General features: G+C 38.7%; 1 protein-coding gene across 1 annotated transcript; it reads right to left on the reverse strand.

The window, feature by feature from the left end:
• Positions 1 to 23,596: 23,596 nt before the first annotated feature.
• On the reverse strand, positions 23,597 to 25,350 carry LOC149152021 (NADP-dependent malic enzyme-like). The gene is made up of 5 exons (XM_089443343.1): positions 25,272 to 25,350; positions 24,878 to 24,973; positions 24,704 to 24,775; positions 24,147 to 24,230; positions 23,597 to 23,938 (listed from the first exon to the last, which is right to left on the reverse strand). The coding sequence occupies exons 1-5, from the start codon at positions 25,332 to 25,334 to the stop codon at positions 23,597 to 23,599; spliced, it is 657 nt and encodes a 218-aa protein (XP_089299469.1). The 5' UTR covers positions 25,335 to 25,350.
• Between the last annotated feature and the right edge of the window lie 46,739 nt (positions 25,351 to 72,089).

Here is a 72,089-nt window from a genome sequence, read left to right on the forward strand (position 1 = left end):
GTTATATACTCGATGGTACGGGGAGTAAAAATATGTACTAGCGCTGTCTAATGCCGAAGCTAATGATAACGGCTAGGTTTAAAGACGCCGGAAGACGTATCTAGCCTAAACATTCTAGATATGATCGTTAAGTGTCAAATGTGCCTTAGGTTAATTGAATTGATTTTAAAGTTTATCTTGAGTTATGTTTCAGTTTTTAGGTCTTAGTGATGTGACTTGAAAAACCTTAAATGCAATTAAATGAGACAAGACCCTTTCAATTCGATGAAATTCCTACACTAGAGAGGGTAGAAACTACACAATCAAATGAAAACAACCAAGCAATTGAAAGCGAAATGATCTTTCACTACCTTACTTTTTCAAAAAATAAATAATGAAAAATGCATTCCAATTCCTAATTTCCTGACGAGCACATATCTAATAGTCCTTTCGAAATCAAAAAGAGTTCTTTTCCTTTTTCAAATGCCAATGCAATTCTAGTCTTTTAGTGATGCAAGCTATCATAGCACAATGATGCAACAAACTAGAATTTCATACTTTTTCATGAAACAACGAAATAAAATTTTCGCATACAACTCTTCAATGAATTTTTTTTCTCGATACAATCATCTCTTCAAGCAAATGAAAACATGAAAAGAAAGGCTCATTCAGACTAATGAAGCACTGACTTTACCAACAACAAGACAAGCAATGTAATCCATGCCGGAAAAGAAACGTTCAGACAAGAAAACAAAAACTTTTCAAACTTATGTAATTATAGAGGTCAAAGTCGTAAAAGGATTGCAAACGAAATGCAAGGAGTAAAAACACCTACAACCCGACTCACTGAGTTCACAAACAACTGAATGGAAGACAATCTAAATGAGCTAGTGTCACTGAACACCCAATGACTCAAGCAATTAAGCAGAAAGATGATAAACCAACAAGCAAACAAAACCAAATGAAAAGAAACTTTCTAGTCAGGGTGAAAACAGTTTAAAAGGCTTACGGGGTCAAAATCATAAGAGCATAACACACTGGCCAAGATTGAAGACAAACCCTAATCTTCACTTATAGGCATCAGCACGACTGCCTAACTGAAAAAAAGCACCAAAGGCTGGTCGGCGCGATTGTTTCTCAGCAAATCGCGCTGATCGGCGTGACTGTCAGCGGATTAAGTGCGCTAATTGAGGGAGCCAAGAAAAAATAAAAAATTTTGAAACAGAGACCAGATCTGCTACTATGAATTTCAAACTCAGGCCAATAAGCAAGAGAAAAGAAATAGAACGAAAATGAAAAAATGGAACTAGAAAAGTTCACATGAAATCATGAAATCCAAAGCAAACAAAAGGATTGGTTCCCCAGTGGAGTTGCCAATTTGTGGTGAAGTAAAATTATAAGTGCAAACACAAACAAATTGCTCTAGCCCAATAATGGGTCTAGCCACAACTGATACATTCTATGGAATATTTCCTTAGGTTAGAACCAATTAAGAGGGCTTACCTCTTAGTACGCTTATCCTGTTTGATGATGTCCTTGCTTTCTCGCTCCAGCTATCTCTCGATTCCTTCTTCAAGCACCTGAAACAAGCAAAACAACAACAAAAAACAACCATGATAATAGACAAATTGTAATTCAACCTACTTAACAAGTCAAGAAACATTAAGCCATGAATATGTAAGATGACAAATCATGTAGGAAATCAATTGATGGTTGCATATATATTGAACCAAGAAGGGATTACAACCATTGTCTTGACATAGCTGTTCTCCTCTGACAAGACTAGGTTCCCACACACTTCTACTAGCATTCCATGATGGCCTCAATCAACTGTAGTTTTAAGGCTCTTCCGTTTAGGCTTTAATCCAAACCAAAATCACACTTTTCCTTCACACAACTAGAGAGCTGCAACTATGAATAGCTTGCTGTTTACTCCAAACCAAAATAACACTAGCACACCAACATTAACACTTCACCACTAACACTAGCTTGTGCTTGGGAAAAATGGAGGTTTATATAGCATGAATGAATGGGAGATGGATCATCTTCTCATGGGAGAAGGTCTTATCCCTTGAGGTAGTTCCATCATTATAAGGGAAAGGAGCCTAAAATGACATCCTCAACCCCATCCACCCAAACCATTTACCAGAATTCCATTACGAAGATTCTAGAGTTGGAAGCTTCGACTCTTAATTTAAAAAAATTTCCATAATAGGACCGACGCGACTGGAACACAGCTCAGTCGCTTCGGTCTACACTATGGATAGTGCTAATCTCTGCACATCAGCACGGGGAAGACAAGGGCCATTAGCGCCGGTCTTGTAAACTGGGCAAAACAAAAGTTTAAGGGGAAATGGTGGAAAAGGGAATTGATCTGCTCATGAAGAGGGACACAATGGGGGTTTCTTCATGAAGGGAAAGCATGTAGGGTTCACTATAGAGGTCCTCTAGGATCAAGGAATGGGGAGTACATGGACAGTGAAAAAATGCTATGTAACACTATCATTGGTACAATTGGTGTCAATATTAATAACAACAGTCTCTATATGGAGTAGCCTGATCTCAAGGGGATAAAAGATGATGGTGATTTTGGCCAGAGGAAGTGATTAGTCATTGGGTGGTCACAAGAAAAGTCAATAGCCATAAAGTGTCAAAACTGGCATTAGAGAAATTTTGAGGTCTAAAATGGGCCTCAAAACAAAAATGTACAACCAAAATCAAATTTATAAGAACAAATAGGGATTCAAGATTATGATGTCAACCATGGGGGGTGATTCACCATTTTGGAGTTAAAAAAAAACTACCTTTTCAACTTGTATTCTTAACTTATCTCCCTACTGTTTTGCTCAAATTTAGAGAATGAGAACATTTTGGATGAAAAATTCAATTCCTCATCCAAGAAGTACCCATATTGTATACTTTTGATTAACCCTGTTACATGAAAAATGAGAAATACATGAACAAATGTGATTGCAATCACGTTTTTCATGTGTTTGTCATTTTTTGTCTAGTAGGGTCCATCAAAAGTATGCAACGTGGGTACTCTTTGAATGAGGAATTAAATTCTACATCTAATGAGTGCTCTTGCTCAAAATTTCAGTAAAATCGTAGGGAGATAAGTTGAAAATATGAGTTGAAGAAGTAGTTTTTCCTTTTCTATTCTCCTTCTAAAATTTGTTGATGTAATCTAATCTTATTTTATTATTTCCACTATTATTTTATAATATTCCTTAGGAGGCCCATATTAGACCTCAAAATTTCTCTAATTATGATGATCCAAAAGAGACAATATATGTTTAGAGTAAGCATATCAAATATATCTAACACTCTAGGAAGCTCAACACCTACATGAAACAAGGGACATTTGTTCTTGATTGCAGGAATTGTTATCTCTTGACATTGATGTCAAAGAGGGAAGTTTTTCCTCCTTATATATATAAGGAACACCAAATATCATGAGGATTTTTTACTAATGATTGTTTTTGCAGGTGTCTTTGAATAAGTTTTCAAATAAGTGATTGTAGCTAAGATTGGATGCCTCATTAAAGAGATATCACCCATTGAGGTGAAATATAAGAAGTATATATATCGGGCGATCATGAAGAGAAAGAAATATGTTTCCGTTTTCCATTGATGTAAAAGGGGGAGAGATAATTCAATCACAGCTTGTGGTTGTGGGAGATTTCATCAATTCCAAAGGGGGAGATGGTTGGCATTGTTGTGTTGGCATTGATGTCAACCTTCATGAATGGTTACACCGATTGTCAATATGGGAATTGTTGATACAACCTATAATTGAGTATTGATGAATATATTTCTACCTAGGGAGATCTACTCATATGCTCCTACAAAGTTCATGGTTGGATAGGCCTCAGAAATATCTTTCCAACGATATATGGCAGCCTAAAAAATTCTAGGGGAATCAAATGTTATTGTAGTTTGAAGTTCAGGAAAAGTTATGAGACTTAAGGTTCAACACGACCATGTGTTTGTTAACAAAATTTCCAAGCTCAGGAGGAACAATGTTTTTTAACGAAATTTCCAAGCTTATGAGGGATGACACAAATCACAACACAACATAATTCACCGTGATCTAACCTTTTCCTATTGAAGTATTATGTCTATAGCCCCACGATCCTATGTGACTAGAGACCGAGAGACGAAACCTTCTCCCAGAAAATGTTGTGTATATTTACGTCCTGCCTCAGGACTAGATGGTGGTGTTAAGTCATGACGATGAGCTCGTTGAGTTTTCGGACTTGGGAGATTGGATTTATTCCTTGTAGTTGTTTTCAATATTCAAGTCTCGCCCCTGATAATATTAAGGCATGGCATGTTGTAGCATGGCGAGGTAATGGAGTGGGGTCAGGGATAAAAGATCGAGAGGTGAATTTATTCACGTCACAATCATTTAACGTTAAAATCTTGCCCTAACCCTTTTTCAATTTAACGAAGGATAATGGTGAAAAAACAAGTCCTTGAACCCACCTTCTTCCATATGTATGAAAATACAAGTACAGGTAAAGGAAACATGGCATGACCTTATTGGGTGATTACGATGACATGGTGCAAATGTGGTAGATGACATGGCATGATGACATCAACATGACATCAAGAGATGATGTGGAAGTCCAGGTGGAACATGTGGCATGCAAATTTACCATTTTTATGTGGCATAGTGGGCCAAATTTGAGTGACACATGACACCACTCTATGAGTGACATGTGGTAGTCAGGTGATGTAGGGATGTTGTCATATCACCCCCAGAAGTAAAGGAGATATTAAAGGTTTTTGAGTGATGAGGCCGAGGTTGATAGAGCGAGAGAGTGAAAATTCACCATCAGCAGATGTGAAGTTTCATGTCTCGCCACGGAGGTAGAAAGAAAGGCGCAACACTGGACATGTATGAGGTTAACAGAGCGAGGAATGTGAATATTGATGACATCGAATGTTCCGTCTCGGAATTAGAAATAACTCTAGGGTCGTGTTTGCAAAGTTTCTATGTGTTAAACAAAGAGTAAATGACTGAGCTTATTATATAAGTAATTTTGGCCTTCAGGCCTTTGGGGTATATACAATGATTTGGGTGTATAATAAGGGCGTCGAATGTTCTACAATATTCATTACTATTCGAGTATTTAAAGACTTGGTAGAAAATCTTTGGGAACATAGTTATTGGGAAATGAGGGCTTAACTGATCTATAGTCTTAATTTTGGGCCTTTATCCCTTGATACAAAAGGTGTGTTCTAGCTTTTGGATAAGTAGTTCCCAGGCGTTAAGTCATTGTGACGGGGCTAAGGTTTGAGGCATATGGTACCTTTAGGCAGTTTATTGCAATAACCACTCTACTATCTTGATTTATCATGCGGTAGGCATGACATGACTATTTGACAATTTTTTGGCATTGTATAACATAATTTGGGACATTACACCATATTTGGAATATCACTAAAGTTAGAAGTGGAGTTAAAATTGCAGATAAAATTAGGCATTCTGAACATTGAACATAGTATTCCAATGCTATATTAATGCAAAAAGAAAATCATAGTTGGCACAACATTTTGTTATGGAAAGCAAAGGAACGATTGCATGGTTGGATAGAGGTGGATTGTGAGATTAGTGGATCTAATTTTACAAATTACAACCCATTGAGAAAGTGATGGGTGACAATGATTGCGCACTAACTCTATAGGAAGTTAGGTGGAGCAGCTATCAATAATAACATGGCGTGACACAGTTAAAATTTCACGTTAAAGAGCCAACCAAAGGATTTTTATGGTGATGGTTATTCAACTTGTTGACTTGGTTTAACAACAAGTTTACCAGGGGTGAAATTTTAGTTTTTTTTGTAACGTCATCAAATGTTCTAGTATCGACTTTGTTCAGAGAGTTAAAATTGGAAACTAGGGAAAAATTCCACCTTAGGACAACTCGTATGATGGAGATGATTATTGCATTGGATTCCTCTTTTCGAGAGGTATAATTTTGATATAAAGATCATCTCATTCTGACAAGCAGAAATGGAATTTTGAATTTATTCTTTCTCATGGTCAAATTGTCAAGGTCAACCTCAATCAAATGTAGGCTCATGAAGCCCAATAGATGTGTCTCCTCACCCTCAATGAAGTGTATAAATAGAAGTGAACCTTCTCTCATTTGGACATCACTCATATCATCACATCTTCTTCTCTCTGCTCTCTTGATTGCTTCGTACAACTTGGAGGCTCTCTCTCCTTCGCACATGTGGAAGAAGGTAGATTTATGGATTGGTTTTGGAGGCCGAAAATTTCAGGGATTAGGGCATGTGCTTACCATAATTGACTTGGAGAATTTGACCAGCATTGGCTTCTCTTTTTTGGGCATAATTTTGATTTCTGTAGTTCACATTCTTTAGCACAAATTCTAGGTGATTTGGGACTGTTTGACTGTTGCGTTGACTTTATGGTTTGACCACATAATTACAACAGACTTTTACTGGGTTGACCGAGCAGGTTTTGGGTTGAATTTGATTCCCTTGGTAGGCCGAATTCTTCTGTTGTTGATCGAGCTTCTTGGAAGGCATTTTGGGGCAGCTTTGATCACCGTTGAATTTCTGGTTAGGGCTGCATTAACTACTAATTTGGCATGACTGTTTTGAGAATGTAATTATGATATTTGTACTCTCTCTCTCTGCTGAACTATTAAATAATAATAAGAAGATTTGATCAAAGGGTTTCCCCACATTGGGGTTTGTCCCTGGCATCCACCACATCTTGTGTCCTCTTTTCTTGGCTTGTCTTCTGCATGTTTTTTTATGTTTTATCTGCATTTATTGTCAATGTGTATAAGTTAATGTGATTGATACTGAAGATAATTGGAAATTGTCATTGGGATGATAAGGAACATTGAAGTAAATTGTGCTAAAGCATAGAACATACCATTGTTATCTAAAATTAATAGAGAGGCTAAGGAACACAAGATCTCCAAAACCTAGAAAATTTTTCAGGAGAAAACACCAAGAGATGGCTCAATTAAGTTAATTGATCAATAACTAAATATTTCTTAAGTCAACATTAGGAAAAGTGATTAATTAACAACAATTAATTGAGAAATGTGAGCATTCTCTAGAAACTCACATGGATTGAATTGGAGATGATCTTAGTCATTGATGGGGATCTAATCATGGCCATTAGTTCACCAATGAGAGATTATAAGAGCAACTCGATGGGTAGATGGATAATACGCTAGTAGTGTGAATTCCTTGGCATATCGAGCTACCCGGTTGCAAATATCGAGCAAGGGAGATAATTTCGAGCCAAAAGGAATGCACGAGTGAGTTTGAGAGAGAAGCAAAGTCATTTCTAGTATATTTTCTCAGCAATAGAGTAGTAGTAGCTGGGAGGCTGAATTATTTCTAGAGAGAGGTCAAGCAACGAGTGCGAGCAGCCAGAAACCCCAGTTCGAAGTGTCTAAAAGTGATTGTTTCAGTTGTTGGAGGCTAGGAGATCACCTGGAAGGAAAATCAAGTCAATTCCAAGGCAAGAGGGAGGAATGATGGCTCATCCAGAGATAGCTAGTAGGCAGTGTGAATTATCTAGGCCAATCAGTCCACATTTCTGGCTTGTATGAGTTCCTAGGAGGAAGTGCAAACATGACCAAAGGGGTCGAGTTTGGTTGTAGAAGGAAGGAATTTCCTCCAAATAATTTTGGAAACATATTTTTCTTGAGGATAGCTAGTTTGGAATCCAAATTTTTAATCAGAATTTTTGCTGTTGCATATAATATTAAAACCCTTATCTGCTGCACTGATTTTTCCACATTGGTTTTTCCGGGGACATTTTTCCAAAAATAACTGTCATTTTTATTGTGTTTGTGCTCTATATTTCTTAGTTCCAGTATTTTATTTTCCACATTGTTTTTATGGTGCAAATTGTAGTTGTGATTTTATTCATTGTTTTCCATAGCAAATAAATTGCACTTAATGTTTAATCAATTAGAAGAATAATTTATAGTTGCTGCAATAATTGAAAATTTCACATGGTATTAGAGCCAAGTTTTGAAGACATATTATGAGATAAAAAGCAAGGGAGGAGTCTCTGAGCAAAATTTATAGATCTACGCAGAGGTCCAGCCAAGCAGTGCAAATTTCTGGGCAAGGGTTCGATTTCCAGTTGCAAGGGAGGGAAAAGTTTGAACAAGCCAATAACAGTTCCAACAGGTAGTGATGTTGTCGGGAAGCAATTATGGTGAGTAGATTAGAAATCTCATTGAGTAGATCTAGGCATAGTTCCTTTTGTAGTAGTTTTGCAGTAGCAGAATCAATGTTGCGAGGAAGATAAAAACATACACAAAGGGTTTCCATAATTCTCCAGTATGTTCATTGAAAAATTTGATATTCAGGGGGCTACATAACTATCTTCCAGATTGGAGGACAAATTTGTTTGCTTGACTAGCTCATCTTCACAAGGAGTCTGGTATATAGACAATGGAGTTTCAACTCACATGAAAAGAGTTAGAAAATATTTTTCCAGCTACAATGAGGAGGAGATGGAATTCTAGATAATGATGGAAACATGAATAAGTGCACTCCAGTTGGGAGAGCACCATTAACATTTAGGGGGAGTTAGGAACAAGCACCAAGGTTACAAATGTATTGCATGTGCTAGGATTAGGTATGAACCTAATTTCAGTATCATAGTTACAAGATAATGGATATGATATCCACATTGTAGGGAGGAAGGTGTCCATCAAACACCAAAACTTGAAGAAGGTGAAATATATTGGGGTACGAAACAACAAATTGTACAAGTTATAGTTTGACTCTCCAATGACACTAGTGAGCAAAGGTAGTAATAGTGGGAAAGACCTGAATGAGTTATGGCACAAGAGGATGGGACAATTACGTCATGGAGCACTTAGAATTCTCAGGGAGACAGTAACAAGGGTTCCAAAATTAGGCACGAAACATGATGATGTGTGTAAGGGGTGTGTGCTTGGGAAATATGTTAAGGAAGCATTCCCAAGAAGTGAAAACAAATCAGATGGTGTGTTACAACTTATTCACTCAAACATATGTGGCCCTATGTCCACCAGATCTCTCGTAGGATACGAATAATTTTTTACCTTCATTGATGATAATTCTAGGAAAACCTGGATCTATTTCTTTAAGACCAAGGATGAGGTCTTCGATCGCTTCAAGGAGTTTAAGGATCTAGTGGAGAACGTGATAGGGAAAAATATCAAGGTGCTTCATTCAAATAATGGAGGTGAATACACAAATAGTGACTTCATGGGATTCTATGCGGAGGAAGGCATTGAGAGAGAGTGGAAAAATCCATATAATCAACAACATAATGGGTTAGTGGAGCAGAAGAATAGGTCTATAGTTTGGGCTACAAAGTCAATTTTATATGACCAGGATTTTCCCAAATTCTTATGGGAAGATGCATGTAACATGACAACGTACATCTAGAATAGGGTTCCTCACAAGGTACTGGGAAAGATAACACTAGAAGAAGTCTTCTCATGAAAGAATCCAGGAGTCAACCACTTCAGGATTTTTGGTAGCATATCTTATTTCCATGTGCTGGATGATAAGTGTACCAAGTTTTACCAGACTACAGAGAGGTGATATTTCGTTGAGTATGTGAAACCTCTAAGGCATACAAGATTTATATTCCTAGCAATAGGAATATTATCATAAGACGAGGCATAAATTTTATGGAGGAAAAATCCTTCAAAAATATCGTGAGATTTCATCAGGTGATCAAAGTGAGTTAGTAGAAGCTCCATTGGTCCAGTAGTAGGGGAAATTGCCAGATCCGCCTCAAGGATCTAGTATTGTTACTAATACTAGCACATCCTAAGGTGTAGGGGATCTAGTGAGTTCACAACAGTGGGAGCAACAAAGGCAGGATGAGGTGGTGGTCGATCCACCCACCACTAGTGGTCAAACCAACAAGGAAGTTTGTCAAACATTGAGAGTTGTATAGGAGTTCGTTGGAGCACCTAGGACGAACAAGAGAGAACATAGACAACTAAACAGTTACCAAGAATTGGTGGCACAGGGGGTTGAACCTTGTAGCTATTAAGAGCCCACACAACATCAGGTGTGGGTAGATGCCATGATAGAAGAGTATAATTATATCATGAAAAATGATGTTTGAGATGTAGTGCCAAGGCCAGAGGGCAGGTCAGTTGTAGGCTCTCGATGCATCTATAAGATCAAGTACGCTATAGATGGAAACGTGGAGAATCACAAGGCTAGGTTCGTGGTAAAGGGGTATGTGTAGAAGGAAGGGATAGACTATGACGAGACTTTTGGCCTAATTTCGATATATAATTCTATCCGGTCAGTTGTATCTCTATCAACACATATGGGATGGAAGATTCACCATATGGACGTTAAGGAAACTTTATTGAACAAAGTGATAGAGGAGGAGGTATATATAGATCAACCAAAAGGATTAGAGACACATGAGAGGGGAATGCATGTGTGCAGACTAAAGAAATCTCTATATGGGCTCAATCAGGCTCCCATGGAATGGTATGGTCAGGTTCACAACTACTTGTAGCATATGGGATTCGTCATCAGTGACATAGATCCCAACCTTTGCTATTTGATGGTAGAGGATGAGACACTCAACCTAATGTTGTATGTGGATAACCTCTTCTTAACAAGGTCATATGTGGTCATATAGGACTATAATAGGAACTTGGTAGTAGAGTTTGACATGAAGGATTTGGGGTTGATGCATTACTTCCTAGGCTTGGAAGTATGGCAGAAGGACGGGGAGATATTCCTTGGTCAAGGGAGATATGCTACAAAGATATTGAAGAGATTCAGGATGCAGGACTGTAGACCCATGCCTACACCTATGATCACCAATTGGAGGAATATAAATGCTTCAAAGAATGAGGATGTTGACCCCACCTTGTATATACAACTTATCAGTTCCCTCATGTATCTGGTCAATACTAGGACAAATATCTTCTTCGTGGTCAACACTCTCACTTAGTTTATGGTGGGATCAAAGAGAGTGCATTCGATAACAACAAGGCACATTTTGAGGTATTTGCATGACATAATCGAGTATGGATTGAGGAAAAAATGAGTGTGGATTGAGGTATACTCGAGGTGATGGTATCAAACTATGTGGATTCACAAATGTAGATTGGGTAGGCAGTTTAGCGGATATAAATAGCACATTAGGGTGTTGTTTCAATGTTGGATCAGGGATGGTTTCTTGATGCATCAAGAAGAAAAATTCATTTGCAATGAGATCCGTAGAACAAGAGTATATGGCATCTAGCACAACCACGTGCGAAGCTATATGGCTTCGGAAGCTACTAGTGAGTTTGTTAGGTCAGAGAATGGAGACGACCAATATATATTGTGATAATCAGAGTTGCATGAGGGTCTCTGAGAATCCACTATTTTATGATAGGTCAAAACACATAGATATCCGATATCACTTCATCAGAGATTATGTAAAGCATGGAGTGGTCCAACTACAACATGTTCCCACAAAAGAGTAGGTTGTAAATATACTCTCGAAATCTCTAGGGAGCGCTAAGTTCGTATATTTTAGAGAACATATATGCATAGTGGAGAACCCTTTTCAGTAGAAGGGGCATGAGTTTTTTCTCAGTTGCAGTAGCAACAAGAGCATGAGATCAGCTGCAACGCAGAGTAGAGTTGGCAACAATACAGGTAGTACAGTGCAGTGTCAGAAGCAATGCATATGCAGGGTTGGTTCAACTTAGAGTGGAAAATGAATCAGAGTATGCACAATGGTTGGTGGGTAGTGGCATGTTGTCACACTTGTCAGACATCAACAATGTGTATGGAGGATGTTATGGAGACAAAGTGAGAGAACACCTTTCTCTCTAAGAAGGAGTGTTAGTTTTTTTTTTTTTTAAGCATCATCAGGTGTTCTAGTCCCGACTTTGGTAGGAGAGGCTAAGGAACACATGATCTCCAAAACCTAGAAAAAGTTTCATGAGAAAACATCTAGAGATGGCTCAATTAAGTTAATTGGTCATTAATTAAATATTTCCTAAGTCCAACTTAGGAAAAGTGATTAATTAACAACAATCAATTGAGAAAGGTGAGGATTTTTTAGAAACTCACATGGATTGAGTTGGAGATGATCTTAGCCATTGATGGGGATCTAATCATAGTCGTTGGTTCACCAACAAGATATTATAAGAGCAAGGCAATGGGTAGATGGAGAGTACACCAATAGTGTGAGTTCCTTGGCAGATCGAGCTACCCAGTTTTAGATATTAAGCAAGGGAGAGAAGTTAGATCCAAAAGGACTGAAGGAGTGAGATTGAGAGAGCAACAAATTCATTTCCAAAAGGGTTTCTCAGTAGCAAAGCAACAATAGCTGGGAGGCCAAATTATTTCTGCAGATAGACTGAGCAACCAAAAACCCTAGTTCAAAGTGCCAAAAAGTGATGGTTTCAATTACTGGAGCCAGGAGATCACCTGAAAGAAAGAGTGAGTCACTTCTAGGGCTAGAGGGATGCAGGATGAATCATCCAAAGCCAACTGGCAGGAAGTGCGAATTATATGAACCAAGCAGTGTGCATTTTTGGCCAGTACGAGTTACTGGAAGGAAGTGCGAGCATGATGAGAGGGGTCGAGTTTGGTTGTAGAAGGGATGAATTTCCTCCAAATAATTTTGGCATCATATTTTGTAGGAGGATAGCCTTTGGCATCCATATTTGTACTCAATTTTTTTCTACTTCATATAGTAATAAAACCTTCATCTGTTGCATCGATTTTCACACATTGAGTTTTTCTGGGGACATTTGTCCAAAAATAATAGTGCCATTTTTATTGTGTGTGTGATATATATTTATCAGTTCCAGTATTTTATTTTCTGCAACGTTTTTATGGTGAAAATTGCATTTTTGATTTTATTCGTTGTTTTCCATAGTAAATAAATTGCACTTGATTTTTAATTAGTTGGAAAAATAATTTCTAGTTGCTGCAATTGTTGAAAATTTCACATAAAACAATGGTTGGTTACTATGATATTTGGAGCACAAAAACTATAAAAGGCATAGAGTTTGTTTAAAAATGAGTTGGTTCTTATATTCAATATTAAGAGACTGAGAAGGCCAAACGTCTGAGATTTAAGAAAGTTGAGTTTCAAGAAGGCCAAGCATTTGTGTATGAGTTGATAGCCATTGCAACATATGTATGTATGAGTAGGTTGAGTGTATGAGAAAATTTTGTTGAGAAAGACTGTGTGAGATGATGGAGGAAAGGGGGCTAAAATCTGTTGTAGCGTAGGTTGAAGAGAAAGCCAAGAAAATGAGAATAATGCTATAGAGAGCATGAGTGTTCATTGCTAAGTAGAATAGAGGGCGAAATACTAATATAGGTTGTTGTTATATTTGAATGTGAGAAGAGCTGCATAACAAAGACAGAGGCACAAACAAAGATTGTTGAGTTGAAGAGTTGAAATTATGCTAAGTGAGCACTGTGGGAGAGAGAAAGAAGGATTTTATGAACATAAGATCTGTGGGTTGAGTTTGAAAATGCATGAAATAGTGGTATGAAGTTTCAATTGATTGGTGCCTACAAATCAAGAAGTTGGTTCTTCCATTTAAGTGGGTGTCTGAAGAATAGCTTGGGGGTTGGTTCCTCCTGCAAGTGGGTGCTTGCAAAATCAAGGAGCTGGTGATTCTTGTAAGTTGATCATATGTCTACCAAAGAGAGAGTGGGTGCTTTATGCTAGTGGGTGGTAGCAAAACAAAGAAGGGAGTTGTTTCTTCATGCTTATTGGCACCAAGAAAACAATTAGGGGTTGGTGCTCTTGCAAGTGGGTGCTTTCGAATTAGGGGATTTGGTGCTTAATGCTAATGGGTGCCAAAAAAACATTGCAAATGGAGTAGGTGCTAGTAAACATATGTAACCAAAGATTGAAAAATAAGAAGGATTGTGGTTTAACCCTTTTATGGTTTTCCACCTAAAATATCTGCGTTCACATGTGTATGTTGTTTATGGCGCTATTGTATGATATATGTGTTGATTCATATTGTTGTTTATATGATATGATTTTGAATGTATGAGAATTTAAATCTGGTGATAATTTTTTAAATTGGCATTAATACTGATTCACCCCCCGTTCTCAGTGTTAATATTATTTCCAACATTCCCTTAGCTCAAAACTAGTTGCTACATTTTATACCACTCGTTCCTCTAGGTCAAAGTTCCTTTGTGTCCTTCTTACGTTCATTAAAGCCTAAAAGACACCAAGTATATTTTATCTCTTTTTCAGGTTTGTTCAAATTGAATGAAAAAGGAACTATTGAACTTGTCTTATATTTCATGCTCATTAAACCATGATGGAGACTAAAAAGAGAAAAGGGAAGGGAATTCATTCACTTGAGTTATCAGTCAAAATGGTGGCATTAGTTGTGTCACCCCTAAACATGGTCCTTGTTTGCGTCATTTCCTTACAACTAGGTTTTAGCTTGCCTAGGAGCCATGCCATACATATGAGTCTATTTGTTCCTCCAACTAGTTGCTCTTCTAGTTACCATGGAGTGATTCAATTCCTCCTGCATTGTTGCATGATATCACGTCGTTCCCATTAGTCAATGTCGCAAAGTCACTTTTTTGTTGTGCCATTATATGTTCAAGGGAAGTCTCAACCCTAGTCAACCATCACTATTCCTTGTTGACCTTTTTGTGTTGACTATCCCTAGGTCAGTGGTACTTCATGACTTCATGCATTCACATTATCTATCGATATGTTCTGTGTCAATTGGTGTAGGATACATTAAGGCCCTCCTTCGACGAATATTCTCTTGTCGACGCCAACTCATTATCCATGAGCTTGATCTAGGAACCAACAATACCTTGGAGCTTGCATACCTCAGTGGAAGGCTTCCTTGCAATCAACGATGGGTTTATCTCATTAACTCATGATTGGTCAAGTTTGTAAGTGTTTGAGGACAACTCATTTATTCACACTTAGTGGACTGTGCTAAGTACCATAGGGTCTATTTTCATGATTGATGGATCTCCCCACATTTGTTAATGGTATGCTTGAATGAACAATAATCGAGTGGTTTATACCATGCTCAACATCAACACATCTATTTGCATGCTATAGATTCGTACCATCGAGTTTGTAGAGAATACCTTGGACTAGTGACATTTTACTCTTATATGACACCCTTTTCAAGCTGCATTGGAGTTACTTTGAGGAATTTTTTGAGGCACTTTTCTTCTATGTGTCCATAGTCCTATCGATGTATATTGTGACATAGATCCACATTGTATTTGCCAGTGGCTATGATCTTTTAGTTTGTCACATGGATCCACTATGTATTCCTTGTGGTCATGTCCTAACATTTCATGTCATGGATCCACATTGTTTAGTTGGTGGCCACATTCAATTTTTCTTTATGACTGAGCATGGGTATGGTTGACTTGGGGATGGTATCAACAAGGTTGAGACTTCAACATTTGAGTTAATTTGATTCAACTTTGCAATCCTAGCTCCTTCCTCCCACTTTGAGCTCTGAGTATTTGTTGTAATGCATTTCGGCCACTAGTTTCTCTTATGACCTCATGCATTAGGGGACATCTGTTATAACCCTATTTTCCACTCCACTATAGTGAGAGAGACCCAAGTTCAACATACCTCAGTCACCGACCAAAATGTATCTCCTTCACCCTTGTTTTTGCTTATGTGGGTCTTACAAGGGAGTTATTTGATGTTAAAAGGGTGTAATTACACAATTGAATAATTTCTCATAATTATTTCGTCGCAATTTTTTAATTATGAAATAATAGTTATTTCATAATTGAGAAAAATATTCTAGAGTTTGTCATTCCCAAGGAGATCAACTTGAACTGCTTGTGTATGAGTTGGCTAAGGGTTCATTATTGTAGAAGTTTCCTAACTTCTCAAACCCCTAGGTGTCTAGATTCATTCTCTCGAAGGATAGAATGAACCTATTTAATCTCACCCTATCAAGAGTAAAGGGACTAGATCCAAGGAGATCCAATTAGATCCATATCTAGAGAATTTGATATGGTGCGAGAGCTCTGCTAATTTGTGAGGCTATCCTTTGCTAGAGGGGGAGACTAAGATTGTGAGCTACAAAGGACTTATTGGTGAAGGAATACCATGATTCATTAATGAAAATATATGATTTCCTTTCTCTAGATGTTATATGTATCATGTTAATGTTTATATTCTATTCATGCTAATCCACTCTACATGGAAGGGCAATTTGTCTTGTTGGTTGTGTTTTTGTGTAAGACTTTTGGATCAAGATTACTAGGAGCAAAATCTTTGGGAAGAAGTAGGTTCTTCACATAAGGCTCTAAATCCAACATCCATCACCAACTTGCGAAGGTTTAAGTACGTTTCCTCAAGCTATTTGTTTGAGATGTTATGCATGAATGTAATTGACATTGAAAGTTTTTATTGATCTTTTCACATACATTTGTTGGGTAAGTCTTAAGCAAGGCTCACAGAGCAATAGCTCACCAACTCCTTATGACTGTGTAATTTTAGTTTCAATACAATTGACACCCCTACCCATAATATAATATAATATAATGTTTGTCCATTATTTTCTTCCACCTCTGTTTTTATATTGTATTATGAAAGTGGATATTGTATTTTGTGCCCTCTGTTTTTATATTGTATTATGAAAGTGGATATTGTATTTTGTGCCATATTTTTTGTCATGCTAAAACACCTCTAGACCTACAAAATAATTCAATATATTATCCATTATTTCTATCAATGTGTGTTTAGAGTGTATTTGGTTCATTATTATTATTTTTTTGCCCCTGTAGCTGTAATACGATATAATATTTTGCCAATTATTTTTCTATTGTATTATAAAAATGGAGTATGTTCGTTATTTCTCCTCACACTTGCACGCAACCAGACAGGGTGGGGAAAAATAATGGTATTTCTTCCTGCCCCTTGACAGCAAACCAACGAGTTCCGGGCACCACACCACAGTAGCGGTTCCAACCTTTGATTGACTCACACAATCATTTTTTTGATATTGACACTATCTAAAAGGATGGCTCACCCGAGGTTAGGTGAGTGAGTCATAATATTTTTTGTTTTTTCAAAAGCTAAATTGCGAAAAGTATGATTTCCAGGTTGATGACAAGATTCCGAGGAGGACAGGCCCCCCAAGCTGTCGAGCTTAAAATTTTATGAATACAATTTAGATTTTAAGACATTTAAAGCTGGAGTGGTTTTTGCATGCCGGTTGAATTTTATGAATCCTCGGGTGAGGCATAAATTTCTTTAGCCGAATTGCGAAATGGTTGATTACCAGGTCGATGACTAGATTAAGAGGAGGACAGACCCAAGCCAAGCCAAGCTATCGAGGTTATAATTTCATGAATCCAATAATTGACAGTTTAGATTTTACGACATTGAAAGTTAAGAGTAGTTTTTGCAGACCGTTTGAATTTTATGAATGGTTTATATTTTAGATGGGACTGGATTAAAGTGCAGTATAAAAAAGACAATAAACCAAGAAGTTGGAGGTTTTTCTCAGCTTAGGTTTTTGTAAATCTAACCATGAGGAGCTTAGAATTTTTTGCATTTACAAATTTATTGGAGCGTAGAAAGAGAAGTGTGAATAGATTTGAGTTCTTAGAAGAGAAGTGTGAATAGACTTGAGTTCTTAGAAAGAGAAGTGTGAATCGATTAGTTTTGTTTCTACAAGCCATTGGAGAGAAAACATTAAACCCCGAGTTGTAACAGTTTTTTTTGTTTTTTATGTAAACCTAGTTGATTTACTCAATTTTAGTGAGTATTACTCATTTTTGTTGACTTTGTTTTTAATGATATAGTGATTATTATTTTTTAAATATTTATTTTATTTTATTTTATTAACTATAAAATAAAGATGGCAATAAAAGCAAGAAGGAGAGTTCATAATACAAAAAAAGTTAAAAAGGGTTACGAGGTTTGAAAACAAAACCTGATTTAGCAATATGACTAAGAACTAACATTGGGATGTTAGTTTGATTGGGTTGGTAACATTGTTAACTCATAAAATTGGGTTGTTGAAAATAAGATAAGCTACTAGTTTTCAAGGGTAGTCCTTAGTTGGATCCACTGTTTTCCCTTAGTTGGATCCATTGGAACTTTCGGGCAAATTTGTCTTGGGCAAGTTTTGGATTTGCCAATAATAAGGTTAATTTTTCATTGCATGGAAAGATTGGAGTCCTACAATATAAAGTGTATCTATACCCCCATGTTGCATGGAAAGTCTTCGTGCCTGTGATAATTGGAGGGCTTATGTCCTTTCATATGAACAAACCTTGCCAACAATATAACATAAACTAGATCTTCCTCTCGGCATTGGAGACATTGGAGAACAATTGTAATGACTATGCCATGTTAGTATAAGTTGTTTCCACATGAAAATATACGTGGTTAATTATTCGAGGTAGTAGGGAGAAAATGAAGTTGATAGTATAACTAGCACAACCATATAAATTAAATTGATGATGAAAGTTGATAGCCATCAAAATACTTATGTGCCATTTGTAATGCCAAGATAAAAGTGGAGGTCAGAAATGGAAAAACGGTTTAGAAACCTTTCATTTCTTCTCTTCGATCATGTATACTATGAAGAATATTTTCAAATTATTAAATCTAGACCATCCATAATTTTTTATATTAAAAAAATGGAAATTCTCAAAACCCTATTAAAAAATGGAACACTATAGTGTGGTTTTTATTCATCCTATTTTTAATCTCGTTTTGAATAAATATAATTTGTAAGAATACCCATTCCCTCAGTTATGGATTGGCTGCCTTCGAGAGAGAAGGGGCACATACAATCGAATGCTAAAGGGAATAGCCGTAGTCTTTAACGCGACTTTTTGAAAGCTTTTCCGGCGATTTTTTCCGGTGAAAATCTGGCAGTAATTTATTGAAATCGAAGTTTGATAACTAGTTTCTGCACAATGAAAGCGTCCCAGGGGTTTTTCAGGGTGCTGAATCCGAATATGCAGTTAAAAAACCATTTTAACTGCAACAAATCATGATTTCATCTCAATTTCTTCCGCCGGATTCCGTCACCGGAATCTCAAAAAGTCGCATTATAGACAACTCCAAGGGAATAACACACAAGCAATATGGATAGCCTTGGTGATGTTGTTATTCGAACTTGCATGGTGAGAAATTTGAGCCATTTCTTTTAATTTTTGTTTCCTTTGATTTAATGAATTGCGGACTCAAGGTGTAAAATTGACTATATATCATAGGCGGAAACACCTTTCACATGATTAATCATTAGAGAAATCATGGTCATGGCATGGGCACCTATTTTGCTTGGAGAGTTAAGATTCATGTGATATGGCACGCCATGTCATTAGGAAATAAATGATCCACCCGATGCATCTCTCTTCATTGCTAGGAAGGCCACGATTCACACAATATGGATCTCTGTATCACCAGGAAAGCACAATCTCACGTGATAGATATAGCCTTGTCACTAGAAAGATTGACTTTCCTGAAAGGCAAATATTTAGAATACTCTCACTTGTCACGTGGAAATGAATCACAGGACAATGTTATTGTTGCAATGAGGAAGAAAGGCGGCAATATTCTTGTTATCGCATGGAAATATATTTTTTGGTGCGGCAAAGTGATATAGAAATCTTTCATTGTTGCTGAGAATAAATATCAAGTGACACATACCCAATTTCGCGAGAGAAGATGCTTATGGAGTGATAAAGAGAAATTTTGCGCATAGGGACCTTGAGAGATTGTGGCACTAGAAGTCATGCCTTCGTGAAATACATTAGTAATCATGTAGGTTGTGACTTGAAGGATAGTGAGAGTAGTTGACTAAATATTATAAGGTATTTGGTATAATTGATTGATCACCAAAGGTAGTTTACTTGTTATAAAGCAACAAACATTATAGTAGAATGGGCATTGTCACACATAATTGTTCTTTTGAGTCAATTTCATTTTTTCTTTGTTCTCCATCTCTAGTACATTGTGGAGATTTGTTTACATCTTTTGATATCCATATGTGGAATAAAGAATATTCTAAGGTATTTGGTATAACTGGTTGATTATCAATGGTCTTATTACTTGTTATAGAACAATGAGCATCATTGCACATAATATAATTGTTCTTTTGAGTTGGTTCCAATTATTTTTCGTTCTCCATCTCTAGGATGTGGTGAAGATATTTTTTCATTTTTTTGATATCCATATGTGGGATTAGAAGGGATCTACAAGGCCATAATTGAGAAAATTTAGATACTTCATTCCTCGAATGGCATCCAAGTATTGGGGTTTGTTACACGTGGTATTAGAGTAGAGTTATAACATTGGCTTGTTATGGGCTAAAATTTAGGTTTAATGATAAACCTATTGTTAATTTTGTTTCAATGATGACTTAAAACTAGTGTTTGAATTGCTTGCCTCTAGCACTGGAGAATATATATAAATAAGTGACAACTGTGCATGTAATGTTGCAGGAAAAACACAGTTATGGTAACATATGAGGAATGTTTAAGACAAGAATATAGAAACACCTTTGGGATTTGTAGAAATGACGAAGATCCTAAAGGCAAGATTCCAAAGCTATATGAAAAGATGCTAGTTGTGTGCTATTCAGGTATTAAAATCATCTGACAACAAAGAGATAAGGATCGAATATTACCTTGTATTGCAAGATTTCCAAAATGTATTTTTGGAAGAGATATCAATTTTGATATCTAAACGAGATATGGATTTCTCAAAAGATTTTATGCCAGGAGCAGTTGTAGTCTCTCAAGTATTGCACGGGATGATTTTACTTGAGCTAATTGAATTGAAATTATAGTAAAAATGGATGTTGGTCAAATGTTATAATAATCCAGGTGTGTCCTTTTAGGGAGCACAAACTCTATTTGTGAAAAAGAAAGATGGAACTCTCAAGATATGTATTAATTTTTTTTTTTTATTATTATAAAGAAACAAGTAGCTTGGTATTAATCGAGCTAAAATCAGAACAACCCCTTTACATTAAAAGGTTGCACCTCTTCAGATATGTTCCAAAATTATTCAAAATGCATCCTACAACTACCCTGCATATTCTGAACTATAACACTATCTGCATTTATCTTGTAATTTCTCCGAAAGACTCCACTGATTTCAACAAAACGACAAAGCGTTTACGTAAACATAAATTAAACAAGGGAAGCTGCGAGGCAGCGAGTCCCTGCATGAAGTTAACATTTAAGGTCTAAGCCAGTTCGAATACCAGTCGATGAATCAGCGACAAAGCGCAAAGCACTACCCACAGAGGTAGATGTAAAGGTTCAACCTATAGATTCACCAGCAGCACTTATGAAAATAGATAGCATCAGTAACCATTTAAGTAGCAGCAGTTTAGCTTGTTTACTCCGAAGGATTCTAGTTAGCATTCAAGCAAGCAGCACTAGGAACAGAGGCCATAGAGACAAAAGCAGGGGCATCATCAACACCAATTGCATAGAAATAAAGGGCATCAGAGGTAGAGCCAATTTCAGATTCTCCGGTTACACCCCGCCTAGGAGCATCACAGCTCGCGGTATCAGTGTAGATAAAATTGACACTTCGTCTTCCTTGAAAAGCTTCTGGCCCACCACCGAGCATAGAGGCAGCATTCAAGTAAGCATACCAGCCATCAGATCCAAATCCCATGCCCGCGGGGGCAATTTTTGGTTATTAAGGTAAAGCCTTAGCCCACAAGCGTATTAGTGACTCCCTGTGCAGGAGTATGGCAGAGTCAAAGATTGACGCTTCATTGATTGACGGATAACCTTTCTATGCCAAGGCCATATATATATGCTTCGATTGCAGTTGCAAATATCCCCCATCATGCAGATCATCTAGTTTACCGAGATCCAGCAGTAGCAGTTACGGAAGGCAGAGGAATTAGTTGGGTCGAGTGGCTGAGGTGGCAAGAGCGATACTCTCCCAGGGTTGACCTGGGCAACTCACATACTATGGTGAATTTCTATAGAATCTCCTGCAGTGAGCAATAGCAACGGACCTACAGCAGCTCCTCCTCCTGTATCTAGGAACGACAGACATAACGTACATTGGGCATCACTTCTTCTGAAACTCAGACAACAACTGCACCAGTTTCAGTAATACATAAATCACACAATTGCAATAGAAATAGTCACATGAGCAAGTTTCAGTAATACATAAATCGAGGGCTGTCGAATAATATAATATGCACCAGTTATTTCAAAACAATGCACCAGTTTATGTTGCTAGCCCAAAATCACACAACTGCAATAGAAATAGTCACATGAGCACTATATACCAAAGATCTGAACATTATTGAATAACTAACTTGCAGAGAATCATCATCAATTCAAGATACACCAGTTTATGTTGCTAGCCCAAAATCACACAACTGCAATAGAAATAGTCACATGAGCACTATATACCAAAGATCTGAACATTATTGAATAACTAACTTGCAGAGAATCATCATCAATTCAAGACACGAGTAACATGAAAACCGCCGTGAAGCTTACATTTGACCTTGAAAATAAGCATTTCTAATGATAGACTGTAACATGTGAAGAATACAAGACAAGCACGAATGCTAACAATTAGGACATTAGTCCGACATCCGAGCAGAGACGATAGAAGCATAAAAAATGCGAGTTGCACCACCATGGCAGACCCAAATGCATATTTGAAGCATCCGTCGTACACCTGTAACAGAGAAGGAAGCAGGGAAATAAGACAATGCGTAAGATAATGCAAAAGAGATGTTATTGTTTTTTTGGTTTCTTTTTTGTTTGTCTTTCGACTTTTACGATGTCAATAATCAGAAGAGTCATGAGAACAAGTGCTAAGAGAAACAATGCCGCGAGTTGAGTAAGTTGGCTTATGCTAATGGATTCCATGTTATGTGAAGCGGGGAGATGTATGTGAATATCCAGGTGCAGAAGAGGCCAATTTATAAAAAAGTTCAATGTGTTTGTAAGCTGGTTTTAAGTGTGAATGGAGCTAAAATACTTGAAGCTCGGATGGAGCAGGGCAGTATTTAATGGTCAGCATAAAACGAAAAGCTTACGTTAAGTGAGCAATCGGTGCAATTAAGTGGTCGATATGACATGGGGAGCAAATGGCATATGGAATGATGTATGTGGCGGCAGAAGTAAATGCGAAATTAGGTGATGTATCTGACATCGGGCAATCTTGGTGGTAGATTGGGTCCAAGCTATTCTAATAAACAATTGGCTAGACAGGAGATCTATGTCAATATCTAGGTGCAGAAATAAGTACATATACAGATTGATTTGGAATGGAGCTGAAATACTTGAAGATCAGATTGGAGCAGGCCAGTATTTAATGATGGGCATAAAACGAAAACCTTACGTTAAGTGAGCGATCGGTGCAATTAGGTGATCGATCTGACATGGGGAGCAAATGGCATATGGAATGATGGATGTGGCGGCAGTAGTAAATGCGAAATTAGGTGGCTGTGGCCAGTGTGCCCACAAGAAGAGCATCTTAACCAGATATTTGTACATGTAGATATCCATAGGTAGACATGTGGTGTGGGTTGCACAACTACTCACTTGAGCTACTATGAACGAAGGTCACCTCATTCGAATGACATATTTAATGCCTTGAACTGGATTGTATGAATTAGTGTATATTGAATTGGATTATTCATTCTGCTCACTACAGTGTTACAATTATTGACACAGTGTACCAGAATATCGTAGTAGGTAATTTGAATACAAATAATATATACATGAACTGTGTCTATGAAGCCATCTAGGAGATGAGGCACTCCTAGCGTGTGCTTCTGATTGGGGAGAAATACACAAAAAGCTGGATTTACCTCTTCGGCTCCTAGGAAGAGGAAGGTATGATCAGCCAATGTCCCACCAGTTGCCTTTAATGATGCAACCAACCCTGCCAGAACCATTGCAGCTGTCCCCTGAAATACAAAAGATGCATCCTGATTCTTCATTGAAAACCTGGATATTCACATCCTTAATCCCAACACAGTCATGATTTTAAAGAAACATGAATAAAATATTTAGATCTCAGTATTTGAATAACTATAGCACTAATTGACAAGCTGGGGCTTTGTTACATAGGTTGCATTGTAAAATAACCAAAATGATCAGTCATTGTAGGCAAACCTGAATGTCATCATTGAACACGAGATGGGTTTTCCGATATTTTGCCAGCAACTCAAAGGCATTGTGATTGGCAAAGTCTTCAAACTGTCATGAGGACGTAAAATGTCATTTAATCAATCAATTGTGCATGTTTTTCTTTATAGAGGTTTGCTTGGTCTATTGCAAATAGAGTGCAAAAACAAACAGGTTTATTAAATTGAAAATCCTAAAATATTTGTTCATTTATAATCTTCTTGCATGGTTTCAATAACTAGCAAGAATTTTCCAGCTCCCAGACATATCTTATCAAAGTCCCAACAAAATGCTAAAGGTAACTACCATACAAAGTAAATATGTTCATGCAAAAATGATATGAAAATCAATTCCTAAAGTATTTGTTCATTTATAATCTTCTTGCATGGTTTCAATAACTATCATGAGCTTTCCAGCTCCCAGGCATATCTTATCAAAGTACCAACAAAATGCTAAGGTAGCTAGCATACAAAGTAAATATGTTCATGCAAAATGATATGAAAATCAATTATCTTGACAAAAGAAACAAGTGTTTAGCAACTAACCTGGATAAGAACTTTCTCTCCATAATTTTGTTTCACTGCACACATGAACTCATGAAGGAAGTCATAATATTCCTACAAAGCATAAAAACATATCATCAGCCACAAGATATTTTGTCCCTGAGAACTGAAGAAAATAAAGGAAGCATTTACTAGTTCATTCAAATAGAAGGAAACCTGGCCAGTAGTGCGCTTTTGTCGGAGACCAATATAAAATTCATCATTTAAGAGATTTTCATTGTTGGTCCCAACATCAATTGTTATTGGAAGACACTGTCCACATACCAGTAGAGTAGTTAAGAGAATAAAAATACAAAATAATTGACTGACTACAAGGCGAGACATGCAATAGTGGGTTAAAAATCCTTTTCTGTCAGTTACATGCATTCATCATGGAATAGAAATGAAGGGGCTCTAAAATGTACTATGTACAAGGTGCTTAGCAGACTAAGCTATACAACAGAAAGAATCAATTTACCAGTTTAGCCGAATGCACAGGTAAATGTTTCTGTAACTTTGCTGAAATTAGCATATGTTTAAACAATAAACTATAGGTTATTGTGTTGCATACCGATGAAGGACGAACTCCACCAAGTGCAGTGTATAGAGATAATTTCCCTACAGGTATGCCCATACCCTGTCAGTAATGAAAACATTTGTCAAATGGATAATACAAACAAGGGGCAAAGATACAAGGAAATGCGAACACCCTAGTTAAAATAATAAGCATTTATTGAGTAAAGATAAGTTATAATAGAAACAATTTCTTGAAGATAGCCCCTTTGAGCTTGTTGTGGTAGATTAAATATGCTGCTGTTATAGAAGACAATAAGGCAAAACATATGCCACAACTGTCTGAGACATTGTTATCATACAATTGAGTCGTACTTGAATGTTGACTCTCACCATAGAAAGTCTGTCAGGAAGTCTCTCTGTTTTGATCTTCATTTCTCAAGGGACCTTGCTATTGGGTTCGGTGTATATCTCTTATAGACTGCACAATGTTTATCCATTCATCAGTGATCACGTTGACATATAGACATTGTTCCTCTGCGACCTAGTAGGATTCTCTAAGATCCGCAAGGCATTGTTGAGCATTCTCTTTTTTATCTAGTGACAAGACACCATGGTTGAGAATTCACTGTTTAGTTTCAAGTCTAGGACACATAGTTGGAAGACTCATATATTTGCATAAAATACAGAGTAGTGATCTGTTATCCAGTGATCATAGAATACTTGATTCGACATTGATTTGCCCTGCCCTTCTCAGAAGCAGCTTTAGGAGCTTGCCTTCGTCTTTGTGTGCCATTGCCATGTATAGCTTCGATCTCAGCACCTTTGTGTTCATTACAAAGGAAGGGTGGTCTATAGCTTATGCAATATATATGTAGTATTTGACGTATAGGTGAACACTGAATGTGGAACCATAATAGACAATGATTAACAGGTGAGGCTAGGTTTATGTTACCCTATTACCATTGACCTGTTGCTAGCAGTGATTTACGTATGAGAGTTGTGATCGAATACAGGAAACCCAGGAATATGCAACAACAGCAATGGTCTAAGCAATGGGAATAGCACTAATCTAATGCTTATCTGACTAATGAAGTATGGATATCACATTACTCACCACTCTTTATCCCGAATCAATAGAGATCATAGGTAAGACGTATGGGTATAGAAGCTGTGTTTGAATCAACCAAGCTCGTGTATGTGCCTTATTTGCATGATATCACAACCTCTAAGCTCATATTGATGAGTAACAAGCCAATGTGTTTCATAGCTCAATGGGTACAGGTATGTCTAATACTCACTATGCTTATCTCCATAATGGAGCTGAATACCAACCTTATAAAGCTCTAAGCTAATATGGAAACATAGAATGTATCTATACAGCAGCATATAGGATATAGACCTTTAATGCGTACCCGAAAAAGTGCACAACATGCATGTGTGCATCCTATGTTGTACAAAGGCCTAGGGTTACACAGACAGTAGGCAAAATAAGACGTTGTTGCAACCTGAAACATGTATGTTTTAATGGCCAGAGGTCTGTTTCACAACTTTTTAAACGTTGCCTTAGCTTCTATAAATGAAATGGGAATAGCTTCTTTCAATGGAATGAGAAGTGACTCAGTCAATTAGGCCTTTAATGCATACCTGACAAATTGTACAGAAGCTCGTGTGCATCGTACATTAAGTAGAGGATAGGGTTGAATCCATGTGGAGAGACAGTTGCAACTTCAGCTCATGTTTATTGGCAAGCAATATTTCAATAGTTCCAAGTCTATTGAGCCATAAATAAATTGGAGCAATACTTCCAAGTCTATTGAACCTATATTAAAGAAATTAAAGCAATATATGGGCACTGTTGAATCGAAACAGTATCCAACCATAAACATATAACATATATTATCCCGCGTATTAATAGCTGAATAACCTGGTAAATAAGCCTGGTCATGTTTATTCACTCAGCTAAACGACATTGAAGGGAGGTGGTATATTGGAAAGCAATTTAAATTCAAATCTTGCAATGGGTGTATCACCTGCAACAATATTGAATGTTGGATAGCTGTAAGCATAGATACATAGATATGAGTAATTAAGGTTGTTAATTAGTTATGGTAAGATAGAGGACCATACTTTAACAGGTCGCCTGAATTCATCAGAAATCTTTGTTGGCGGAGTTTTCACTGATTCCACAATGTCCAGTGAACCAACAATCTGGTTTAGTATCAAAAAGTGCCAGGTGATTCGCTAGTATCTAAATTAATAGGAATGTATGTTTAAGCCAATATGGTGGTATTTGATAAAAAGCAGTCAGCATAGTCATTCAGATCAAACAGTAGTAAAAGATTGAAAAACAGCCACGTTAGTTAACATTTGCACTGACTAGACCAGACTTCAAATTAGGGTTGAAAATTGTTTTTTTTTTAACATATGGTTCTGGGATGCTAAGCACTGAAAAAAAGCCAAGTTAGTTAACATTTCCATTGACTAGACCAGACTTCAAATTAATGTTAATATTTTTTTGTAACATGTAGATTTGGGATGCTAAGCACTTAAATTTTGTTGTAAATATGTATTTCTCGAAATTAAAAAGTGTCTAATTTATCATTTCTCTTTATTCCATTTACCTTTTTTACTTATTTGAGGTCCAAAATTTTTAACTAAGGACAAGTAATTGCACCCAAAGAAGCAACATTATATAGCCCAGGTGAGGGCAAGGGTAATCCATCAACTATCCAAAATTATGTGTACCTTTGTATTTACCAGTATATTGTATCTAGAGAGTGCGTTGGGTACATTGAACACAAATACTGGCCTAACCCATCTAAACTCAGATCTAATATGCCCTTCAAGAATGCAATCCGGAGCGATGTTGCCAACACTGGCAAGGGTCCGGAAAACCAAAATATAAGAAAAATCACAAAAACATTGGTAAAAATTGGCATCGACAAAACTAAGATACCACCAAAATATTAGTAAGAATTGGCAAACATCGGCTATGCCAAAAAATCACAAAAACAGGATAAAATCAGGATGCTCGCAACACTAATCTGGAGTACAGGCATGGTCAATTTATCATATAATGACACTTATACAACTTGAAGCTTCAAAACCTCAAGGTATTACATAACAGACCCTGGTTTACAGGTTTTTGCTGGTTACACGTTTAATTGCACCAATATAAATAACTTGTAATGTACTCTTACAGCTCCAGGTGGATAAGATGTTGAGTGCATACTTGCCAAAACTAAAATGAAAAAAAACAGCATCGGACCTCTAATGTCAAGAAAAGGGAACAGATAATCTAAATAAACTAGCGTAGATATATCTTAAGCTCAGATCTTTTAAGCACCTGGAGGTTTGCCCCTTTATCCCTCTGCTGGGTGATTTAATCATCTCAGAGCTTACATCATGTCTTCTTGTTGTTCTGTTTTGCTACATGCTACTTGCTCAAATACTTAATTAGGCCTGTCACTGTTCTATTTTGCTACGACCTAATCGCCCTGATATAATTAGATGTGTTGAATGATTATAACATAGACAAAGCACTGTAAGTATAAGACACCACCTTATCTAGTTTTGGCCTCTCTGTAAGCTTCCAACAAGTTCAGAGTTCGAACATCGAAACTAGACTTAACAAATTATGAATCAATTAAGCGAGAGAAGAAAGAAAGAACTACATGAGATTTGAGCATATTCAAAAACCAACTTCAAAATCCAGCATGCAATTAATGATGCAATGGAAGGTGAGCTTGGAACTTACAAAGCTTTGCTAGAGTCCATATGGTCATTTTCTGCCCACACTGTGCAAGCAACCAAATAATAGATGCCAACTGCCAAAAAATTTCCTTCTAAGGTTTAAGATGCAGAAAAGAAAACCCAAGAACTGGAGAACCGGAGATCTGTTTATCAAATAATGTACCTTCATAGTGGTAGTTGGATCGCCTGAAAAGAGTTCTCGGAGCTTGGCAAGCAATCCATTGACAAATGAAAGCACCAATCTAATGATAGAAAGTGCATAGGCCTCACTAATTGCTTCATAATTTACAAGGCTGCAGTCTTGTTCAAGTCCCCTGGCCAACATTAAATCTCATAAATCAGTACTTATCAATCTTTCACTTGGATCATTTTTTTAAAGCCTTGGAAAGGCACATTCTGCTGGAAACAACCTGTTCAATACCAGGAGGTGCTCAAAATAAAAATAAATAAATAAACGAAGCAAAATATTTGACGATTTGTGCAAGGGTAGAAATAATAACCGAGTGAAATGACCTTACAGAACATCCTTCAATGTGGCTACCGAGATAAAAGAAACAGGAATGTATTCATATGCCTGGAAAATGTTGAGAAAGAGAGAGCTTGTTACCTTTGCGAAATGTTCTTGTAGAAGAAAACTGCAGCCAGGTATACAAGGGCTAAGTATGATACAAAGGTAACCAAGCTGCAACAAAATTCCACAACATTGTCAGGCGTTATCCATCTTTATCAGTGACATATTTCAGTAAATAATCAAGAAAAAGTTCTAGACCTGAAATGCAAGTCCTGGGTAAAGGATGAAGATATGACACAAAACGAGCCGATTCCAAACATTAATGCTGATTTCAGAGTATCCTTCCGCATGATCAAATCAGCTGGAACACCACTAGCATTTAACCCCGTGCTATTTGAAATAATGATTAGTTCAATAATCATTTTTTTAGTTAGAATAGCCCTCTAACTAAGTAAGCTTAAGAAAAGTATCTCACCATTCAGTCAGATCAGATTGGGCCTCCTTCAATCCGCTCCGTCTGTAGATCGAACCTGATAAATTAAATAAATATAATGCATGGAATAAAAAAAAAAAAAAAGTTAGTGGACTATGTGGGCCTTCGCATGAGAGCCACATGCCTTAACCACTTTATCCTCTATCACCATTACATAGCATGCAATCTGTAACAGCGCCACTTAAATTTTGCATCAAGCTAACATATGTAACTCAGTTCAGAAAGCCAGCGTTTAATTCTGCAATGAATGTTCATTGAGCTTTACCTTTCGTGGCTTGAAAATGAAAAAGCTGTGTCTGTTTTCCTCACTGCCACCGTTTTCCGAATTTGTCAGCGCGATTCCATTGTTTATCTCATTCTCTGAAACTGTTTGTGTGATGCCAACAGAGCGAGTTCCGAGAGGGAAACAGAGCACCCACTTTGCAGAATTCATGGATTTCCCCCAAATCCATCTTGTCTCCTTAATTTCCACAGAGGTTGCCACCAAACACCCCACAAAAATGGCGACCCGAATCGCTAGTAGTCCCAAATTTTAAAATGCTGGAATTGGGCCCAAGGGCAAGGGTTTCTTCCTGAAAATGAGAACCATTTTGAGGAACAAAATGGCGAAGATATATAGAGAAGTAGAGCTGAGCAGGAACGGCCATGAAGATCCCCAGGCATTATGATCCCATCTAAAGTGCACAATTAAGGCATGATCCGCGAGCCAATATGTCGTCAGCGTACGGGAAAAAGGACAAGAAGGGCCAGATTTCATCTTACAGGTTCGTTAATTTACTGGATTTCAATACAGCTTTGAAATCAAGCTAAATTCATTGATAGTTTCGATTTGCTTGAGATTGCTCTGGCAAAACTTGAAGCAGACCACAACGGCCCCACTTTCACAGACCGTTTCGTCAAAGCTCTGAACCTAATAAAAAGAAAAAATGAATAATTAAAAGTTATATAAAAAATTATTAAATAAAATAATATGACAATTAGAATATATAAATATATAAAAGTCGCCACAGCTGGACCGCTGGACTTCATGCTACCGCATGGATACCAAGTGTCGCGTTACCTGCACAATTCATGCAGTGAATGAATGGCTTCTGTGCGCAGCGGGTGAACCACTTTCTGTGTGCAGTGGGTGAACCACTTGAGTTAATGGCTTATTTGAATGGCTTCGTGCAGTTAATGACTTGGGAGTAGGTAGGTGATGTTGTGAACGGCTTATATGTGAAGTGAGTGAACAGCTTCTTTGAATGGCTTAAGTGAATGGCTTTCTTTGCGCTGTTAGACAACAAATTCTATGCCTTCAGAGAAGAGCAGAGAGATCCAGGACTCTCTAATGGCAACCGTTTAAGATTAAACATCCTATTGACATGAGGTAAGATTGATATTGACAACTTGACATTTGACCGCATAAAATATGGTGTTATTGTGCAGGGATTTCTTAACTACATGAAGATCTTGCCGTCAAAGAGGAGGGACTTCTTAACTACATGAAGATCTTGCAATCCTAACAATCCACCATGATATCAGTGTCGTCATCAAGCCTTCTAGGTAAGTTTTTCATATGCCCTTTATTCCTAGCAAGATCTATTTCAAAAGCAGCAAGCAGCTCCACTAATATGAAATCCTGTCTGAAAGAAGGTGAAGATACAGGGCTCCGCTACCAGATCTAGTTCTTCTAGCAGGTGAAAAAGTAACTAAAGTAAAGGGGTAGTTCATAGAGGCCATCATACCAGCAAGAAAGAAACTCCACCACGACCGAATTGTACATGCCACCGGGCAGCAGTGCCACCCCATAGTTGCTAGTCACCATTATTGCCAGGGAGCTCCATACGGGAAGAACAGCCGTGCCCGTTCAATCCATTAACATGAAATGGTTGAGATGTAGATCAGGTTCGGTGGGCCTGTAGCGATCGCCACGGTAAATAAAGATTTCACATCTGAGATGCAGATGAGGTCACGGATCGTCTCAGTAAATGAAGTTTTCACAACGGCTGTATAGTTATAATACATCATTTATGCATCTGAGGCAGGTACATATCTAGATGCAGCTTGTGGGTATCAGAGCAGGCCTGCCATTGCCTTCCCTGCGGGAAATTTTTGCGCAGCTTGCAGTTTATTTGTTGCATTCGAGTCACCATAAACAAGGGCCGACCGCCTTACCCCGAACCACCTTATACTAACAGCTGTTGAACCATGGCATGCACCAGCTGCCAATGCACAATCTTGTAACAGGGAACACCAAACCTTACCAAACCTTAGCATACCCCTGCAGATAATACGAATCGAATTAATGTTAACATTAAAACGAAACCGTTGACGGTTACCGATAATGCAGCGGGCTTAAATTGCTTTTAAGCTATGGTCGAGCCTCTTCCGCCTCGGGAAGAGGCCAAATAAGACGGCAAAACCTCAGGTGCAAATGAAACCTAGGTTACCTCGGCACATCCTCGCACAGGGCATTTCGAAACTTTATGATAATCAGCGAATAACACGGCGCAGCGACTAAGAACTAATGTTATATCCGTCGCGAACGATTACTATAGTCCCTGCCGAATGCCAGATGGCAGGGACTAATAAGATGCTACCTGCTCCCTGCAATCTCCTCACGAAGGCTTCCTTCCTGTGAAACTTGTTCATTATCCTCTTGGAGAGAGGGCACCACTTCTTCTCCTTGCACTTCGTGAACTTGCATGGAAGCTTGTTCATCGGATGGATATGCGTCAACAAGCCCAAAAACTTCTTTCAGAATGCCCACTGTATCCATTTCCACCGTAACTTCCATTTTGTCAACTTTAAAATCACATTATTCAATTTGGTAGTCAAATTGTCAAATTAAAAATGAAGTTAGTGTACATCCTCTCGAATTCCTGTAAGCTGGTTGGAAACCACTGCGAATTGGGAGTGATCCTCTTGAAATATTTTGTCCCCTACCTTGGCTACCAGAGCTGATATATCCTCTTTAATTGATGCTATATGTTCCTCAGAAAGAGTGCCATTACCATTTCTGTTGGATGATGCCATTTTACAGATTTCTCGAACTTGAATTCGAATCACTAACATTCTCAAATCCTATATATATCCCTTAATATACTTAGTCTCTATCCTTGCTTCCTGCTGTATACATCCTCACTTTCGCATTTCTGTTGGATGATGCCATTTTACAGATTGCTCAAACTTGAATTCGAATCACTAACATTCTCAAATCCTATATATATCCCTTAATATACTTAGTCTCTATCCTTGCTTCCTGCTGTATACATCCTCACTTTCGCATTAAATGTAAAAATCTTGTCTCTAATTAGACTCAGATCAAAGCTCCATTCCAATTACCCTCACTCCGTCCGTAAACTTACTTGAGATTAACTGCTTCAGCTCGATAGGAGTATTGGCCCTTCTTCCCTTGAGGCAAAGGTTAAATGCTGACACGGTCCAGTTCCACTTGTTTCCTGTCATGGCATCATTCTCATACCGTTTCCAGCTAGTGGGATTTCCATGACATTCCTCCATCTTATATCATCACTTGATGTAATATTGCCATGCATTGCAATTAATATGATCCATTAGTGGCTTGTAAGGTGCTAATTATAGATCGTTTGGAACCTTATGAGGCCTACTCCGATGTTTTATATTGATCACGGAATATGATATAAAATTGGCTCCCCTTGGTCCATAATCATTATCCATTGCTCTAAATTGGAACCTTTATTAGCTTGTTCAACAACAGGCTGGCTGTTTTCCCTCTTAACATGGAAGATGTTAATAATATCAAATTTCTTCACCCAATATGGTGGAAGATAGGAGAAAAATATACTTCTTTTTGATCTTTCATTTTGTGACATTTTTGAATGAAAATAATTGAGTCTCCAATTAGGATTATTTAACAGAGTCCCCTTGAGGAGGATATCTTCAATCCTTAGCAAAGAGCTAAGGCCTCAACTTGATTGTTTAGTGCAATTCCTAACCCCCATGCGAATTTCATCTCTATTTCTCCATCGGGGCAATACAAAACCCCTCCCGCTCCTGCCTCCCCCAGATTGCCTTTCGAGGCTCCATAAAAAATAGTCGACACTTTCCAAAGGATCTGCGCTGTTCTTTAAACTGATCTCCCATCATTCTTACACAAAAAAGAGGGGTTATATTGAAATACATGAAGATACCAACATGATCTGTTGGTTTGTCTAGCTTGAGCCACTCTTTTTCTTCAATCAAAAGATTTTCCAACTCAGACGGATCATATCGCTTGGAAGAGAAGATGGGTTGCTTTCAATGCTATTTAATCTTGAATCAGATTGACATTACTGAGTATTACTTGATTTTTGGGATAACCAAACTAACCAACATGAATATTTGGGGAGGGCCATCCAACATTGAATTATAATCGAATCATTGCTACGATGCAGGGGGTACTTGGATATCCAATTTACAAACATATTAGACCAATCCGTGGGAATATTTTGGATTTGATAGAATGTAGATCAAGATTCCAAACTTCAAATGTGAAAGAGAACTGACAAAAAACATGATTGATGTCTTCCTCAGCCATACCACAAAGGACACATCGAGAGGGACCCTGTATCTTCCTTTTTTTAAAGTTTTCAACATAATTTTTTGGTTTTTGGTTTTTGTTTTTCTGATGCACCATATCCTAGGAAAAAGTATTGATATTTGGAAGTCCATCCTTATTCCATATCCCGCCCCACATCTAAGAAAGAGGAGGGGTATGGAGTTTTTTGAGCAAAGTATCGTACCTTTCTTTAACTGTGTAATGAGACTGTTTACCTCCCAACCATACTCGATGATCTAGTCGATGGAAAGCCATTGGAGCGAAGCCTTTTAACGATCTAATAAGAGCTAGCCAATATTGGGAGAGATGGGGTGGAAAGTTGGGACAACTCCATCCTCTCCACACACTGTCACCATCTGACATTGATAGGTATGTCCAATTGATGAGTCCTTGCTCTTCCATCCATATTGCTAAGTCCCATATGCCTTGGTTTTCATTAGCCATAAGCGCTGATGCAACTCATGCTTTCTAGAGATGAATGCGTCTTCTATTCCCCGACTTCCAACCAAGATGATCCAGTAGAACATGTGCAATAGTTTTACAAAACTTCCAGATATTGGTGTGTTGTCCCTCCCAATACTCGTTCTATGGTCTAAGAAGCCTATTCTTGTGAAAATATTTGCAAATTCATGCTTTCTTCCACCACTCTTTTGAGTCAGAGAGGATTCGCCAGATCAACTTTTCACCCAAGGCTAAATTCATATATTCATGGTTTTTTATGGCTAATCCTCCTAGTCTTTTTGGTAATTTGATGATATTCCCATTGACTAGATGAAAGTGGCTCTCATTTTTTGCCCCCATGGAAAAGAAATTTTCTAATCATACTACCAATGTTATGAATAACATTATTTGGGGTGAGAATACTAGACCCTATATATATAGGGAGAGAGGACAAAATTGACTTAATAAGAACTGTTTTCCTTGCCACGTTCAACCAACAAGCTCCCCGTGATTGTATTTTTTTTCTACTTTTTTGAAGAACCGCTTCCCAATCCTCCCCATTTGGCGGGCCTCAAGAAATAGGATTTCCAAGATATGAGAATGATTTATAATCCTTATTTACAGGAAATCCCAAGATACAATATATTTCTTACATTCCTCACTATACTCAATCCTGGAAGATGCTCATCCTGCCTAGCGACTTCCATTTTTTAGCTAAGACTTTCTGCCATGATTATATATAGCAAGGGAGAGAGAGGACAGCCTTTCCGAAGACCTATTGAGGCAGAGAAAAAAAGCTCAGGTATAACATTAACCAAAGGGGAAATCCAAGGATCCCTGATGCAAGCCTTAATCCATTGGATAAATTCTTGACAAAACCCCAAGTTTTCAAGAACAAGAAAGAGGAAAGAGTTATTTACCCGATCAAATTCATTGGCCATTTCTAGTTTGATAACCACACCTTCTTCACCTACTTCTTTACTTGAATGAATTTCTTCATGCCCTAGAGGGATGTTATCGAGAATATTCAAGTGCTGCAAAAGCCCCCTTGATTTTCAAAGATAAAAGAAGGAAGCAATTGTTTTAGGCGATTAGAAATAACTTTTGTTAATATTTTGTAAGCGGAGTTGCAAAGAGAGATTTGATGAAAGCGAGAAAAAATGACAATGTTAGATTCCTTCGGAATGAGTGCTAAGGAGGAATTGGTTTCACCTCCCAACTTCTTTTTTGTTCTTGAATGATTCAACATTCGAAGAAGGTCCTTTTTATTAACAACCAAAATAGTTGAAAAAAAGCTAATTGAGAAACCATTAGGGCTAGGGTCCTTTTCCAGATCTAATGACCAGATTGCTTCCTGTACTTCATCCTCTTCAATCTCCTTAACAAGATTTTGATTTGAGAGTGGGATGATCACATTAGGAATAACCCTAAGAAACTCATCTACCTGTTCTAGGGGAATTTGATCTACACTGTAAATTTTTTTATAAGGAATATATGCCTCCTTCTTAATGTCTTCAAATGAGCTGACTCTTGGCCTACCCTTCAAAGCAATATCCTTTATTCTATTTCTTGATTCTCTTGCCTTTTCCTTCATATGGAAGAAGTATTTGAGTCTCCAGCCTTTAGCCATATGCTACACGATTTTAGGCACCAAATATTTTCTTCCTACCTACTTGTGAAGAAGATTTATCAGGTTAACTCCCTTTCCTTCTGCAAATGCCTTTCCTTGATTGGGCCTCTTCAATTGATTTATAATGGTCTTCTAGATGTTGAACCAAGACTTGCCTCTTTTTCCCGAGAGGTTGATAAGATTAATTCAACCATTTTATGAGGGCTTGTTTTATATTTCAGAGTTTTGATTCCCAAACAAACATCGGGGATCCATGAACTAGAGAGGACCAAGCTTGGATGACTAGAACAATAGCTCCCTCTTCTTGGATCCAAGTTGCATCAAAATGAAAAGGGATTGGACCAAGATTTTCCATAGTTTCCAGTTGTAACAATATTGGACAATGATTTGATTCCCCTTGAGCCCTGATGGATGAGAGAAAATCTAGCCCATTTAGAAGCCAACCATTGTGAATTAATAATCTGTCTAGTTGGGAAAAAATATAACTGTCCCCTACCCTCTGATTTGACCAGGTATACTTTCATTTTTGGGATTACATAAAAAATATCCCAATCAACAGTTATCTCCTCCATTCTATCCCTAAAGGGATCTTGAACAATTTTTCCTCCTCTTTTTTTAGTAGAACTAAAAATTGTATTAAAATCACCACCTATAACACAATTCAGATGCAAATATTTAAGTTTAAGTTCCTACAGAGAGTCCCAAAATTATACCTTTGCACTGTATAGGAAACGAGCATGAATATTAAGGAATGGGATCCTTTCCCCTGTTTCCTTGGATTCCACAAGGGCCATTATCTAAAACAGAGATTTTATACTTTCCAGGAGGGAGAAATGTTTATCTGACCAATATATGCATAGTCCTCCTGAAGCCCCTCTTGACGGTTGAAACAAAATTGATATTCCTTTCTAAAATACATCTGTTGCTTTGAACTATTTTTTCATCCAACTTGGTTTCTTGAAGGTATAGAATCCAAGGGATTTCTTGCTTTTCCATATCTCTTACTGTTAGGGATTTTTCAAAGCTAACCCCTAATATTCCAAGATAATTTTTCATTTCGAAGTAGGGTTTTGAGAGACCCCACCTTCAACTCCTTCTTGACCTTTCCCTCCTATCCATTTTAAAGAATCGATGATTATTCGTTAATTCCCAAGTTTTTTTTTATTTTTCTCAACTTCTCTCTCCCTTATAGTTTTTTTGTTTTGTTTTGGCCTACCTTTTTTCTTAGAACTTTCTGTCTCGTGATTACTTCCTTCATCCGCCCACTCGATATTCTGGGCATATGGTGGGTGACAACCCTCGCAATCTCCTCAACAACACTGGAAGGAGGATTGCGAGGCTTAGTCGAACCTTTAGATGTTTACGAAGAGTTAGCTCTCAGAGGTTTGGAATATTTTTGAGTAAGGGCTTCCTCATTGATCTCACCTTCTTCTGACTCCTCAAACCCTACTTCATTCTATTCTTGGGAGGATTTGTATATGCAGGAATGGATTCATCATGATTCCTAAGGACATTAAAAGGGTTTAAGGAAGTGGACGCCCTATTATTACCTCTATTAGCCTAGGGTTTTTGAGCTAATCCATTTTCTCTGGTCCCACCTTTCTTCAGAGTTTTCCACTGATCCTCTTGAGGAAGGGATTGATCTAGACTTTTATTGTCAGGGATCTTGGAGAAATCCCTCACAAAGTGTCCTTATTCATGACAATGGCAAAATTTGAACGTGATCTGTTCATAGTCTAGGATTTTCCTATGTTTCCAATATTTAAGGGTTAGATTGATCTCAGCCAAGAGCCCTTTTTCAAGATCTACTTCCCAATGGCCCAAAAACATTCGTCACTCTAGCAAGAGAGAGGTAGCAATGAAACTTGACCCAGACCGGAATGACAGTAGTGATGTCTTCATCAAGATTCAAATCGAGAGTCTATTTGTTTAGGTACATTCCACAAGATCTAAATAAGTGTTAATTTTCGTAGCATCAGAGGTCTTCTAGTATCAAAACTTTGTGGTGAGGCTAAAACACATGAGATATACATAACCCAAAAATTGTTTATGGAAATTCCACCTAGAAGTGTCTCAATCAGATTATTAACCTTTTTTTAACATTTACTAAGTCTAAACTTAGGAAATTTGGTTAATTAATTAGTATTAATTGAGACAAGGTGTGAATTATCTAGAAACTCACATATATTGATCCAGATATGATCTCAACCATCGATTATGTTTTAATATTGGCCGTTGAGGCCCGAACTGGAGATTATAAGAGGAGGTCAATGCGTAGATGGAGAACTTACTAGTGCAGATACTCAGTTTCCCAGGTAGATTGATTTTCTCAATAGCATAGGATATTGAGCTAGAGAGTGAGTATCAGGTGGGAGAGGAGGTCAGTAGAATTTCCACAGGAAGTCTTCAAGTTCTGGAAGAGGTAGTGAGAGGGAGTGCAAGTTTGCTTAGAGGAGCTGTGCAGGAAGTAGCAGCAGAGCAGTTCGATCAAGTTGGAGGAGTAGTCGATTTAGTAGCTGGTGGCTGAGATTTTGATGAGGAGGACTAGTGAATCAGTTCTAGAGCCAGAGAGAAGCAATGCTATAGATTTTAGGAGCTTCTAGAAGTAGAAACAACAAGGCCTACACAAGCACTTCGCAGAAATTGGCACAGAAGGAATTGCGAATTGCAGAGGGGCCAATTTCAGGAGCTGAAATAAGATATGGGGTGAAGAAAAATCCTCAAAATAATTTTTCCAGTAATTCTCTCAGTTTGGATTTTTTTTTTTTTCCACTGGAAAAATCCGTAAACTTTTCATTAATATGAAAGATTACATATGTAGATGCATTTCGCATATGCCATTGTTCACAGATATCTCTGTACATTTTACAAAAAATTGCATATATATGCTGTTGTTTATACCACTGTAATTTTGCAGTGTAGTTCATAGAGTTGATGCCTTATGGCATCCTTCTGTTACAAAAAGATTTATACAAAAAACAGTCCTATATACTGCTGCTGTCATGCTGCTGTTATAAATTAAGTCTCATGTAGACCCACAGTAGGATATTGCGGGTCTATATATGGGCGATGATAAAACTTTTGTTCCTGTTGTTCCAAAATCTCGGTTATCTCCCAGTGTCCTTGTTCCATCAGCGCGGCCTCCTTGGAAAGTTTGTCAGCATCCTGGTTATGTTCCCTGTATATATGTGAAACAGTGATGTGATTAAATGCCTCCTTGAGCTGTAGAACTTCTTCAAGAATGTTGTTGAGTGTGTGCATATGACATGTGGAGATATTATTGAACCAATTAATGATGATCTGTGAGTCCCCAAAAATGTTTATGCTGGTGCAGTGATGGCTTAAGGCAAAGTGAAGCAGATGACGTAGTGTAATGAGCTCAGCAAAGTTGTTTGTTCCAGCACCCAATCCCGCTTTAATGTAGAAGGAGTGTTTTTCGGATAGGTGCAGTATGAAACCACCCCCGCTGCTTTGGACATTGGCCGCTCCGTCAAAGAAAGCCCAAGGAGTACCCTGATCAATGGCGGGGGGAGGATTTGGCCTGCGGGATTTTGGAGGAGGCGGATCCGGCAGTTCGTTGAAGGCATAGATAATGCCTGCTTCAATAAGAGGCCAGTGAATGGCCTTCTCTTCGAATATCAATTGGTTCCTTGCTTTCCAGATGGACCAATTAACAATGATGGGTAAGTTTGCGGCCTTCGTGCCTTTGTGGCTGTTGTCCCATTCTACCCAAGCGTTGATAAGATCAGTACCTCTCCATTCCCCCGTGTAATGTGTAAACGGTTTTATGTTGTTCCAGACGAGCTGTACTAAGTTACAACGCAGGAAAAGGTGCTCTGTGGATTCACTTGCAGCTTTGCAAAGAGCACATCTCGTCGGTCCGAATTGGGCTCTTCGCATAAGATGTTCTCCCGTGGGTACTCTGTTCCTGAGTACACACCATGTGAAGAGTTTCGAACGAGGGGAGGCTGATAGCTTCCAAATGTTATGCCACCATCGATCTAATACTTCAGGTTTCCTCTGCCTAATTAGTTGAATATATCCTTCTTTAGGTGTGTATCGCCCACTGTCCGCCAGGTGCCAAATAATCTCGTCCGATCCCTCAGTTATTCGGACATGGGACTCCATCAGGGCCGCACAGTATTCGCGCCAAGCAGTGTGCCATCTCTGCGGGAGGTTGAGGTGTATGGCATTCTTCCAAGCCTGATGGAATATGTCAGATTGCTCTTGATCCGCTATCTGTGCAATGACCCTGATGCCATGGGCAGAAAGAAATTCCACCAGAGCTTGTGGGAGCAGGTGTCTCCCCCCACAGCCACTCCAGGGGTCTAATCCAATACGGGCTCTGCTTCCATTTCTAATTCTCCAGACTAAGTTGTTCCTGATCAGCGGGAGAGAGTATAAAAGAGCTTTCCATATTGAGGATATGCCAGTCTTGTTCCAAGATGGAAGCCTAGCCCAATCCATAATGTTAAGGGGCCAAATGTACTTGTGGTAGGTTATGTTTGTCCATAAGCTATGGGAGGTGAGCAGAGCCCAGCCCATTTTGGCTGCCAGAGCACTGGCAAAAGAAGGGAGATCCTTCAGTCCCCAGCCCCCCCATTTCTTGGGCAGGGCAATCTTGTTCCATCCGATCCATGCAAATGTGCGCTTATCTTTGTTGCCTGCCCATAAGTATCTGGAGCAGAGATGCTGGAGTTTTGAAAGGATGTTTCGAGGTATCCAAGCGAGGGCCATCCAGAAAACTGGCGTGGCTTCCAGAACAGATTTGATCAGTGTTAATCTACCTGCTCTGGATAGATATCTGTAGCACCAACATGTAATCCTTTTTTCCACTTTGGTGATCAGCCAGACCCAGTCCGCAATCTTCTGGGAGGTGGGTTTTAGCCAGTAACCAAGGTATTTTAACCCCCTGTCCAAGGGCTGAGTGGAGAAGGGGAAAGCTTGGCTAGCTGTGAAAGATTCGTTGACAGAGGTGTTCACCAATGTGATAGAAGACTTTGCCCGGTTGATCTCCATCCCTGTGGCATGAGCAAATAGCTTTAGAATCCTGTTGAAAGTCGAGGTGTCTTGTATACTGCCATCGAGGAGAATGAGAACATCATCAACGAACAACAGATGAGTGAGAAAGCATTCCTCTGATATTTTAAGGCCCCTGATAGAGCCTTCCCTTTTAGCAGAGATGATTAGGCGGCTTAAAGCTTCCATAACCAGGAGAAAAAGGAGAGGTGATAGGGGGCAGCCTTGTCGAAGCCCTCTCTCAAAGTGGAAGAAATGTGAGGCTGCTCCATTTATCAGAATGCTGTAGGTGGGGGATGTAATGCAAGCCATGATCCAATTGATGAGGGAGTGAGGAAAGCCCAGATGGATGAGAATCATCTTGATATAGAGCCAGCTAACCCGGTCAAAAGCCTTGGATAGGTCGATCTTAAGGAGGATGCTTTTAAGGCGTTTGGTCCATATGGAATGTATGGCTTCCTGGGCAGATCCAATGGCTTCGTGGATTTGTCTGTCTTCTAAAAATGCAAATTGCTGGGGAGCAATATGCTTGGACAGAATGGGCCTGATCCTGTTGGCGATGATTTTTGATATGATTTTGTAAAGGACATTACACAGGGAGATGGGTCTGAAGTCGTCAAAAGATGAGGGGGAGTCCGATTTGGGGATGAGTGCGATGAAGGTGGAGTTTATAGCATGGTAGAGTTGTCCCGATATTCTACTTTCCTCTACCACCTTCAGGATATCTCCTCCTAAGATGTCAAAGAATGCAATGTAGAATTCAATGGTCCATCCGTCAGGTCCCGGGCTCTTTTCCTTCTGAAACCACTTGATAGTACTTTCTAGCTCTTCCATGGAGACAGGATCAGTGAGAGCGTCAGTGTCTTCATTGTTTACAAACCTGGGAAAGTGAGAGGCCACATTGATAATTTCAGCAAGATTGGTGCCAGCAGGACTCTTGAAGATCCCTCTGAAATGTGCTGTACCAAGCTGAGAGAGTTTATTGAAGGTGTCCGCCACTCCTCCTTCCGGGAGTGGAAGGTTCCAAATGGTGTTTGTCACTTTCCTTCCTTTGGCGAAATTATGGAAGAATCTTGAGTTTTCATCCCCCGCTTTTAGCCATAGAGCCCTGCTCCTCAGCCTAAGCGATTCCTCCCTGAGCTTGAGTATATTTTGCTTTTGCTTCTCCAATTCAACAAGTCGAAACTTGTTTTCCTCGGAGATGAACCCCAGGCTTCTCTCATCCAGAAGGGATTTTAGATCTTCTTCTACCTTAATGAGCTGCTCCTCCTCCCTTGCCTTTTTTGCCTTGGCCCACTCAATCACTATGTGTTTGAGCTCAGTCAGATTTTTGACAAAACCCCTAGCCATCGATGATTCTCTGTCAATAGGATGAGCATGCCAGAAGTCCGAGACTAATTTGGAGAAGCTTGGGTCCCGTAGCCATAGGTGATTGAACTTAAAAGGAGCTTTCGGCTTTGGAAGGGGACCCTTGATCTCCATTAAGATTGGAGAATGATCAGATATGCCCCCGGATCCAACCCACTGCTTATAGTGGTGTAGTTGGTGGATCAGCGGGCCTTTCATCAGAAATCGATCAAGTCTGCGAGCCAAGGCCGCTGTCCCAACCCTCCTGTTTCTCCAAGTTGGGAGGGGGTTCTGCATGGGAATGTCAACAAGGTCATGCAGCTCCAGAATGTTCCTCATAAAGGCTGTGATGGAGTCTACTTGCGCCTGGGATCCCCATGACTCACGAAACCCTAAGGAGAAGTTCAGATCCCCCCCCAGAATGATGCGGTCCAGAGACATCAGGCTCCTGCTGAGAAGCATTCTCCAAAAGCTTTCCCTCTGTTGGCTTGGACCATAAATGTTGATGATGCGGAGAGAGAGACCCAAGTCCAGTGAGAAGATGTCAGCCCCTATAAAACCCTGGCCCCCCCAGGAAGAGTCCAGTCTGATGGTTTTTGGATTGTATCCAATCGCCAGTCCGCCCGATCTACCATTGGCATCCATAGCAATGTAATTCCACCTGGGCGAAATATTCTTCAGAGAGAGGGAGATGGACTCAGCCGGACCAAGGGTTTCTTGAAGGAGGATGACATCCGGGGATTCGACCTCAAAAAGTCGTTTGAGGGCTAGTTTTTTAGGGGGACTAGCCAAACCCCTGCAGTTAAACGAGAGGCACTTCATGGTGGACCCCTCTTCGGGGGGTTTGTTGCTCTAAGGACCCCATCAATGGTGGATTGTCGGCCTGATGCGACTTCAGCTCCCGCTCGTCTGATAGCCTTGTTTAAATCAGATTTCCTCCCCCTGGTGGAGGAGGAGCCCGCACCCAAAGGAACTATACCCAGTCCAATTTGAGGCTCGGAGGGATCCGGGAGGGTGGTCCGGGGGCGAAGAGAATAAGGGTGGGGGGGGATTTTTTTAACAGAGGGCTCAGCGGGAGGCGACGAGATGAGGGGCAGGGAGGGTGGAGCAATGGAAGGAATCAGAGGGGGCGGGGGAATGATGCAGTGTGCCATGGAACATGATAATGAAGAAACATTTTCAGATGATTGTGCAATTGAGATAGAGGAAGAGATAGAATTTGTACCCGAGGCTTGTGCGGCTGCAGCAGCTGCCCGAGCCCGAGTCATCGGAGGCGATGGCGCATCCATGCTGTTCATCTCTGGACACTCCTGGGCTCCTTTGGATACGGTGAATCCATGCGTCGGTTGTGAAATGATTGGAGAGGTCCTTCTGGATGCAATGGGGGAGGATTTCGGAGAGCTGTCCGGGCGCTTGATCAATGGGCAATCCTTGTAGAGATGACCCACTTGATGGCACCGATTGCATCGAAAGGGTACTCCTTCGTAATCCAGAATCTGTTTGCGCCTGTGCTTTCCCCATTGCAGAGTAATTCTTTCCTCCAATCCTTCTCTGGTATCCAGATGCACCAGAATTCGAGCCACAGTTTTCTTCCGGGTATCGATGTAGGATCGATCATGATCCAAGTATGTCCCTAATGCATTTCCGATCCTTTTGAATGATTCTTCGCTCCAGTATTGTAAGGGAAGCCCCGGTAATCGAACCCATAATGGCCCTGCTGCTATTTGCTCGCGCTCGGGATCGAATAAAGGACTCCATCTCTTTAGTAGCACAGGTGCTGTTTCTATATGCCAATATCTTTCGAGGACCGCGTTCGTGTGCTCTTCATTTGCAAAATGGAGGGAGAACCACCCTCGTGGGAGAACCTCGACCTCCGGCACCTGTGTGAGAAGGACTCCCCAGATTTCTTTCACCCAGCGCATCAGTCTGTCCACCGTGTATGAACGCCCCCGCACGTGCCCTACCAACATTGTGCGCGCCAGAGCCATGGTTTCTTCAAAGTCCGGAGAGTTGCCGTAGATGACAGTGATGTCTTTCGTTGTAGCCCTAACACACTTCGATTTCTGCTTCTTGGTGCGGGGAGCCGACGGATGCTCAGCGAGCGGGTTTGTAACCCCGGGCGGAGGGGGCCCAGAGGGTTTAAGATTGACGACCGGGGTACCGAAGGCACCTGAGGGCTTTGCCCCAATATCCGGGAGCGGCTTAGTCACAATTGCCCTCGGGGCCTCTTGAGTAGGCTGGGGATCAGGCGGTGGGGATGGAATCTGGTCCAAATCTGTTGAATCAGGCGATTGAGAGGCAAGGAGAAATGCAGTGCCGGGTGAGAGAGGCGGTGCCACCAGGCCAATAGACAATGATGAGGGATCCGGCAAGGAAATCACCGGCAAGAGGTCCTGTGCGCCTGTGGCTTCAGAAGGCGGTGGAGCGAAACCCGGGGAAGCAGAAATAGGGTTAAGAAAAATGTACTGACCTTCCAACGGATCCTCGGAATAATCCACGAGGTCCGTTTCCCGTTGACCCTCCATGCCGGACAGCGACTGTAGCCTCCCGTCGATGGCGTCGATCTGTCGGCCGCTCGTAAACCTATCTCCAGAAAACTGCTCCATCCTGTGGTCCTGCAGCTGCGATCTGCGGCTATCCTAACCCTTCGCGGTTAATCTTGCCGAACGCCATCAGAGCCATCCTCAACCTGTTCCCTCTCAGTTTGGATTGTCAGTTTGACATCCACATTATTATACTCAGATTTGTTGTTGAAGAATAATAATAAAACTTTCATTTGTTGCACCATTTTTCCCGCAATGGGTTTTTCTAGTGATGATTGTCCAAAAATAACTATGTTAATTTTGATGTGCGTGTGTTAGAATATTTATCAGTTTCTAGTTTATCTTCCATGTAATTTAATTTGTTGAAAATTGCAGTAGAAAAATATTCATTGTTTGTATGGGAAAATAAATTGTTCAATTAATTAACAATTAGAAGAATAATTTCCAGTTGCTGCAATAGAAGTTGGATTTTTCACATGGTATCAAATCTTGATTGATCAGCTGGGAAGCTTAGAGGTAGAATAAGAAAATTTCTCTCTTCAGAGGGAGAAACAGACTGGAATTTTCGAGTGCTGCATAGTGCCTAGCCAGGATTTCCAAGTTTCTTAGGGAAAGTTCGATTTCTCAGTGCAGAGTGGATGAAAAATTTGACTTTCTAGATTGATTAATTCTAGTAGGCAGAGGGAACAATAGTAGCTTATATATTTGCTGAGAAGATTCCTTGGTTGGACATAGAGGGTTTTGTAGCATATTGCTAGAGAAAAATCCTTATCAGGTGGAAGAGAAATAAGACATTGAAGAATTATCCAGTATGGCCATAGATTTATTTGATACTTAGTTATCTTTAGACTTGTCTTCTAGGTTGGAGGATAAATTTTCCTTCCTATCAGGATCAACTTCATAGGGTGTATGGTATATAGTCAGTGGAGTGTCAACTCATATGACAGGGTTTAGAGAATATTTCTCTAGCTACAATGAGGAGCAGACAGTAAAGATGTACAACATGTGCCAGGATTATGTTTGAATCTGATTTCAGTATTCCAACTACAAGATAAGGAATATGATGTCCAATTCATATGGAAAAAGGTGTTTTTAATACACCCAAGCTGGAAGAGGGTTAGACAGATTGGATTTCAAAGCAACATGTTATACAGGGTGCAACTTGGTTCTCCAATGGAACTAATAGGCAGGGACAATAGTAGTGGGAATGAACTGAATGAGCTATAACATAAGAGAATGGGACATTAACATCATGAAGCACTCAATATGCTCAGAGAAACAATAACAAGGGTTCCAAAACTTGGCACATAACACAATAATGCGTTTAAAGGCAACATTCCCAAGAAGTGACAACAGAGCAAAGGGTGTGCTATGAATTATACACTAAGAATTTTTTAGTCGGAAGTCCACTATAACTCTCAGTGGGGATGAATATTTCATCACATTTATTGATGACCATTCCAGGAAAACCTGGATCTACTTCTTGAAGACAAAGGATGAGGTCTTCGATCGTTTTAGGGAGTTTAAGGCTCTTGTGGAGAATGCAACAGGGAAAAATATCAAGGTGATTCACTCATATAATGGTGGAGAGTATATTGATAAAGACTTCACAAATTTTTGTGTGAAGGAAGGCATTAGAAGAGAAAGGACAACTCCATACAATCCATAATAGAATGGATTATTGGAGCGAAAAAACATAAATATAGTCAGAACTGCAAAAGTGATGTTATATGACCAATATTTTCCCAGGTTTGTATGGGCAGAGGCATGTAACACAATAATGTAAATTTAGAACAAGAATCCTCATAAAAAATTGGAGAAGAAAACGCCAGAAGGAGTATTCATAGGAAAGAATGTTGGCATTATGATTCAAGTGTTGTCCTTGATGGCAACTCACTCAGAGGTTGGTACAGGTGATGGCAACTTAATCAGAAGACAGATCCTAGTACAGCATCCAAGGAAGTTCATATACGCAGGTTCGTTAAGCCCAAGTCGCGTGTACACGCCAGTTGGCTTCAGCAAAAGCGCGTGTATGTGGAAAAGTACCTTTGGTCCATGGCGGTTAGTCCTTGGAAGTTGTGCCTATGGTTTCGGACCATTGTGTCTCGACGGGCGTGTCGATCCCTAGTTTTGAAGTTGATGGTATTGTGTTACTATGGTTTTGGCTCTTGGTATTGAGCAAGGCCTAAGGCTATATAAGGAGAAGAAGATCATTAGGCAATATTATCTTTCGACAAGGCTTGAATATCTAAAAGAGAAAGAGATCTGATATGCAGGGTCTAGGTTGCTTGATCTGAGCTAAGGAGAAATCACATCGGTTGATGGAAGACTAGATCTAAGGATAAATCGGGATCTAATGGTTTGAAATGCACTATTATGATATGGTTGATTATGCGTATTTCTAGATCTGCATACTGTCGCAATATTATGTTCTGGGTCTAACTGATGTCTGGTACAGCTGCAAGTTGAGAGAATTTATTTTTAGATCTGTACGCAGGTTGGCTTAGGTAAAAGCGCGTGTATACGCGGGTTTCGCTCATTGAAGTAGCGTACATCTCTTGAAGCTTGATTTTTGGGTTTGCAGTTGGATCTGACTGTTATTGCAGAGTTCTGTAGACTGCTCTGTGTTCTGGTATCTGGTGATTGACAGGGTTCAGTGGTTCAGTGATTCAAAGTTTGATAATGCTAGTATTGGTTGTTTTATGCTTCAATGATCTGTTGTGAAAGTTGAATGAATTGGGGTCTACAGATTGTAATGTTGTGCTTCAGGAATATCCAGTCTGAAAATGTATGAAAGGTGGTACCTGAAAGAAAGAAGATTGTAGGTCAGCACCTACGTACTAGTATCTTAGCTAGTACAAGAGCAAAGGGGGGTTGGAGCTCCCTTCCAAGGAAGTTTGGAGAACGAGAGAAGGTTGTAGCCTTCTGCAGGTTGTAGCCTGCGTACTGGTATAAGGCTGCACCAGTACAAAAAGATTGTAAACTGAAGTTTCATATTAAAGAAAGATAGAGACAACTTGCAGCAGGTGGTTTTCACCCACATTGGGTTTCCACCTTATATCTTGGTGTTCATGTGTATGGTTTCTGTGTGATCTGTTCTACTGCATCTGCTTACTCTTAATATGGTGAATAATGTCCTCATGCACTTAACTGAAGATAAACTGACTGAATTATAAGTTTTCTAGTTATACGCTGTTTTCTTTATTCACAGTTGCGTGTACACGCTGGTTCTCTTAACGAAAGTAGCGTATATGTTTCTAAGCATTGAAAAAGTTTTATAGTTCTGATAATACTGATTCACCCCCCCCTCTCAGTATTATTTCCAACAATTGGTATCAGAGCAGGTCCTTCAGAGAAGCTTGATCGCTTGAAGGTAGATCATTCATCATGAGCAACTACGAGAAAGAAGCATCAATCAGGCCACCGATTTTTGATGGGACAAATTTCAATTATTGGAAGGTAAGAGTTACTGCATATCTTCAATCTCTTGGTACAGAAGTTTGGAACATTGTAGAAACAGGCTATGCTTTTCCTTCAGCTACTCCTACAGATCCAGCTGAGAAAAAGCAGTATGAAACAAATGCAAAAGCAGTCAGTACTCTATTAGGAAGTATATCCCAAACAGAATTCATGAAGGTCATGCACTTCAAATCAGCAAAAGAGATATGGGACAAAATGATCACTAGCTATGAAGGAGATGAACAGGTAAAACAAGCTAAACTTCAAACTCTCAGGATTCAATATGAGACTCTCAAGATGTATAATGATGAAAGTGTGGCTAATTATTTTCTTCGGGTAGATGAGATTGTTAATTGTATGAAAAATTTGGGTGAAGAAATAAAAGAGACTATAGTAGTTCAAAAGATTCTAAGATCATTATCCCCCAAGTTTGAATCTAAAGTATCTGCAATAGAAGAAAAGGAAAATCTCCGTGTTCTCACTATGTCTCAGCTACATGGAATTCTAACTGCTTATGAAATGAGAAAGGGAGGTCCATCAGACAAAAGGGAAGCTGCTTTTAAGGCATCAGGAAAAGAAGATTACTATGAAGCAAGCCATGTTCCAGAAGAAGAGGAAGAAGAATCAAATTTTGTCAGAAATCTTCAAAGGGGTTCTGGAAGGTTCAGAGGTAAGCTACCTTTCAAATGCTTTGCTTGTGGAAGAGTAGGTCATTATGCTGCAAAATGTCCTTATAAGGATAAAGGAAAAGAACCTGCTAGATGGAACAAGAAACAAAGTGCAAATAAGAAAAGCTACTACACCCATGAAGATAGTGATGGCTTATCAAACAGTGATGAAGATGAACAAGGTAATAAATATAAACTGTTAATGGCATTTGAAGATGATGATTATGAGGATGCTGTAGATGTGGATAATCTCTATGATGAAATTACTAGACTCAAGAGATGCATAGAAGAAAAGAATGTGATCATTGATACTTTGCAATTTCAAATTGATGAAAAGGAAAAACATCTTGAAAAACTAGAAGGTGAAATTGTTGGTCTCAGAAAAGAAATTGAGAAAACAAAAGCTATTAATCTTAAGTTTGTCAAAGGATCTGAAACTTTGGATGAGATTATCAATGTGCAGCGGTCTCCTCTAAACAAGACAGGTTTGGGCTATAATGGAGAAACCTCTCAAGCATCCACCTCAAAAAGTTATCTTGATGCAGCAAGAAGAAATGAGCAGAAGAACAATGAAGATAATCAGGTAAAGCAGGGACGAATTACAAACAGAAACTATCAGGGACAATCCATCTTAAGGGTGAACAAAAGCTACAACCAGCCACAGGTAAAATCTTCTCAGTTTGGTTCAAGAATAGATGAAAATAGAAATTACAATCAGTTGGCTGGTAGATTCAATAACCGCAGAAGCTTCTTCAATGGACAATGCTTTTCTTGCCATAACTTTGGTCACAAAGCAGCTCAATGTGTTGCATATAAAACAATCATGACTAGGGAAGCTCAAAAACAAAGAAGTATGACAGGGATTACAAAAAGGACCTATAAAAACTTTTCGGTTCTTGAAAATGAAGTTGAATGTTCTATTTGCAATAATTTTGGTCATGAAGACTCTGAATGCAGGAGCAGGTTTCAGGAGAAAAAGGAACAAGCCACAAGCACCAAAACATGGAGAATAAAGGAACCTCAAACAGAAAGATGTGGGATAGCATTTTATGCAGAAGGACAGGAAAATCTATGGTACATTGACAGTGGATGTTCGAAACATATGACAGGTGATAAAGAAAAACTTGAATCTTATTCTACTTTAGAAAAGGGAAAGAAAGTTTCTTTTGGAAATGATACTCCTGCAACTATAAAAGGAAAAGGTATTGCTTCTTTGAAAGAAAAGGTCAAGGCTGGAAATGTTTTGTATGTTGATGGATTGAAGCATAATCTACTAAGTGTCAGCCAGATGTGTGATCAAAAAACCGAGGTTATTTTCAGATCGAATGGATGTCTTGTTCGTGATCTTGATACAGGTAAAACAGTTCTCAAAGGCAAAAGAACTCCAAATAATCTGTACATATTTGAAGAAGGACAACAACAATGCTATCTTAGCAAGGATGAAGAGCACTGGTTATGGCATCGAAGGTTGGGACATCTAAGCTTCTCACAAATAAGGAAAGCATGCAAATATCAGGCAGTTCGCGATCTTCCAGATATCAAAATTCCAGACAACACCATATGCAAATCTTGTCAGTTTGGAAAGCAAACCAGAACTAACTTTCCAGAGAAGGAAGGATCAGCTAGCTTGCCTCTTGAGCTAGTCCATACAGATGTATGTGGTCCATTTAGGAAAAGGACACCTCGAGGAGAAGAATATCTGATATTATTCATTGATGATTTCTCAAGGTTTGTTTGGTTAGGGCTTATGAAGCACAAAGATGAAGCATTCGAAAAATTCAAATCCTTCAAAGCATTGGTTGAAAATGAATCAGGACACAAAATTAAGTGCCTCAGATCTGACAGAGGTGGGGAGTTCACCTCAAATGAATTTTTCGATTTCTGCGATGAACATGGGATAAGAAGAGAATTCTCTACAGCTAGAACTCCTCAGCAAAATGGGGTTGTGGAAAGAATGAACAGAACTATCCAACAAATGGCTCGTGCTATGCTCGATGAATCAGGTACTCCTGCAACCTTCTGGGGTGAAGCTGCACATGCTGCTGTTATTATTCTTAACAAAACAAATGTCCGAGTAAACAGCACTCAAACACCTCATGAGCTTTGGAGTGGTAAAACTCCTTCTGTGAAGCACTTCAAAATCTTTGGGAGCAAATGTTATATTAAGAATACTGATGAGCAACTTGGCAAACTTGAACCAAGAGCAGATGAGGGCATTCTTCTTGGTTATTCTCCACATAGCAAAGCATACAAGTGCTACAATAAAAGACTTGGCAGAATTGTTGACAGTATTGATGTAGTGGTTGATGAGAAGGGATATATTCCTAGGCAAGTTCATCATGAAGACATTGAAGAAGATGAAGACTACTCTCAAAGGCGGAATGATGAAGAAGAAGAACCTCAAGAAGAAGAAGAATCTCAAGAAGAACCAGAGGAGCAGACAAGAATAGAAGAGAAGACTCCATCCAGATATGTTCAAAAGAATCATCCAAAAACTCAGATTGTGGGGCAGAAAGAAGCAGGAGTACAAACAAGAAGGACACTTGCAGAAGCTTCAAGCTACTTGGCATTACTCTCCTCCACTGAACCACAAAATGTGAAAGAGGCATGCAAAGATGAATGTTGGGTCAAAGCAATGGATGAAGAACTTGAGCAAATCGAAAAGAACAACACTTGGGAATTAGTTCCTAGACCAAAAGATAAAAATGTAATAGGAACAAAATGGGTCTTCAAGAATAAATTGAATGAAAATGGAGAAGTAATTAGAAACAAGGCCAGACTTGTTTGTAAAGGGTATGCACAGCAAGAAGGAATAGATTTTGAAGAGACCTTTGCTCCTGTGGCAAGACTTGAGGCCATCCGAATGTTCCTTGCTCTCTCAAGCTTTCAAAACTTCAAGGTATTTCAAATGGACGTGAAATCAGCCTTTCTGAATGGAGACTTAGAAGAAGAAGTATATATTGAGCAGCCAGATGGTTTCATTCTTGGGAATGATCCAAACCTTGTATGCAGATTAAAAAAGGCTCTCTATGGACTCAAACAAGCTCCAAGGGCTTGGTACTATCGGTTGGACAAATATCTTCACCAACAAGGCTTTTCAAAAGGATCAGCAGATAGCAATCTCTATATAAAAGTTGAAAATAACAAATTGCTAATTCTTGTTGTTTATGTAGATGATATTATCTTTGGCAGCAATGAAGAGACTATGAGTCAAAACTTTGCCTTGGTTATGCAGAAAGAATTCGAAATGTCACTACTTGGAGAATTGACATATTTTCTTGGATTGCAAATTCAACAAAATGAAGGAGGTATCTTCTTGTCTCAAACCAAATACCTCAAGCAGATCTTGAAGAAGTATGGCATGGAAGAGTCAAAGCCAGTATGTACACCCATGGTTACAGGATGCAGCCTCAGTGCAAATGATGAATCAGCAGCAGTTCACCAACCCACTTATAGATCCATGATTGGGAGTTTGCTTTATTTGACAGGTACCCGACCAGATATTACACATGCAGTAGGAATTGTTGGAAGATTTCAAGCCAACCCAAAGGAAACTCATCTTCAGGCAGTCAAAAGAATCTTCAAGTATCTTCAAGGGACCCAAAACTATGGCTTATGGTATCCTAGAAATACAGATCTCACTCTTCATGCTTACACAGATGCAGATTGGGCTGGAAGTGTGGATGATAGGAAAAGCACAAGTGGTGGTGCTTTCTTCATGGGTTCCAGATTAGTATCTTGGTTCAGCAAGAAACAGAGTTCGATTGCCTTATCTACAGCTGAAGCAGAATATGTGGCTGCGGCATCTTGTTGCACACAACTTCTTTGGATGATGCAGACCTTGCAGGACTTTCAAATCACTTGCACTCCACCAGTTTCTATCTTATGTGATAATACAAGTGCAATCAGCATTTCAAAGAATCCAGTCATGCACTCAAAGACCAAGCACATACCAATCAAGTACCATTTTCTCCGGGAACAAGTGCTTGAGCAGAAGGTCAAGTTGGAGTATGTTCCTTCTAAGGAACAAGTTGCTGATATTCTCACAAAACCACTGCCCAGGGAAACTTTTGAATATCTCAGACAAAAGCTGGGAGTAGTTGATGCTTCATCCTGCTGTTGAAGCTTGTCTGTTCTACAGAAAAGTTGGTATACGCAAGTTACGAAAGGTATATACGCGTATACACGCGGATTTATGCTGGGAAAGTCGCGTGTATGGTGTACGCTGTTGCGGAGAGTATATCCACGTCCATACGCTGTTTCATGCAGGAGAAATCGCGTATATGAAGTTCTGAACAGCAAGGGCAAACTCTGGAGTTCTGAACAGCAATGGGTATGTCAGAATTCTTCAGGCACGGTTTCAGGGGGTGCAGCAGGCACAGGTTCAGGGGGAGCAGCTTAAAAGTCTCATAAAGCATTGTTGGCATTCAGATGTTTTGGTTATTGGTTTCTCAGAAAGAAATCCTGGTTGCTGATCTAAAAGATGTTTATCAGATGCTGCTGATGACTTTCATAAAGTCTTGGTCTAGATCTGTTGTCTCTATGTCATGCCTCTCTTTTGTGATATTTCTTTTATGGTGTCAAGGTCATGTAACGGCCTATGTTGGTTTCCCCACTATGCCTGGGATGAATGCTGTAATATAATTGGTTGTTTCTGATATGTCCCCTCTTGGTAGGGAGTATGGATGTATGTATTGAGTCTTTTGGTGATAGGAAGGTCCCTTATGGTGTATAAGTCTTGGTTCTTGTTGAAGAACATCTTTTGCAGATCTGGCCTACTGTCAGGGGGAGCATGAGTCAGCACAGCCAAGCAGAGGTATCAGCATGTCCTCAGGGGGAGCACAGCCCTTTGCCCTTGATGTCAAAGGGGGAGAGTGACTTGGTGTGGTGGTTGCCATCAAGTCCAAAGGGGGAGATTGTTGGCATTATGATTCAAGTGTTGTCCTTGATGGCAACTCACTCAGAGGTTGGTACAGGTGCTCAGAGGTTGGTACAGGTGATGGCAACTTAATCAGAAGACAGATCCTAGTACAGCATCCAAGGAAGTTCATATACGCAGGTTCGTTAAGCCCAAGTCACGTGTACACGCCGGTTGGCTTCAGCAAAAGCGCGTGTATGTGGAAAAGTACCTTTGGTCCATGGCGGTTAGTCCTTGGAAGTTGTGCCTATGGTTTCGGACCATTGTGTCTCGACGGGCATGTCGATCCCTAGTTTTGAAGTTGATGGTATTGTGTTACTATGGTTTTGGCTCTTGGTATTGAGCAAGGCCTAAGGCTATATAAGGAGAAGAAGATCATTAGGCAATATTATCTTTCGACAAGGCTTGAATATCTAAAAGAGAAAGAGATCTGATATGCAGGGTCTGGGTTGCTTGATCTGAGCTAAGGAGAAATCACATCGGTTGATGGAAGACTAGATCTAAGGATAAATCAGGATCTAATGGTTTGAAATGCACTATTATGATATGGTTGATTATGCGTATTTCTAGATCTGCATACTGTCGCAATATTATGTTCTGGGTCTAACTGATGTTTGGTACAGCTGCAAGTTGAGAGAATTTATTTTTAGATCTGTACGCAGGTTGGCTTAGGTAAAAGCGCGTGTATACGCGGGTTTCGCTCATTGAAGTAGCGTACATCTCTTGAAGCTTGATTTTTGGGTTTGCAGTTGGATCTGACTGTTATTGCAGAGTTCTGTAGACTGATCTGTGTTCTGGTATCTGGTGATTGACAGGGTTCAGTGGTTCAGTGATTCAAAGTTTGATAATGCTAGTATTGGTTGTTTTATGCTTCAATGATCTGTTGTGAAAGTTGAATGAATTGGGGTCTACAGATTGTAATGCTGTGCTTCAGGAATATCCAGTCTGAAAATGTATGAAAGGTGGTACCTGAAAGAAAGAAGATTGTAGGTCAGCACCTACGTACTAGTATCTTAGCTAGTACAAGAGCAAAGGGGGGTTGGAGCTCCCTTCCAAGGAAGTTTGGAGAACGAGAGAAGGTTGTAGCCTTCTGCAGGTTGTAGCCTGCGTACTGGTATAAGGCTGCACCAGTACAAAAAGATTGTAAACTGAAGTTTCATATTAAAGAAAGATAGAGACAACTTGCAGCAGGTGGTTTTCACCCACATTGGGTTTCCACCTTATATCTTGGTGTTCATGTGTATGGTTTCTGTGTGATCTGTTCTACTGCATCTGCTTACTCTTAATATGGTGAATAATGTCCTCATGCACTTAACTGAAGATAAACTGACTGAATTATAAGTTTTCTAGTTATACGTTGTTTTCTTTATTCACAGTTGCGTGTACACGCTGGTTCTCTTAACGAAAGTAGCGTATATGTTTCTAAGCATTGAAAAAGTTTTATAGTTCTGATAATACTGATTCACCCCCCCCCCCCCCCCCCCCCTCAGTATTATTTCCAACAAAGAAGCCGGAAGTTAGTCACTTCAGGATGTTCAAGAGCATTGCTTATTGTCATGTGCTAGATGAGAAGTGCACCAAATTGGATCAGACTACAGAGAAGGGTTTTCTTGTTGGGTATAGTGAAACCTTAAAGGCATACAGGGTCTACATTCCTAACAATAGGAATATTGTTGTAAGATGAGACGTAAATTTCATGGAGGACCGAGCCTTAAAGAGACCTCCTGAGATGCTTGCAGGCGATCAGAATCAGCCAACAGAAGCTCCATTGGTCGAGCCATAGGGGTATCCAATGGGACCGCCATTAGGACAATCATAGGGATCTAGTATAGTGACCAATACCAAACTTTCCTTAGGTACAAGAGATCTAGTGAGTTCACAACAGATGGAGCAGCAAAGGCAGGATGAGGAGGAGATGGTTGAACCTCCCACCACTAGTGGTCGAGCCAACAGAGAGGTTCGTCATACATTGAGTATGCAAATGATTTTATTGGAACTCCTAGGATGAACAAGTGAGAGTGCAGACAACTTGATAGGTACCCAAAATTGGTGGCTCAGGTTGCAGAATATTCTAGTTTTCAGGAAGCTGCACAACATCAGGTGTGGGTAGATGCCATGGTGGAAGAATACAACTCTATCATGAAAAATGATGTTTGGAAGGTGGTGCTAAGAACTAAGGGAAGGTAATTTGGAGGTTCTCGTTCCATCTACAAGATCAAATATGATAAAGACGATAGTGTGGAGAAGTACAAGGCTAAAGTCGTGACAAAGTGGTATGCGTAGAAAGAAGGGATAGATTATGAGGATACCTTCGCCCTAGTTTCCAAATACACTTCTATGTAGTTAGTTATATCCCTAGCAGCTCAAATGGGATGGAAGATTCACCAGATGGAAATCAAGACAAAATTATTGAATGGAGTGATAAAGGAGGAAGTGTACATAGAGCAACTATAGGGCTTCGAGACTCATGAGAGGCACACTCATGTGTGTAGGATGAAAAAAGATCTATACAGGCTCAAGCAGGCTCCCAGGGCATGGTATGGTCAAATTGATATCTACTTGCAACAGATGGGATTTGTAAAGAGTGACATAGATCCCAACCTTTACTATTTGATGGCAGAGGATGAGCCACAAATCCTAGTATTATATGTGGATGATCTCTTCCTGACAGGGTCATTCAGGGCTCATAGAGGACTGTAATAGGAACTTGGTAGCAAAGTTTGATATGAAGGACTTGGGGTTGATGCACTATTTCCAAGGATTGGAAGTGTGGCAGAAGGACGGGGAATATTCCTTGGTCAAGGAAGACATTCTACAAATATTTTGAAGAGGTTAATACTGCAAGATTATAGACCCATGTCTACTCCCATGATCACCAAATAGAATAAGATAGATGCGTCAAACGACAAGGATGTTAACCCCACCTTGTATAGACAACTCATCGGTTCTCTCATGTATCTGGTCAACCATTAGCCAGATATATGCTTTGTAGTCAATACCCTCCGTTAGTTTATGGTGGAAGTAAAGAGAGTACATTGGACAACAATGAGGCACATTTTGAGGTATGCGAGTGGTACAATCAAGTACGAGTTGAAATATACCTGAAGAGATGACACCAGACTATGTGAGTTCATATATGAAAATTGGGTAGGCAGTTCAGTGGGCAGGAAAAGTACCTCTGGGTACTGCTTCAATATTGGATCAGGGATGGTATCTTGGTGCAGTAGGAAGCATAATTCAGTAGCACTGAGCTTTGCAGAAGCATAATATATGACAGTAAGCACAACTATGTACGAATCTATATGGCTTCGGAAACTGCTAGTAAGATTGTTCAAGAAAAAGGATGGAAGCGACCAATGTTTATTGTGATAATAATAGTTGCATCAAGTTCTTTGAGAATCCATTATTTCATGATAGGTCGAAACACAAATATTCAATGTCATTTCATCATAGATTATGTGTAGCGTGGAGTGGTCCAACTACAATATGTTCCCAAAGATGAGCAGGTTGCAGACATACTCACTAAAACTCTAGGGAGAGCTAAGTTCATCTATTTCAAAGAAAAAATGGGTATGGTGGAGAACCCGTTTTAGTAGCAAGGACGAGATATTTTAGATGCTTCTTAGTTACAATTATTGTAGTTACAACAACAACAAATGAGAGGGAGTTGCAGTGCAGATAAAAAGTTGGCAACGATATTGTAGTGTCAATAGAAACACATATGAAACATCAAAGTTGCATAGTGGTTGGTGGGTAGCATATCTAGACATCAATAGCGTGACAAAGGGTGGTACAAAGATAGTGTGTTTTGGCAAAATGTGCAACACTAGAGAGAACACCTTCCTCACTAAGAGGGAGAGTTTTTTTAGCATCGGAGGTGTTCTAGTCTCAAAACTACGTGGAGAGGCTAAAAGACATGATATCTCTGTAACCCAGCAATTGTTTCTGGAAATTCCACCTAGAAGTTCCCAATTAGATTATTAACCTATTTTTTAATATTTCCTAAGTCTAAACTTAGGAAATCTAGTTAGTTAATCACTATTAATTGATATAAGGTGTGAATCATCTAGAAACTCATATGGATCGATCTAAAATGATCTCACCCATCAATTATGTTTTAATCTTGGTCGTTGGAGTCCCAAATAGAGATTATAAGAGGAGGTCAATGGGTAGATGGAGAACACACCAGTGCAGATACTCAGTTGCCTAGGCAATTCAATTTTCCCAATAACATAGATTTAGTAGAGGAGATTGAGCCATAGGGTGAGTAGCAGGTGGCAAAGGAGGTCAATATAATTTCTGTAGGAAGTCTTCCGGTTCCGGAAGAGGTAGTGAGAGGGAGTGCGTGTTTTCGTCGAGGGGTTGTGTAGGCGGTAGCAACAGAGAAGTTCGATCTAGATGGAGGAACAATTGATTCAGTATCTGGTGGCTGAGATTTTTATGAGGAGGACCAATGAATCAGTTCCAAATCCAGACAGAAGCATAGCTGCAAATTTTAGGAGCTTCCAGAGGCAGCAGTAGTAAGGCCTACGTAATCAATCCGCAAAAATTGATGCAAAAGAAATTGCAAATTATAGAGGGGCCAGTTTTGAGAGCTGAAATCAACTGTAGGGTGAGGAAAAATGCTCACAATAATTTTGCCAGTAATTCTCTCAGGCTGGATTGTCAGTTTGAAATCCAAATTATTGTACTCATATTTGTTGCTGAAGAATAACAATAAAACCCTCATCTGCTACACCGATTTTCCTGTATTGGGTTTTTCAGGGACAATTGTCCAAAAATAACTGTGTTAATTTTGATGTGTGTGTTAGAATATTCCTCAGTTTCCATTTTACCTTCAGCAGAATTTAAATTGGTGAAAATTGCAATAGAAAACTATTCATTGTTTGTATGGGAAAATAAATTGTTAAATTAATTAACCATTATAATAATAATTTCCAGTTGCTGCTATAGAAGCTGGAATTTTCACAAGAAGTATGGCCCATTTCGAAAAATCTCATCTCTATCCTCATTGAGCTCGAACAAAAAGGAAAAAAAACCATTACCCACTGCAAAAGGAGCAATATTTCCTTTCATCTTGGATCTCTTGGTTTTATCTACCCAAACCTCCATAGATATGGGGGCAGGCCAGATTCCTATGAATTTTCAAATCAGGGAGTGCATTGAATATGCCAATGAAGTCCTTTGAGCTCCTATAGGTAGGGAAACATCTCAGAATTCGTCATTCCACTTCATAAATTTTGTCGATGCTTACGAATATTGTGCTTGCTTGGATAGAGAAGCCGCTAATGCCTTGAAGGAAACAAATTCATCAGCATGAGGTGGAGGGGGAGAAGCCCCTTCCGGAGTCTCCATTGGAGGAGATCAATGGTTCTTGTAGGCGCAAAAGAGCTATAGCTCGAAAGGGGTGTAGGATATGTATTAATTATTAACAACTGAATAAATTGACTATTAAGAACAAGTACTCTTTGCTGTGGATTGATGATTTGTTTGATTAATTGAGAGGGGCCACCATATTTTTCAAGATAGAGTTAATATCATTATATCATCAAGTCAGGATCAAGGACGAAGATATTCATAAGACAATACTTGATATGGGCATTATGAGTTTGTAATTTTACTATTTGGGGTTACCAATGCCCTGGTTACATTTGTCCTTGATGAACAACATCCTCACTAAGTATTTGGACAAATTTGTTTTGGTCTTCATTGATCATATACTCATTTACCTTAAGACTAATGAAGATCACGAGAAACAACTTAGGATAGTATTGTAAGTACCGAGGAGGCACCAATTATATGCTAAATTTAGGAATGGTTATTTCTACCAAAAACAAATTCACTATTTAGGTCACAAAAGCTTGAGCAAGGGATTATAATAGACCTTGACAAGATAAAGGCCATGGATTAGCTTTCCCTAAAGAATTTTATGGAAATAAAATCCTTCATGGGATTAGTAAGCTATTATTGTATAATAATTCAAGGATTATTTAAGATTGGCCACACGATCACCCATTTTGGTTCATTGTATAAAATCAATTTGCAAATGGTATAACAATAACGATAGTATTCCTTCAAGGGGGAAGGGAATGTAACAACTCCTTTCTCCCATTTTTTAATTTTGAATTATGACTTATTCAAGTTGTAATTGTAGCACAATTATTGTAGTGATTTTCGAATTGTTATGAACAAATTTTTAATTGAATAATTGATTGGATGGTGGGGTGTTGGTATGAGTTATGATACCATTAGTGGAAATCATCAAGGGGGTTGGGAAATCACTTTTCTTGTTCAAAATATAGACACAACTAAAAATAACTGATTGGTAACAGTGTAAAATTTTGAATTTGAAATTATTTCCCTCATTTCCCAAAAATTAATTAATGAATGGAGTCGGGTAATTGGGAAACAAACCACAAAGCATGGAGATGGAGTGTGTAACTATAAAATGGTCCAATGTAGGTACAACTAGTACCCATCTTGATTTATTAAACTTGACCTACAAAATCCCTTAGTAGAGATTAGAAAACAAGGGTTTTCCCTTTGGTTAGATATCGAAATTTAGCTAGGGGACGAATGGACAAGTTTAATAAGTGTTCTGAGGGTGCTGGAATGCAATATAGCCATAGAAAGAAAAGGATAATTTGTAACATTACCAAAGTTTGAATTTGAAGTCATTTCCCTTATTTCCCAAAAATTAATTAATGAAGGGAGTTGGGCAGTTGGGCAACCAATCATGAAGGATGGAGATGGAGTGTTCAGTTGGAAAATTGTTCAATATAGGTATAACCAATACCCATCTCAAGTTCTTAAAGTGATCGATGAAATTCTTTGCTAGAGCTTAGGAAACATGGGTTTTCAATTGGTTGGAATAGAGAAATTTAGCTAGGGGAAAACGAACAAGTTTAATAAGTGTTGGGAGGGTGCTAAAGGCCTAGAATGCACTATTGAAGAGTTTGTAAAGAGAAAATAATACAAACAAGTGAGAAATGAACATGGGAGAGTGGGTTCATTCCTACTATTTTTTGTCTAGGTTGATGACTAAGCATTGAGACATGAGGTTGTTTAGGGATTGCATTGGAAAATAAGGGACTCCCTGGTGCAAAAAAAAACGAACTAGGAAGGCATCTGAGCAATTCCTAGAGCCTTAGACCAATGTGTAGAGGGTGATTTCCATTGTTGCCAATGAAAGAGAGTGGCTTTCACAGTTGAAAAATTCCCTTGGGACTCTGAGTTAATTACATTAGTGGTTGTTGAATTTGTAACTATGATCGGTATTCATAATGTACTTATGGTCAGTTGATGTAATTATAGTTATCATTGTAAAACAAATTAATAAATGCTTGAGGCAAAGGAAAATTTATTTTGAGTCAAAGCCCCATTGCGACTTTTAAAAGATTTAAATTTTATTTTTTAAAATGAAAAATTTGGCTCCAATAGTGACAAGTCAGCTTCCCTCCAAGTCAAGTCGGCCCTGGCCAAGAGACACGTATACTATCCCTAGACAAACTACTATATGAACACAACTCAAGCTCCTCATTTGGTAGATTCACATTCCTCACTCAAGACAACTTCTGGGAAATTGAAGGAGGTCAAGAAGGATGAAGAAGGACACATGAAGAAGGTTGAGTTTATCTCTTTTCTCTCTCATCATCTCACATGTGTGTATAGAAGTATCTCTCTGTGATTCAGACTGTTTCTGGGCATTTTGTTGTAGGGGGTTGAAATTTCTGGGTTTCTAGGCAACTGTTGTAGGCCCAATTTTTTCGGGATGACTTGTTATTGCAGGAGGGCCAAAATTTTGGGTCAAACAGGTAGAATGAAGTGCAGGATCACTTTGGGTGACTTGACTTAGAGGAGAAGACCAAGTTTGACCATAGGTCTAGGTGTGTCTCTTACCGAATAGGAAGAATTTCTCTATTGAAAAGTTTGTTGGGATTTTCCCCGTAGTGAGTTTTCCCAGGGTAAATCTTGTCTCTCTTTTGTGCATTGTGATCTCTACTGTTCTACTATTTCTTATGGTTGAGCTTCTGAAGTGTGATTTTTGAATGATATAATTTGAATAAGATAAAAGAAGATCTACGCCAAAAGTAAATATCATAATTTCAGAAATATTGTGCTAACCGTAATTGCACTAGAAAATCAATAGGGGTATCATGGAATTTCTAGGGGATGGCCAATTGTAAACAAAATAAGCCCAATTGATCCAGTGATCTGTTGGAAAGGCGCATAACTCTCTTCAAATCTCTTCAATCACAGGAAATTCATTTCATATAAGTCTATGCAATTGTGTTTAACTTGTTTTCAAGTGTGTATGCATTTGGTTTATTGTTTAATATCATGTTACATGCTTATAATTAATTTGATACTGATTTTATATCCCGATTGAACATGCCGGGTCATTAAAAAGAATTTCAAAAGAGGCCATAAGAAGTTTGTATATTTGGTTTATTGAGATGTACAATGTTTTTAGAACATATAATTCTATGACATAATATACTCACTTATATACTCAAATTCGCTAACAAAAGATGTCATAACCATGTAAGATTCTCAATGGTCTCTACTCACAATTTTTGAATTTTCATATTTTAATTATAAAATCTAGCATGTAGGTAGGACTTTCTTCTAAGATCAATTGAGAATATGTAGTTTTTGTACATTCATATAAATGGATACTGGGCTTAATGTTGGAATTTTGGTGGACCTTAACTATTGTGACCATTTTACCCTATTAAAAGTGTAATTACCTCAAACATCATGTGAAGCCTTCAACCATGGCTTCAAAATTTTGGATCTTTGTAACATCGAATAAAATAAAAACATATCCTTGAAGGAAATACATCTAATTTATCACTTTTGTGCATGTATTTTTTTTCTTCTTTTTAAAAACCTAGAATAATGACTTCAACATCTTATAGTCACAAATTAAATAGCAACATAAGTGTAGTTTAGATAATGAAAATAGACTTAGAATAAACGGGGAAAGTACCTTAGATGAGGATTTGAAGTATGTTTCCACTCTCCTCTTGAAATGTTCTTGAACAACCCAACTGAATTTGCCACCTAGCCAACTAGGATTAGCCCATTCAACTTCATTAGGGGAGTTTTGAGGTCTAAAATGGGTCTCCTAAGGAAATTATAAAATAATAGTGGAAATAATAAAACAATATTAGATTACATCATCAAATTTTAGAGGGAAAAAAGCAGAAACTACTTTTTAACTCATATTTTCAATTTATCTCCCTATGGGTTTACTCAAATTTCGAGCGGGAACACTCGTTGGATGCAAAATTTGATTCCTCATCCAAGGAGTACCCATGTTTCATAAATTCGATGGACCCTGCTATAAGAAAAATGAGTAATACATGAAAAACGTGATTGCAATCATGTTTTTTCAAGTATTTCTCATTTTTCATGTAGAAGGGTCCATTGAAAGTATGAAACATGGCTACTCCTTGGACGAGGAATTAATTTTTGCATCCAACGAGTACTCCCACTTGAAATTTGAGTAAAACCTTGGGGAGATAAGTTGAAAATACAAGTTGAAAAAGTAGTTTTATTATTATTATTTATTTTTAATCTATTTACTTTTTTATCCCAAAAATGGTGAATCATCCTGTTGACACCTAATCTTCGTGATTGGGGAATTTGTGTAAATAAATAAATTAGGAATGTGAATAGTCATCAGGAGATGAACTGAACAATCACTCCTAATTGTATATAACAATAGCCTACCTATGGAATAAAACACCGATCAGTTTTTCTGCCTTGGAGAGTTACTGCCTGGCCTGACATGGTATCAGAGCCAGCTCCTTTTTAGCTTTTTTTTACTTGTAACTCCCTCTGCATATTCTGCTCATATCCTGCCCATGTTCTGCAGGCTGACATGTCTGTCATATCCCTGCGAAATCTCAGTCATTGTTTAGTATATTCGTTGTGTGTGAATTCAATTTTGCTATGCGTTTCAACCCAAGCCTGCACCTGACATATTCTCTGACCACTGACCATCCATTTGAATGCGTTGAGTTACTGTGTGGTGTTCCAAAGCATCTACGTGCGGTTCGAATCCTTGGACGGGTTCTCCTGTTTGTACATTTCCGAGCTAGTTCTTTTGGAATGTAGAGGCAACTTTTCAGTTTTGATGAAGTGTTACTGCATGAGCAGGCAGCCAGCCCTGAGCAATCAGTGGATGTAATGCAGCTTGGACAGGATTAACGCTGAGACTTTGAGTCGAGTTTCTTAGTGCAAACATAGTTGCACAACTTGTTTTCTCTCATTTGAAAAACATATGGAGAGTTCTCAATACGGTCACCACGAAGAATCCAACTAGTTGTATTTTTGAGATATCCCTATACAAAGTTCTCATCATGATAATTGCCACCATGCCACATGTTTTTGCTGGTTCGCTGATATAGGGAAAAATGATTGGGGTTGTCGAAACTATTCTGATTGACGGTTTTATGAATCTGGGTGCACTGCAGAGTGGCGCGGTATTATATTTATTCTTCAGTCAACGATGTAACAGTTTTTCGCAGGTATTAAAACCGTCATCTGAGAGAAAGGGCCGAGCATAAAATGAAATCCTCGTGATTTCAATAGCTTTTGAAATGATGGCTGCGGTATTTTTCCTGTGCATATTCATTGGGCGTTCCTTTTTGGTGTTAAAATATTAAACTATGACTGTATATCACTTCAAATGTGTATTATTTTTTTCCATATTACCTTTACATGATGGACATGGCATATAATACGGTGAAGATTTTTTGGTTATCAGCATTCCTTTCAAAGGTCAATGATATATAAAAATGGCGTAGCAGAATTCTATCCCTGCTCAGATTTTGGATGGTTTTGAATACACTTTCATATCAGAATCATTTTTTTAGCAGCAGAAGTTTTTTTTCTCTAGAAGAGCACATTTTTTTTGCCATCAGAAATATTTTTCTATCAGCAAAAGTTTTTTTTACAGAATGCATTCAATCATCTCTATGGTAGGAATAGTTCTCACTGGCAAGGAGAACTATCCTGAATGGTCTCGGATGATAAAACACACCCTCATCTTCAATGAGTTGTGGAAGGGAGTGTGTGTCGGAGAAGGAGACAATGACCCAGTACAGCCTACATCAGACAAAGAGCTCGTCATTTGGGATAACAAGAACAGCAAAGCATATGCATTAATCACAGCATCTGTAAATGAAGAAGTAAGTCGCCATATTTCATCATATTCAACTGCCTTTGAAGCTCTACAAAAGCTCAAAGAACTCTATGACTCACATTCTGCACTTGAAGTTGTTCAGCTCATGATTAAACTCTTCACTCTTGAACTGAAAAATAATGATCCTCTTGCTCTTGCATCTGAAGTAAAATCCATAATGCATGATATCAAATCCACTAAGGTTGAGCTGGATATCCCTCTTATTGCTTTTCTCAAGGCACTCTATCCTACTTACTCCAATTATCTTGAGTCTTTACAAGCAAATGGAAATCTTAAAGATATAACCTTTGACTCTCTTGTGAAAAAGTTTGCTGAAAGAGAGAAAACCTTTGGAAAGAAGACAGTCCCTGAATCTTCTGAAGAGACTGTTTGCCTTGCTCTCAAAGAAAAGCATCCTGCTCAAGATTCTACAAGAGGAAGAGGTGGACGAAGAGGAAGAGGAAGATACTTCAGAGGCAGAGGGGGCAGACATTCTCAAGGAGAAAAAGTAGATCTGCATTGCATTCGCTGCAAACGAAATGGATCACATGATGCTTCTACATGCAAGCTACCATGGGACAAAATTGAGCAGAAAAGAAACCAGCAGAAAGGTAAAACTGATGATACAGACAAAGGTAAAGCACCTGAATCCGCTCACTATATTGAGGCACAATGTAACATTGGAGTAAATGAAGATTTGTTTAATGCTTCACTTGCTTCTTCGAAAAATGATTGGTTGCTTGACTCAGGAGCAACCTGTCATATGACTCATAGGAAAGATTTTTTTGAAGATTTCACTGACAATGTTGATGGAGCGGTATACTTTGCAGATAGTCAAAAATCAAGCCATCAGGGCTTGGCACAATCAGGCTTAAACTGCCTGGTCTTCCAGACTTTCTTCTGGATCATGTTCTATATCTCCCACAGCTCAAGAGAAACTTGCTGTCCTTGGTCCACATCCGCCAGCAAGGTCACTCTATTCATATGTTTGATGGAAAGCTTGAGGTAAGAAAAGCATCTGACCACTCACTTGTCATGAGGGGAATAGAAGAAGAAAGACTTCTCAAACTGTAAGGAACCTCTGCTCATGCACAACATTTCTCATATATTTCTCATCATGAAGAAGGTACACTTCCATCAAGTTTATTATGGCATGCTAGATTTGGACATTTAAACTATGACAGTCTCTGCTTATTAAAGAAAAATGGTGTTGCTAGTTTGCCTACAATTCCTAGGAAACATAAGCAATGTGATGCCTGCATTCTAGGAAAGCTTAGCAAACAGTCTTTTCATGATTCACATTCAAGAGCACATAGGAAGCTTGAACTCATTCATTCAGATTTATGTGGTCCAATGCCTGTTCCTTCTGCAAATGGAAATAAATATATCATGACATTTATTGATGATTACACCAGAATGTGTTGGGTTTATTTATTGAAGAACAAATCTGATGCCTTTCAAACATTCAAGAATTTTCATAAATGGATTGAAAATGATGCACAATCTCATATTGGGTCTATTCGCACTGATAATGGAAAAGAATATACATCAAATGAATTTGAAAACTATCTTCGCCAACATGGGATCAAACATCAAACAACTGTGCCTTATAATCCCCAACAGAATGGTGTAGCTGAAAGAATGAATAGAACAATCTTGAATATGGTACGATCCATGCTTTTCTTCAAAAATGTAAAGATAATGTTTTGGGCTGATGCTGTTCTATGTGCTGCATATATAAAGAATAGATGTCCATCTAATGCTATAAGAAACAAGACTCCTTATGAATTATGGTATGGACATGTTCCTTCGGTAAAACATCTCAGGATCTTTGGTTCCACCTGTTATGCTTTGATACCAAAGGTACATAGAAACAAACTTGGTGCTAGAAGTCGTAAGTGTATCTTCCTGGGGTATTCAAACACCTCTAAAGCATACCGCCTCTATGATGAAGTAAATAAAAAGTTTGTTGTATCTAGAGATGTCATTTTTCTTGAATCATCCAAATCTGACAATGTTGTTGAGTGGCAACTTGATCGCTTGGATAGATTCGCAAAAACGAAATCATTTCAAGAATTTGATGATTAGATTCCACATCTTGAAGGGGGGATTCCTATACTAGAACAACATGTGGAATCTTCTTCTGAAGAACAATCTCCTCTGCATGAAACTCCAACAACGGATGATGCTTTAAGTGATGTAATTGATAGAATTGGGAGACTCAATCTTGATTCAGTCCCAACTCAATCAACAGAGCAGCCTAGACCATCTCAGAAAGGTCCCCCAAAGTGGCTGACAAAGACACTTGAAAGTGTTCATCCTGATGAAATTGGAAAAACAGGAACCAGAAATTCAAACCGACAAAATGGAGGTAATGTAGATGACTCTAATTCACCTGTTGATATGGATGTTACTTATGATTGTGAATTGAACTTGTCTACAGATTTTGAACCAACTTCCTTCAAAGAAGCTGCTTCTCATGATGAATGGAAAGAAGCGATGAAAAAGGAGTATGATGCCCTCATAAAGAATGACACTTGGAAGCTGGTTGATCCTCCATTTGGAACCAAACCAATTGGCTGCAAGTGGGTCTACAAGAACAAGTACAAAGCTGATGGCTCACTTGACAAGCACAAAGCTAGGCTTGTGGAAAAAGGCTTTGCACAGAAGGAAGGGGTCGATTATGAGGAAACTTTTTCCCCCACAGCAAAATGGGCCACCATTCGGACACTCTTTGCACTAGTTGCTCAGAACGGTTGGAAAGTCCATCAAATGGATGTAAAAACTGCATTCTTGAATGGAGATCTAAAAGAAAATGTTTTTATGTCCCAGCCTGAAGGATTTGCTGTGAAAGGACATGAACATAAAGTATGCAAACTTGTGAAGTCCTTGTATGGCCTCAAACAAGCACCGCGAGCCTGGTATGAAAAACTAACTGAGCATCTTCTAAAACTCAACTTCAATCATTTTGATCTTGATGATGCAACTTTATTTGTCAAGAAAGTTGGCAAAACAGTTGTGTATCTTGTGGTATATGTAGATGATCTTTTAATGACAGGGAACAATGAAAGCTACATTGCATCCATAAAGAAGGAATTGGGGAAAAGTTTTGAAATGACTGATTTGGGCTATGTTCATTACTATCTTGGCATTGAAGTAACCCAACATCCAAAATCCATATTTCTTTCTCAAAAGAAATACATTGGAGATTTGTTAAACAGATTTGGCATGACAGAGTGCAATCCTCTTTCTACTCCAATGGAACAAAACTTAAAGCTCACATCTATTGAAGGAAAGGAATTTGAGGATGCAACAAAGTATAGACAGCTTGTAGGAAGTCTCATCTACCTCACTACTACCAGACCAGACATTTCATTTACTGTTGGAATCCTCTCCAGGTTCATGAAAAAGCCTTGTGAAGGACATTGGTCTGTTGCAAAAAGAGTTCTAAGGTACTTGAAGGGAACTCAAGACCTTGGAATCAAGTATACACAGGTGGACGACTTCAACTTGATTGGATACTCTGATTCAGACTTTGATGGAGATAAGGAAACTGGGGTATCTACTTCAGGATATGCTATGAGTCTTGGATCAGGAGCTGTCTCCTGGAGATCACGCAAACAATCAGTTAGAACAGATTCCACAACAAAAGCAGAATACGTGGCAGCAGCTGAAGCAACGAAAGAAATTGTGTGGCTCAGGAAAATTCTTGAAGATTTGCAGGTAAAACAAGTACAATCAACTCCACTCATGATTGATAACACCTCTGCAATAAAGTTGGCCAAGAACCCAAAGTTCCATGATCGAACAAAGCATATCAATACTAAATATCATCTGATTCGACATCATGTTGAGGCCAAAACAATCCATCTCCGTCATTGTTCCACAAATGAGCAAATTGCAGACATCTTCACCAAAGCACTTGGAAGGGAAAAGCTTGAACGATTCAAAATGATGCTCAGACTCACCAACATACCTTCAGATTAAGGGGGGGAATGTTGACACCTAATCTTCGTGATTGGGGAATTTGTGTAAATAAATAAATTAGGAATGTGAACAGTCATCAGGAGATGAACTGAACAATCACTCCTAATTGTATATAACAATAGCCTACCTATGGAATAAAACACCAATCAGTTTTTCTGCCCTTGGAGAGTTACTTCCTGGCCTCACATCCCCCATGGTTGACATCATCATATTGAATCCTATTGGTTCTTATAAATTTTATTTTTGTTGTACATTTTTCTTAGGAGGCCTATTTTAGACCTCAAAAGTTCTCTAATGCCTAACCCTAGTGAACATTCACAGGTTCACTAGCTCTCTGTGCCCAAGCCCATAAACACAACTTGTAGTGTGTTCAAACCACTAGGTGTCCAACACCTCCCTCAACCTTCACTGACTGCAATCACTCTTCAATACAATAACTCTTCCAAGTTACTAACTTGCTTTTCTTTTTCCCACTCCAAAACAAAAAAGAGAAACCATGATAAAAAGAGATTCTGCCTTTATTTATTCCTTACTAATCTAAAAAAAATCTCTTCCTCATTAATGGTTTTCCTACCAAGTCATAAAATCTATGAATCAAGATCTTTACCACTCATAAAGCTTCACTTAACACATTCATGTCAGGGTGTCTTAGATCCTCTACCCCCCTATAGGGTAAGGCAAGATTTTCAACAATTAAAAAAATCAACCAATCTTAATGGGTTATTCAAAATCAATGAGTCACATAATAACCTTATTTAATTCAATAATAAATTAATATAAAGTTGCATTAATTATTCATTAATCAAGCATAAGAATTAATCATAAAGTTATATTTATCAATTATTAATCAAACTTAAGGACTAATCATAAAGTTAAATTAATTAATACTTAATCAAGCTTAATAACTAATCATAAATCATATTAATAATTATTAATCAAGCTTAAGGACTAATGGTAAGTCACATTAATTATTAAGTTAGTATAATGGAACATAGAATATTAATGTATTCATCTGATATGTGGGTATGTAGCTAGCATACACATACTTCATACATATAATGATAATACCAACAACAAATCACACAAAAAGCAATCTTTATGGGCTAACAACTAAGAATAAAATAATAGGTTAGGGAATGGGCATTCTTTAGAAAAAATTGTCTTGAAGAGTCAATATGATACAAATAGTCAAGGATTAATGTGAGAATCAAACATAACAAAACACGGAAAATTATATAGTAACCATAATTAAGTAAAAAAAAAATCACTTCCCACTTGGAGCTCACAACTAACTTATATCCACCCAACCTCAACCTACTTCCGGTCTTATCCCATCCATCTTTTGTTTCAATATACTATGTCATTGACTATCTCAACCTAACCACTAATAGAACGAAACTGCTAAAAACATTGACTATATTGACCTAAATTTCCCAAGAGGAAACTAGCAGTGCTCACACACGTCTAGGGAAGTGTGTCGATCATAGACTCCCACGACTCTAGGTTTGGAGGTTACATGGTGGGAAATGATTCCATGCCTACTTTAGAACTAGGGTCAACACCCTATCATGGACCACATTAGGATGCTAGTTTTGGGTGCTTGTTATCAAATTAATCTGTTAGGAAGTAGTGTTATCTCCAAACCTGCATCTTACCTAAGGTCATAAGAATGTATATAAATTCATACAAATACAATAGTATAATGTATATCATACCATTACATCGGTTAGTTACTAGTTTCGTCTGAGCATATGCATGACACTACATGTATATAGATAGGTGATCCTAATCATCATATTATCAGACCTAGTATCGATGTATTAAAATATCTCAATTAACATTAGCATGTTGGAAGTAAATCATACATCTATCTTAACAACCTAAACATAATTCATCTAATGTTTAATATAAATAAGTCCACTAGTCCATAATTCAAAATGCAACAATATTATATAGCGTTAATAAATAAAACATCATGAAAAATACAAATAGATCTTCAATATAAATAGTTGTCTATGTCCAAATGGGGTGTTACATGTGGTAAAGAAAAATAAAGTGAAGGGTAGTATCAACATAAAGTCTTTGCATCCTCCTAGATAGAAGATCTTGGGTGATACATGTCTCGTTGGAATTTTAACTTCGTCCACTAGATGGTGTCTAAGTTGTCAAATTATGTGGTTCAATATGCATAATGCCTTTGTCATAACGGTTCTCATGTCGAAGACCTGCAGTTCACTCCAATTAAGATTGTGATATTCATCAACAACATAATTTCATAGAATAAATATATGAAAATATGAGTTTTATGAAACTAGGATGGCCATGCAAGGCAATGGGTTACTAGTCCAA

Source organism: Pinus tabuliformis, chromosome 9 (assembly GCF_031772625.1).
Source record: "Pinus tabuliformis cultivar Carrire ecotype Pingquan chromosome 9, CPIR1, whole genome shotgun sequence".
Taxonomy (NCBI): Eukaryota; Viridiplantae; Streptophyta; class Pinopsida; order Pinales; family Pinaceae; genus Pinus; species Pinus tabuliformis.

Bases quoted from the DNA above. Each gene is read 5' to 3' on its own strand.
- LOC149152021 (XM_089443343.1), bottom strand. From the start codon at position 25,334: ATGGGCATACCTGTAGGGAAATTATCTCTATACACTGCACTTGGTGGA. The intron at 24,974-25,271 runs GTATGCAACACA...GTATGTGGACAG, and splicing joins GTGGAGTTCGTCCTTCATCG to TGTCTTCCAATAACAATTGA. The intron at 23,939-24,146 runs GTTTGCCTACAA...TTTGTATTTCAG, and splicing joins TGTTCAATGATGACATTCAG to GGGACAGCTGCAATGGTTCT.